Source organism: Brachypodium distachyon, chromosome 4 (assembly GCF_000005505.3).
Source record: "Brachypodium distachyon strain Bd21 chromosome 4, Brachypodium_distachyon_v3.0, whole genome shotgun sequence".
NCBI lineage: Eukaryota > Viridiplantae > Streptophyta > Magnoliopsida > Poales > Poaceae > Brachypodium > Brachypodium distachyon.
In genome coordinates this window covers 12,669,242-12,739,097 of record NC_016134.3, presented here as the reverse complement: position 1 = coordinate 12,739,097, position 69,856 = coordinate 12,669,242, and the positions used below count along the sequence as shown (strand labels likewise).

General features: G+C 42.8%; 6 protein-coding genes, 2 long non-coding RNA genes and 1 pseudogene across 10 annotated transcripts; 4 read left to right on the top strand and 5 right to left on the bottom strand.

Moving 5' to 3' along the window:
- Positions 1 to 4,646: 4,646 nt before the first annotated feature.
- Positions 4,647 to 9,439, bottom strand: LOC112272498 (disease resistance protein RPM1-like). The gene is made up of 2 exons (XM_024463513.1): positions 7,998 to 9,439; positions 4,647 to 6,912 (listed from the first exon to the last, which is right to left on the bottom strand). The coding sequence occupies exons 1-2, from the start codon at positions 9,332 to 9,334 to the stop codon at positions 4,749 to 4,751; spliced, it is 3,501 nt and encodes a 1,166-aa protein (XP_024319281.1). The 5' UTR covers positions 9,335 to 9,439; the 3' UTR covers positions 4,647 to 4,748.
- A 6,139-nt stretch (positions 9,440 to 15,578) lies between these two features.
- LOC106866589 lies at positions 15,579 to 20,001 on the top strand. The gene is made up of 2 exons (XR_002966403.1): positions 15,579 to 16,191; positions 19,600 to 20,001. It is a non-coding gene; the product is annotated as an uncharacterized LOC106866589 (long non-coding RNA).
- Positions 20,002 to 21,444: 1,443 nt separating this feature from the next.
- LOC112272499 (putative disease resistance RPP13-like protein 3) lies at positions 21,445 to 26,520 on the top strand. The gene is made up of 5 exons (XM_024463514.1): positions 21,445 to 21,586; positions 21,678 to 22,555; positions 23,087 to 25,082; positions 25,171 to 25,230; positions 25,897 to 26,520. Exons 1-5 carry the CDS (start codon positions 21,554 to 21,556, stop codon positions 25,939 to 25,941), a joined length of 3,012 nt encoding a protein of 1,003 aa, XP_024319282.1. The 5' UTR covers positions 21,445 to 21,553; the 3' UTR covers positions 25,942 to 26,520.
- Positions 26,521 to 32,676: 6,156 nt separating this feature from the next.
- On the top strand, positions 32,677 to 37,641 carry LOC104584472. The gene is made up of 2 exons (XR_732179.3): positions 32,677 to 32,842; positions 37,181 to 37,641. It is a non-coding gene; the product is annotated as an uncharacterized LOC104584472 (long non-coding RNA).
- On the bottom strand, positions 33,665 to 37,013 carry LOC100825230 (annotated as a pseudogene).
- Positions 37,642 to 38,390: 749 nt separating the features above from the next.
- LOC100824929 lies at positions 38,391 to 50,443 on the top strand. Its single transcript, XM_003575754.1, has 7 exons — positions 38,391 to 38,536; positions 38,619 to 38,703; positions 39,966 to 40,142; positions 40,406 to 40,564; positions 49,150 to 49,197; positions 49,320 to 49,463; positions 50,063 to 50,443. The coding sequence occupies exons 1-7, from the start codon at positions 38,391 to 38,393 to the stop codon at positions 50,441 to 50,443; spliced, it is 1,140 nt and encodes a 379-aa protein (XP_003575802.1).
- Positions 50,444 to 51,920: 1,477 nt separating this feature from the next.
- LOC100824622 (adenylyl-sulfate kinase 3) lies at positions 51,921 to 55,741 on the bottom strand. Of its 2 annotated transcripts, XM_003575753.4 has the most exons (7): positions 55,376 to 55,740; positions 53,385 to 53,525; positions 53,145 to 53,294; positions 52,937 to 53,055; positions 52,510 to 52,594; positions 52,393 to 52,439; positions 51,921 to 52,223 (listed from the first exon to the last, which is right to left on the bottom strand). In XM_003575753.4, exons 1-7 carry the CDS (start codon positions 55,611 to 55,613, stop codon positions 52,125 to 52,127), a joined length of 879 nt encoding a protein of 292 aa, XP_003575801.1. In that variant the 5' UTR covers positions 55,614 to 55,740; the 3' UTR covers positions 51,921 to 52,124. The 2 variants fall into 2 exon arrangements, with proteins under 2 accessions (XP_003575801.1, XP_024318448.1); XM_024462680.1 differs by lacking the exons at positions 51,921 to 52,223; positions 52,393 to 52,439 and having other exon boundaries at positions 52,492 to 52,612; positions 55,376 to 55,741.
- Positions 55,742 to 58,446: 2,705 nt separating this feature from the next.
- Positions 58,447 to 60,422, bottom strand: LOC100824317 (transcription factor bHLH84). Of its 2 annotated transcripts, XM_024454907.1 has the most exons (6): positions 59,903 to 60,422; positions 59,676 to 59,806; positions 59,377 to 59,568; positions 59,223 to 59,288; positions 59,067 to 59,132; positions 58,447 to 58,727 (listed from the first exon to the last, which is right to left on the bottom strand). In XM_024454907.1, exons 1-6 carry the CDS (start codon positions 60,018 to 60,020, stop codon positions 58,626 to 58,628), a joined length of 675 nt encoding a protein of 224 aa, XP_024310675.1. In that variant the 5' UTR covers positions 60,021 to 60,422; the 3' UTR covers positions 58,447 to 58,625. The 2 variants fall into 2 exon arrangements, with proteins under 2 accessions (XP_024310675.1, XP_003575800.1); XM_003575752.3 differs by having other exon boundaries at positions 59,676 to 60,409.
- A 1,908-nt stretch (positions 60,423 to 62,330) lies between these two features.
- LOC106866610 (40S ribosomal protein S29) lies at positions 62,331 to 64,030 on the bottom strand. Its single transcript, XM_014902037.2, has 3 exons — positions 63,852 to 64,030; positions 63,048 to 63,147; positions 62,331 to 62,585 (listed from the first exon to the last, which is right to left on the bottom strand). Exons 1-3 carry the CDS (start codon positions 63,911 to 63,913, stop codon positions 62,577 to 62,579), a joined length of 171 nt encoding a protein of 56 aa, XP_014757523.1. The 5' UTR covers positions 63,914 to 64,030; the 3' UTR covers positions 62,331 to 62,576.
- Positions 64,031 to 69,856: the final 5,826 nt, after the last annotated feature.

Below are 69,856 nucleotides of genomic sequence, written 5' to 3'. Positions count from 1 at the left end.
GTTCTTGCCGAGCGCGAGCCACATCGACAGCCTCCTTCAGCAGCTTTTGGCGCTCCAACTCCAACTCCGCCTGCAGTTAGGCCAGGTTAGCGTTTGACGCCACCGGCGCAGTCAGCCATTCGTTGGAGGCCTGGAGCTGAGTCGGCTTTGGCGGCAGAGCCGATGTGCCGGCTTGAGCAGCGACGTTATCCAGCTTCTCCAGGGGGAACTTCGCCATTCTGTCGGATTTGCTTGGGACTGCGCCTCTCTCTGCGGTGCCCTTGCCAGCATCGACGCCATGAGCCGTCACCATAACCTCCACACGGTCAGCGGGGCAGTCGACATGCCGGCCGCGAACCGTGCAGACAGCGGGGGATCTTTGGCCACCACCACCCGCTCTGGGTACCTGCAGGGACTATCAGTAGCAACGTAAACCTCATGCATGCCGAAGTTGATGAAGCGGCCCGCGCAAGGAAGCGGTGCGTTGTTGAACCAGCCCACGTTGTTGTCGGTGAAGCCCAGAGAGCTGAATCTCTGGACCAAACCGGAGACCACGCGCTCTCCGGTGACGAGGAAGCTTCCCGTCCGGATGAAAACTCCAGCCAGCACCGCTGCTGGCCCCACGGTGGGCACCAACTGTCGTGGTGGTGTCACGGCAGATACCATGGGATGGCTTATCTTGGGGACGATGGATGAGGGAGGACGTGAAGGGAAACACGCACGAATACACAAGCACACACAGATTTACCCAGGTTCGGAGCCCTCTTGCCGAGGTAAGACTCCTACTCCTGTTTCGTTGTATTAGCCGAGATAACAAGCTCTACAATGACGCTCCTTGAGCTGTATTCTTGAGGAAGAAGAAGAAGAAGGGGAAAACCCTAGATGCCTAAGCCTTCGATCCCTCTCCTGGGAGGGGTAGTGCTCTATTTATGGACCGCCCATGTCACACAACATGCGGGCTGGAGCCTAACATTATCTTCTTTGGGCCCCGCCAGGCACGCGCCTTGGTTCCCTCCAGGTGGCGCCGCAGGGGACAAGACAACTTTACTTTTTCTGGCGCTCTGCAACAAGTACAACAGTCATCTGCCGGCTTCCGTCAGCGATTCTCTTTCGGTGCTTCTCTGCGCAGTTGCCTGGCACCGCAACGTAAGCGGCAACTACTTTCCGTGATAAAGATAGCGTTGCTTTACTTTGTGCCACGCGGTGAGGATAAGACCGTTGAGACATCTCGGCGCCAGCCGAGATCAGAGTATCCGTCCTTATCCTGCAATCTTATAAGATAAAATAGTCATGCCGGCATACACTTGGTATGCCGGCTTGGCATTAGTTTGACTTAACGATGCCGGCATACATGACTATGCCGACTTTGCCTTCGTCTTCTCGGCTAAAGCGTGTCGTCATGATCCTGTCCGGGGTCATCCCCCGACATGTTGTGTTGAGCTTGGTACGTGTTAACAATATGTCTGCTTGCAATTCGCGGAGATGATGCCTGGAGGTGGCATGCAAGCTAGGTATGGTCGTCTGCATTTTCGCACGCTTCATGAGATATGGACACGAAAGGCATGGTAAAGGAGTAAAGGACATGCCCATTGGCCATTGTTCGCCGGCCGAAGCAGTTTTGTGAAGGATATTTGCACTTGGCACACTATCGGAAAAATGATCTTTGCATTTCCTCTGGCCTTCAGCAATACCTGAGATTCATTTGGGCTTAATGATCAGTAATGTGAGTTAAAATCATCACTTTTTATGTTAAAATAATCATTTATCATTTTTTCTAGACCGTTTAACAGGAAAAATATGAAATAATACTAAAAAATTGTCAAAAATCAACAATTTTTGGCATGGTGCCATTTTATAGGTATATAAGTTTGGGTTAAAAATTACTGGTTAATACACAAAATTAAAATGGTGCTTTCTCGGAAAGTGCACTTATGTGGAAGAAATTCCAGAAGTTAGCATTCAAACCTTCAGATTCGAGTCCCGACCAAGATTTATAACAGGACGACCCCTTTTGGAGTTGCAATTTTTTACCATGATTTCATCTAGCATTAATGATGAGTAACGTGAAGTTTTGTGTAAAAATAATTATTTATCATGTTCTAAAGCCTTTTAATAGAAACAAAATGAAATAATATTAAAACTTTGTCACAAGTTAACAAGTTTTGGCATGGTGCCATGTTATAGGTATTTAACCTTGGGATAATTGTTACATGTCAATACACAGAATTAAAATAGCACATCTACAGAAAATGCACAATCTCAAAACTAAACACCTAAATTTGGATCCCGAACCAAGTTTTGTACTCCCTCCGATCCTAAATTCGTCTCGTTGTTTTAGTTCAAATTTGCACTAAAGAAACGAACTAAAGAAACGACGAGATTTTAGGATCAGAAGGAGTAATAATATGTCCCAGTTTTGACTTGAAATGTTTACCATGGTTTTATTTGTCATTTATGACGAGTAATATGAATTAAAATCAACATTATGTTAAAATAATTACGTATCGTTTTCTAGAGCCGTTTGTAGAAAAATGAAATAATACTTGAATATAAAATGGACAAGGCAACATAACAAAAAGGAAATGGAACATACCATGTTAAGTGTGTACATGCAGAAAAAATGGCAGCAAAAGAAATTTTCCATGGTGACGTGGCATGCTGTTGTCCACTCATGTCTTCCTCTCTCTCTCTCTTTATTGAGAGAATTCCGTATTTGACATCTAAATTTTCTCAGATGCCAAAATGCCACTCAGAATTCTCCCGTTCTAAATCTGTTACTCAAATTATGCATGAGGTACAAATATGTCACTACAGTGAGTTGACTGTTAAGTAAGAGATGAATTTTTTTTCCCTAGACAGTATGTTGATTTTCCCATCACAACAAAGTAGTCTTTTTTAGAAAACTTAGAATTCCATACTTTTAAGATGTCTGTAACACACAATTTTGGAGTAAGCTTTAGAAAAAAAAAGAAATTAATGATTTTGGCATAAAATATTGAAAATTCCAGCAACAGTTCTCATGATTTTACTTAACATCAAACACTAAACTCATCACAATTTTAACTCGAGGCACATTTATCACATCTTATTAGGCATCGATACCTAATTATCCACATCGTTAGTAGGCTCAAGTCTCCAACCGTTATACTAATTATGAACAATACGGAAAAGGAAAATCATCTAGATTACTGAACCAATATCGTAACTCAACGAGCTCAGTGCAGTACATTAGTATCTCCAAACCTTTATTCGTCTCGAGCACTCAGTGGGAGACTGAAACTTGAATAACAATCGCACATAAGAGCTTCCCTACAGAACACAATCATGCGTACGTTTCTCGGAGAATTTACAAGGAGACGGACACCATCACTGATTCGGTTGAACAAGAACTAGGACCTCCGATTTCAGACAACACAGCTGGGCGTATTTTGGTCAATATGAAAAACTGACAATATTCATCTCTTACTTAATGGTCGACTCACTTTAGTGATATATTTGCACCAATGCAAAATTTAAGTGAAGGATTCGGAAAGAAAATTTTGAGTAGCCCTTGAACCTCTGTACAAAATTTCGATGGAAATATAAAATTCTCTCATTTTTATTCTCTCTTTCCCCGTGTCTTCTCTCTCTCCCTCCTCCCTATGCCTCGTGTACCTCGGGACGGCCCGGCTGAGCTTGTGGGGTCGGCTCGTCTGGGTTCGGATGAGCTCGAGCTCGGCCCGTAAATCAAAAAGCCGAGCCAAGTTTGTATATCAGGCTCGTTTTTTTTTTTCGGGCCGCTCAGCGAGCCAAAACCTCGAAGGTGTCTAAGGCTCTAAGCCCAGCCCATCCAGTATCCGGCACGCTTTGCAGGCCTGCAACAGTCCAGCCTGACCACCCAGGCACCCACGCAGGCGAATAGGCGATGCGCCGTTACTGATTCTCCAAAAAAAAAAAAAAAAAAGAAAGGCGATGCGCCGTTACTTCTCGAGAACCTTCGTGAACTCCTCCCGATCCCAATTCTTAGGGTTTGGGGTCGGGTCCTCCCATCACGGTGGGCGGTGGCGGTCGGGGCTGCAGGGGAGGCGGCAGGGCGGCGGCGAGCGGGAGAGCGCGGGGCTGCAGACGGGTGGCTCGCGAGCAAGAGCGGCTGGCGGGCGGTGCGCGCGGCGGCCGCCGGCGGGTGGCGGCGAGCGGCGAGGAACCGCGGGTGGTGGCGAGCAGCAGCTGCCAGATGGGAGGACCGGAGGAGGTCGTCGGGAAAATCTCTTGTCCACAGAGATTCGGAAAGGAAATTCTGAGCCCCCGTCCACTGTAGGCAGTGACAACTGAATTTTGGGGCGAGGCAGTGAAGACGGTGGTTCACATCCTGAATCCCTGGCCTACCCGTAGCCTTAATGGGATTGCTCCCTATGAGTAATGGAGGAAGAAGAAGCCCGCGGTGGATTACTTTCGCGTTCGGCCGTGTAGGTCACATGAAGATCATCGAGCCGGGCATCAACAAGTTATCTGACAGAGCTTGTCCTCGAGTATGAGTCGGGATCAAAGTCTTATCAGGTGTATGACCCCATTAAGCGGCGGCTGCATATTACCAGAGATGTGGTTTTTTAGGAAGATCGCAAGTGGGACTGGAGCATAAATGCTGATTCAGTCGAAAAGTCTGAGTGTAGGTGCAGGAGTAAAAAAACTAATCAAAGAGATTTTTGAATCCCCTCTTCCATTATGAAAACACGACAACCGAAATACAAAGTCGAAACGCTAAGCCACGGGGCCAAAACCTGCTACAAGCACTAATTAAAGAGACGAGATTGGTTCTTCCCTTCTTGATGCATGGTTGCGTCGTTTGGCTTGGATGCCCAGGACGACCACTTCCTTTTCACTACCTCTTTGTCCGTGATGCCTTCGTCCATGTGTTCCTCCCGAACTCGTTTTATCACAAGATTTGGCGGACGCATCCTGGACTTGGAGACTGCCCTCCTAATTGCAGCCTCTGCTTGGTTCACCACCCTATCATTGGCATTGAAACAGTTAATTTCAACACGAACATGCTCTAGGGAAGCAGGCAGGTTCTCCAATCCAAAATCGAATGCTGCCCAGGAAGAGGACTGGGCGGAGGAGGCCACCGTGGATCCAAAATCAGATTCTTGCGTGACGGAGGCCTCCGATACAACATGATCGGTCGTTGATGCCTGAAACGAAAGCTTCAGCCTTTCGAGCTTAGGCATCGCTCCTGATCTGAACATCTTTCCCATACCATTGCTTGAGAAATGGAAGCCCGTTAGCTTTCTGAATCCATTAGCGGACTTGTCAAACCATACATGAGGATGTGCTGGAGCATGTTTTGCTGTCAGGGACAGAGCAAGAAGATTCTGCAACTTCCCAAGCATAACAATCATATCTTCTGTCAGCTTGTGGACCTCGATCGATAAAGAAGAGAGGTTCTGCAGTGAGATAATCCATCTTGGCAATCCAAGTAGTGCGCTTTGACTTATCTCAAGCTTTTGCAGTGAGCTTGGAGCTGGAGTAGCAGCAGCAGCAGTGGCCTTATTATTTCCAGCAGCAGCAGTGGCAGTACCAGCAGCAGTGGCCTTCGTGTTTCCAGCTTCCAACTTATTCATGAAATCCAGAGAGCAGCAAGTCACGATGGATAGGCTTTGGATGATTCTTTTATCCAAGAGAGACCGTAGATTCTCAACCATTGCATCGCCGTAACTCTCGTCCCATGACCAAATGGCAATACCAAGAAGAATCAGCTTAGTCAGACTACATAGATCTTTGAGCAAATCTGGCTTACTGACATTCATGTCTCCAAGCTCTTCCAGATCTTCCATTTTTCCAATCCCACATGGTATCTTGGTGCGACTGTTTACATACAGACGTTTCAACTTCTTTGCCTGGAAAACAGTTGCTGGCAATTCTTTCACAATAGTTGCCCTCAAATCCAGTGTCTGCAAAGATTTAAGATTCCCGGTTTCTTTTGGGATCTCGGTGATGCGTCTACCTGCCAATACTAGACATCTCAGAAAAAACAAACTCCCGATACCCTTTAGCTGATCATTCTTCAAAGAATTATCAGGTGACCCCCGGCCTAGATCCAACACACGTAACCCCTGAAACTCTTCGAGAGGTGTTGCATGCATCAAACTGGTAATGGCATCACCAGAGACAACAAGTGACCTTACATTGGGGGCTTGCCGCAGAAGCTGTTGTGCTTGTGCATCCTTATTATTTCCCTGAATTGACAGCAGGCGGACCGCCGTTTCTAGCAAGTTCCCCACTTTGCCGTCCAAAATGGTAGCGAATTTTTCTTCAGCTGACAATGAGACGATGGAGTCATGCAACATGTCGTGCAGACGGCAAGACAGAGCCTTACCGGCTGCATCAACCTCCACAGCTTCAATCAGGCCTTTATTTATGAGCTCATTCAGGCACATCTCCCCTTCTTGAGCTTCCAGGAAACCTTCGTTTAACCACATCCACAACAGGTTTTCTCCGCTCATCTCATAACCCTTTTGAAACATACTAAAGTACAGCAAGCAAGGTTTTAGACGACGAGGTAGCTTCTTATAATAGTCCTCGAATATCCTTTCCGTATCGTACGAGCCATGCACTTTGTGACTTTTCATCACTGTCCATGGCTTAGTCGCGAGCAGATCAGCTTTAGCAATGATGGCTAATGGTATGCTACCACATTCTGCTATAAGCTTTCCACATATATTCGCCAGATCACCAGGGGCGCATTTGTCTTCGGAAACAAATAATGTTCTGTAGAACAATCTTGTGGCCTCACATTCTGTGAGAGGTGCTAACTTGTAGACTCCACCAACATATTCAGCGATATCAACTTTGCAAGTTGTCGTCAGAACTGCACTCCCGTGGTGACTATTCTCAAACAAATTCCTCATAGAATCCCATTCAACTGAACTCCATATATCTTCAATTACAATTAAGTACCTGAGGAAATTAATAGAGTTAGTTTCCCCCAAGTAAATGGATTATACACTGCCTAGTGAGTAGTAATTACAGTCATGCATGTGGGAAAAAAATCATATCTGTGGAGTACTAATCAGTAATCACACATTCTGACGAATCTGCAAAAGTTAATCCAAAAAGGTTCTCATTTCTGTCATGTAAAGGAAATGGCAAAGAAAACTTATTAATTTGTATCTTGTCTTTTCTGCGAATGACACAGTGATAGTTTAGTTTTCGCCGTCTCTTGCCGGTTGGCATTCTTTCGCAATATTCCTACATCCATGATTTGTTCACCTATTTTGGTAAGAGGAGTCCGTTTAACTCCTAAGCTAGACTAGAGATTTGCATACATGAAAATTGATTCGGTTCAGATTACCACTCCCATCCCCCAAACTCTCAAAACCTTCATAATACCCCCACCTCCATCTCTATTGATTAGATTGGACACCGATTTTTCTTGCCACATAAGCGCTTTCTCTCTTGTTTATGCCAACTCGCCATCCAATTCAGATTATTCACATTCACAGAAAAAAAATCTAGTAAATCAAGGAAAGTTCAATTACTGATGTGGTTAAATTTCAACTAGATTTGACATATGGTTTAGCGAAAATTGTTGTTTTGTTTCAAATTCAACTTTTGTTGTGTTTCCTCAAAAAAAAATCTTAGGGAATAGTCTAGAAATGAAGTTTGCTCAAGATTTGAAATGAAAAGGAAGTGCATATATATAAAAATTTCCCTGCCAATGTTGCCTACATATATATATATATATATATATATATATATATATATATATGTATGTATGTATGTATGTATGTATGTATATAATAACAAATAACGAATTTGGTTGCACATCATCATCTAACCAGCCTATAATGCGAACATGTATAGAAGAGGTTGTGGTTAAAAATGTGAAACTATGCATAGTGTTAGAAAAAAGATCAATCAACGTACGTTATTGGGAAATAGAGGCTCCAGCTAATAATAATAAAGTGCATCGAGAAATCGAGGGGTTGAATTGAACCGGCAGAAAATATATTAAAATAGCGATGAAGCATTTAATTACGTACCTCTTGTTGTTGAGAGTTTCTCTGATCTTGTCGATTAGGCCAGTTTCAGTCTCATCCTCCGTTTCAGAGACAACCTCAGTCTGACGTAACTGACGGAGCAAATCCAGGAGAAGAGTAGTTCTACTCTTGTTGTTTGTCTGGTGATTTGACAGTGAGACCCGAGCTGTGCACTCGAATTGGGTCGATATCCTGCTGTAGACCGCCTCTGCAAGTGTCTTCTTGCCCACACCCGCAGGCCCAACAACTGAAACTAGCTTGAGTGGTTCCTGCTGCAGGCCGGAGGAGGACGTTGTTAGGAGCTTGACGAGCTCGTCTGTGTGTACGTCAATGCCAAGAAACGGGCACTCGGAATCTTGTAGCGGTTCTGGAGGTGGATTTCTGTTGCTCCCTTCGTCGACATCTTCGCCCTCTGTATTGGTGGCAGCAATCTCGCACCAGTACCTCTGACGCCTCTCCGCCACCTCCAACAAAATCTTGTTGAAGCCTCTGATCTGGGCGACATTTCGACGGCGAGCCTTGGCCGCGGCCAAGTTGAGCTTCATGCTGCTGCCGATGATTGGTTTCTTACCGGTGCCAGCGGCGGCTGCTGCTACTGGCAGCGGCGGCGGCGGCGGCACCGGCACTGGCGCCCGGAAGTCGTTGATGATGTCGTGGCAGGCTTCTGTGAGATCATCTATCCAGGCCTTGGTGCCCTCGTCAAGCTGCTCCACCGGTACTTGTGCAACTTTGCGGAGGGCAGGCCCTATGCATTCCATCTCTTTCTTGAGGAGATCGATTTCTTCATCTTTCAACCCGCCATGGATCTTGCACATCTCATCTACCTTGGTCAGTATCTGATCTGGTAGCGAGACCGAGACCTCCCGCGACGATATTCCGCCGCCTTTATGATCAACCGGAGGCTGCTTATTGTTCCTGCTTGGAATGGAATAATGGACCTTGAATCTCGCATGCCGGTCGCGTGCCTTGTGGTAAAGCTGCACGGCATCACTGACATTGCTGGCAAACTCACGGTGAGCCTTTGCAGTATGAAGCTTGGACCTCATCACCTTGGGGACCAAGCCGCGGCCACCCTGTGGATCGGCCGTCGCCGATGCCAAGCTGCTGGTGAAGGTTTCGACGATGTCAACCATGACTTCCGACAGTTCCCTCTCCTCCTCGGCCTGCTGTGTTCTCTCGAGCTCCTCCTCGGCCTGGTCACCGGCCTGCTGCGCTCTCTCGAGCAATGCATGGACATACGTCAAATGCTTTATCACGCCCTTGGACAGATTGTACTTACTCTCCTCTTTCAGCAGATCCTCGAGCTTGGGGATCAGGCTAGCCACTGTTGTGATCGCCATGAGTACACACCTGTTCAGCTTTGAGCTTTGCCACCAACTCTAATGCTTGAATAGCATGCTTAAGGGACTAAGAAAGACAGGCAAAGGATGGATAACCCGGTGTTAGCAACTACTACTGGTAGCTGTTAGCACACAAGGGAGGATTAATTATCTGTTATAGTAGTTACGGTGTACATACGAGAGTATTGATCAAGTCAATCTACATGAAGTCATTCTTCATCCAAGTCAACTCTTCTCTTGTGTTCAGTTCCCCATCGGTAAGTGACTGTGAGGGAGCACAACATATAAGGATGGAGCAAAATTCATCTATCAAATTGGTCTTTTGGGTTGACCTTTCAGGATCTTCATGTTACCTTCCAATACCTTCCCGACGTCACCACGATAACTCATGCCACTCCTAGAACAATTCTGGATCCAACCGGAACAGTTTCAATGCTCTATTCTCAATTACACAAATACGTTCTAGTTCAACTACAAACTTTAAGAGGTTAAGCGTGCGACCCTATAGGTTCGGTTATATCTGGATATGATTCGGAACGCATGCATATTATTCCCACACATACATGACTACCCTTTACTCGATTATGTATTTCGGTATCCCGTGATCATATTATATATGGACATGATCCGGAACCCTTTCGACCAATAATTAATAGCGGGACCAGTCTGTCCATATTATTCCCACACATACACGAATACTCTTTACTCGATTCTGTATGTATTTCAGTATTCCCGTGACCATATCACAAGTGTCTATCATATAACAAGTGGGCCCGAAGTTTATCTCTCCATTGTAAGAGGAGAAAATCCCAATCTTGACCTATCAAGTCGAGTGCATACTTTCCGGAATACACGAAATCACCTTTATTGTCCCCTAGTTACGTACGTTAAAACTTTTGGGAATATTCTAATATTCTAATGGTCTAAGGATTCATATTAGCCTTTATAGTCCCCCGGTTACGTTGAGACGTTTGGGAATATTCTTAATATTCTAAAGGTCTAAGGATCTATATTAGCTATGATAGTTTACATCAATACTGATAACAAGAAAACGATGTGATCTTACAATAGTATGTAAGTTGGGTCTGTCCAACACCACCGTTCCAACAACAATGTGTTCACATAATTACTAGCATACACATGCTCATGACCAGGAAAATAAAACCATCGGTAATTTTTGAGTTAGTCATATATAGAGGCGTGACTAAGGACTTATTATGGTGTTAATGTCTCCACACATACATGCAAATCAGTTTATCTCTGAATCTCACATTTGAGAACCATTGCAATTATAGTATAGAAACATAAAAATTAATTATAAACTTGGAAATAAATAATACAATATTATTGCTTCTATGGCGTATTTCCAACATCCTCTCCCACCTGCTCACTTGTGTCCACCACTGTGTGTTTAACTATTTTGTGCAAACACTTTGCCTTTGCGGCCAACTCAGCCCTTCAGTTATCGATTTCTTGCCTTTGGTTGATCCCATTAACTATATACAATATGCTCTGTTCAGCTTCCTCCAAAGATTGTAGTTCACATGGAGAAAATTCGTTGATGGGGAAGTCTAATAATTCCCTTGTGGCACGGGAGATGGTTTGTAATATCTAAAATGGAAAGGTGGTCTTGGCATCATTGATCTAAAGTTGCAGAATCAAGCCCTTCTGATTAAACATTTGGACAGGTTTTTCAATAAGACTGATCTCCCATGGGTGAAACTTTTAGAGCTTTTTATGCTACCCCATATTTAATATGAGCCGTTTATTTGTCCCGATCTAATGTTAATATTAAGTGGTACTCCTTCCTTGATCTCACGGAGTACTCAGTTTGAAACCACCGGAGTACCACGAGTGGGAGGGCAAAATTGTAATTACGAGGGTAACTGGTTTCTGTTTGTAATTAAAAAAATCGTGTGTTCTCTTCGTGGCCACCGGCAGCCACACGGGGGGAGGGACGAGGCCGCTGCAACGTACGCTCGATTGGGTCGCCACTGCCTCAACGGCCCTTGCACCGGCTGAGGGACGAGGCCGCCGGCGCCGCTTGATTGGGCGGCCGCGCCAGCGAAGGGGTCAGGCCGCTGCGCCTGCGGGCTGTGGGGCAGACGAAGCTGCCGCGCCGCTCGATTGGGCCAACGACGTCTCAATGGCCGCTGCACCGATGGAGGAGACATGACGCTGCTCGATGGGGCGGCCACCTCAATGGCTCAATTGCGCCGGAGAAGAAGATGAGACTACTGCGGTGGCGGAAAGGGCAAGGTCGCCGTGCGAGGATTTGCGTGCCGTGCCGGTAGAGTGGACGAAGGCGCTGTTCGAATGGGGCGTTGCCCCTGCGGAGGGGAGGGAGATGGAGCAGCAGCGCTGTATGGAGACAACGCCGCCAACAACCACACCTCCGTCGTCGTGACGACCGCTGTGAGGACGGGCCTAGTTTTCTGTGCGGCATTGACAACTATCGATGCTGGCGGCAGAGGAAACTGCAGCAAGCAGCGGCCATGTGCACCACCCACGGCGACTCGATTTTGATCGGTCTGAGGTCGGGCAAGGCTAGAGTCTGGACGAACCGATAGTAATTATGATAGGAAGCGAAAAGACCAAAGTACATTTTTCTAACCAACAGCTCGGTGTGCTTGGTACTCTCTGGTAGTCTTTTGGAGTAACAGGGTCCAGTAAAAACTTTCAACTTCTATGGTCAACTTATGATGTGACTGGTTCCCCTCGTGCATTAGCTCTCCAGGGTCATCTTTTTGGTGGAAAACTATCATGAAATTTTCATCGTTTTTCCGATGTATCAGGAGCTGTATTCTCCTGACATGGGAGATTATGTTCTCCTCTGGAAAGATTTATGTCATGATGATGTGCTGGAAGGAACACTCTGATGCATGTCTTTTTTCCTTTGTTAAAAAGTAAGATAATCTTTCCAGAGAACAACGCCCGGAATGTATAAAGAACTCCAAAACCTTTTGGCTTATCTTGCTGATCTCGATCCCACCAGCACTGACATCTGGCAGCCCATTTGGCAGAAACCATATTCTTCCAGCCAGTTTTAGACTTTCTACTTCTGAAATATTAATCCCCTCAGTCCATTTAAATGGATCTGGAAATCCAAGCTCCCGATGAATATGAAAGTCTTTTCTTGGCTGCAGTTATCTGAGAGTATAGGCTCGACACCCGCAATATGGCCGGAACGAGACATTTTTTTTGCGGGCACGGAAGGAGACATATTCATCTAGAAAATAATGATTACTCATGCCAGCTGTGTTCTCTCGGGGTTGAAGAAACTTTGACTGGCTTGTGAGTCCAGCAAACTCTGTTGGCGATTCTTGCAGATACATTTGAGCGTTGATGTTTCTTGTACTCTCCAACAATTAAAAGATGTCTCAACTTTGATTTAAATTTGAATGCATCTATACACTAAGTCATATCTAGATATATTAAAATTTGACAAATTTAAGACATTTTTTGTGGATGAAGGAAGTAATATATTTGACGTCAACCTATGTGAGTTGAACGAGGTACATAGATTTTCGTGAGGTGAACAGTTTAACTTATTAGTTTTGTCAGCCTTAAGCAAGATTAATAGTGACCTCTAAGTTGGCTACAAGATTTAAATATTATATTTGGAGGGGAGAAAAGATGAAAGAGAAAAGAAGTGGTTTGTAAGATAACAGTCAGTTGCATCACGGACTCCTAGGCACTCTTTGAGAATGAGATGTGGACCAAGCACTAATAAAATAGCAAATTCTTATAGCCAACTATTATGCATGCTAGTTTTTAAACTGACTATAGATAACATGTCACCAAGTTATAGCCAGCAACAGGCTAAACTATTAATCTTGCTCTTAGGTGAATAGTTTGACGTTATAATTGTTTTGTCGGCCCCAGGTGAAACCTTTTTTCTCTACTTCAATCAATCGATGCACACAACCGTATTATTATTAAGAGCAAGAATAATAAGAAGAGGTAAGTTGGCTATATATATAAGACATTAAATATTATAGTTTTGCTTAGTTGGAGGGGAGAGAAAAAGAAAAGGAAGAAAAGTGGGATACTAATAGCCAGCTGTAACACTGCTCCTAAACACTACATGAACTACAATGTGGGCCAAGTACTAATAAAATGGTTTATATTTATAGGCAATTATTACACATGTTGGCTATTGCACTAGCTATAGGATGACATGGCAAGAGCTTTTAGCGCAGCAAACTCTTCTATTAATTTTGTTCTAAGCATGCGTATCGTATCATCATCTTCAAAGATAACACAACAATGTTTAAAGAAAATCATCCATTCCCCGGCATATGTGAAATGTTTGACTTAGTATTAGTTTTGCCGTCCCAACGTCAGATCTCAATCATGTGCATTATTAGTTATCGGCGCTTATTACAGTACTACTATTCCTCTTACCGATCGATCGAGGAGATGACCGAATCAACGGTTTCGAGGGGCCCGGCATGCATTCACACGTGATCGATGCTCTACGAGGCGAGACGATCGAGATCTCAAAATGAACGACCAATAGCTGGGCCTTTGTGTCAGTGCTTTAAATTGTGACTTCCATGGAGATCGAGTCTTCCTTATAGCAAATTGCAAGGAGGAAAATTTTATGGCCCAGCCACGTTACGCTGCCGGAACGATGCTTCGGAGACGCACCAGTATGCCTCCATAGCCCTTCCCCGTTCTATGCAGTCCCAAAACCACTTGGACAGGTTGAGGCTGAGGGACTGTTGGAGTCCGGTTTCGATAGCTGGCAAAGAAAACGAACGAAAAAAGTTAAAAGAGACCATTTACGTGTATACTTTTTTTTAAGTTGAGTAACGAAAAATATAATTATTTTTTAAAAAGAATATGGCTCGCGTGGAATAATTTGGGGGTTTTATTCTAAATTTGTACATTTTGTTAAATCTGATGAACAGGTGCATGCGAAGATGGCTGGGTTGATCAAATCCGGTTGGGGTTGCTCTGCTTTATGTACAGCGGTACTAAGGTCATGTTTGGTTAGACTTAAAATGTGACTTTTGATTTTTGCCTTGTAAACCACAAAATCATCTATTTAGGTGTTTTCAGCTCTGACTTTTGGCTTTTGAGTTGACATTGTTAGAGATGATGGTATAAGTAAAAGTCAGTTTTTTTGGCTTATAAGCCAAAAGTGAAAAAACACTTTTAAACCCAACCAAACAAGACCTAATTGTAGGCGCCTATCTAGGTATCCACAACGGGCGAGGTTCGCCCGCTCACCTACAACGAAACTATGCTTACATGACATCTGATTATGCGATGTCAATACGATTTTTTTGAGGGAACCCCTATAGGGGATAACCCCTATAGTATATTGTGAGGACCAGGATTTGAACCCTGGTGGGTGAAGTCATGCACCCACAACTCCATCAGGTGCTTCTCAGTACGATGGTCAATCGGTGGACTGTGGTGTAATATGTCCTTTGCATGGATGGTTACTGCTGTCGTAAATAAAATATTGTATGTATAGAGCACTGCGGACAGGTAACTGTACTTAATTACAGAGCAAAAAATACCAAATGTTTTGAAAAAAATAGTTTAAATGCCTCAGGACGAGTTTTCGATTTGAATTAGCCCGGCAGTAACCACATTTAACGGTATAAAAAGGCAGTTCGGCAGCTAAAACCTTGTTCGGGGCTTCGGTTATGTCTAATCCATGTTCCCTCTCCCTTTAAAGATTGAGATTTGACGGTTCATTTTTCACTAATTACTATAGGAAGAAAATAAAGCAAGCCACATATCAGGATTGTGCGAAACAGGAAAAAAAAACAATGCCCATATATCCTGTTAGTGATTCATTGTTGAGTTCATGCTACGTCGCTAGTTAGTGGCTTCGTTGCCCATGAACGAAGGATATGACCGATAAACGAGCAATACATTTTTAGCATCACATAAGCATGATTTAGTAGAGGCGGCGGACTTTGATCTGACAAAAGTGCCAGAAAAGAAAAAATGATGCCAAATAATGTTTTCCGTATATGTTGGTGCATGCATTCGAGTTGGGACTGGAAAGAAAAGCAATCAAGAGAGCGTTCACCACCTCCTCGAGAAAACAATCGGCGCCGATAGCTGGCCGGCAAGGATGGTGCGGTAGGGACGGCCGGCGGGTGGCCGGCAAGGAGAGATTGATTTCTTATTCTAATTCTTCATACAACGATTTTTTTTTGCGCCTAATCTATCTCGTGCGTGCGCACTTTCTCGTCTCCTCCGGTGCTCACTCCTCCCCTGCCTTATCTACTAACTCCACCCATTCAATTCTAAAAGTCTTCCCCTGCGGCCCTGCCTCTCCTCCCCCGATTCGCATGCACCCCCACCCCCACGCGCATGTCCCCTTCCTCTCCCGATGCCGCCGGCGCGCCTCCAGCCCCCGGCCTCCCCCGCCGCTGCCGCCGCCACCCACCCCCATCGTTGGCCTCCTACGTCGTTGCCGGCGCTCCCCACCCCCACCCCCCCATCCTCGGCCTCCGCGTCAGCCCGCGGCCGCCCTCCTCGGCCACGCGCAGTGCGAGGTGGGAATCGGCGTAGCACGGCGGGCCACCGCCGGCGCTGTGTCGCCTGGCGTGGATTTGCAGGGAGGAAGATCTCGTCCTGCTTTCCGCGCACATACCCCTCCCATCGATCCCAGAAGAACCTCTTGTTGATCCTCTTGCTGATCGTCGAGAAGGAGAAGATTGGGAGGCGGCGTGGATGATGTTCTGCAATGGGAGGAAGACCAGGTACGCGATGCGACGGGAGGCGACGGTGACGACCTGGCATTGACGGAGACGCTGCGGGTTGTGTTCATGTGCTCCCAGGGCAGTGGCCGGGGCCAGGGATGACGAGGAGGCCTACATGCGCAGGTGCTTCGAGTACTTCGTCGGGTCCAGGGATCCCATTTCTTGTTGAATTTAACTGATGTTATGTTTGAGAGATTTTAGATGAAATTTCAGGTAAGTGTTACTTTTACGAATCTGCTAGATGTAGTTTCAATAGATGTAGTTACTTCCATGAGTTCTGTAGATGTGGTTTCAATGTTAAGAGTTATCCGTGTTTGTTGTGCCAATTGCTGCTCTATTCAGTCTATTTCTCCATGATTATTTATGATGATTACCGTTGTGTTGTTCGTACTTTGAATCATGTTTTCTCGAATGTAAATTCTAGGTAAAGAGTTACTTTTAGATTCCGCTGGATATAGCTTCAACATATGTAAACCCGGGATCTCTCCCCTTTCCATTACTTTCATAACGGAAATACACGAAGTCTTTGAACATCAACAAGAAAAGGATCGAGGGAAAACGAGGGGAGGAAACCAACAGGATACCTACTTGGGCAGGAAACCTACTGACCAAGCTTTGCAATCAAAGCTTGACTATAGGACGAAAACCTGCCCCTAACCTAAACCTAACACAACAGTTCAAGAGTTATTACAAACCATAGCTCACAAGCCAACGGCCAACAAGCCACAAAAGAACGGTTCAACAAACGTCCCAGCACAGGTGAAAACAGGAACTCAAGCTAATTGTTGGTTAGTCGAGCGCACGCCAGAGGGTTCACAGGTGCAGCCACCGTCATCGTGCCTTCTCCCATGCGCTTCATCAGGTTCTGAGCATTGGCCACCAGAGTTTTAGCTCCCTCCTTCATGAGTTCAGCATCTGCAAGCTTCTGTAGACCTGACCAAGAGACAAGAAACGAACAGATAGCAAAAAATAATCTCAAACGGCGTTCTCATTATATGCTTGTCAAAAGTAATTCGATTGCGACACTTCCAGGTTGCCCAAACCACCGCCGCAAGTCCAACAGAATAAAAATGCCCCCCCCCCCCCCCCCCCCGCAAGAAAGCATACATCCATGCATAAAATTGCCATAAAGATTTAGGAATCATAATGGTGTTGAATAAGGATCCAACCACCCCCCAAACCACCTTAGCAACAGAGCAGCCAAAGAAGAGATGGTTAGCTGTTTCAGCATGATCACAGAAAGAGCATATAGGAGAACCAGGCCAATTTTTCTTTTTCAAGTTATCCCTAGTCAGCACAGAGTTCTGAAACAAGAGCCATAAGAAGATTTTATTTTCAGAGGGAGCTTAGCTTTCCAAATCCACCTATGATGTGCTCCATGCAAGTCCTTTTCCAGCCACTTATACATGGATTTGACAGAGTATCTTCCAGATTTCTCAAATTTCCAGGAAACCTGATCCTGCTCAATGGTAAGAGTCATCTCAGTAGCATGTTTTTTAATTGTTTCCCAATGAACCTGCATTACAGGAGTGAGTCTTCTTCTGAAGGTGACAACAGTCATATTCTCCAGAAAGGATCTTAGAGTTATTTGAGGTTTCAAACATATACTATAAAGATCAGAAAACTGGGCACAGAAAGGTGTGTCATTGACCCCCCACACGTCCTCCCATAATCTAGTGAATTCTCCATTCCTCACCACTAATTGTCTACCATGAAGGTAGTAGGGTCTAACTTTCAGCAGAGCTTTCCAACTTGGAGAGTCAGTATTTCTCATTTTAACAGAGGGCACAGTTCCATTACCCAAGTATTTTCTTCTGACAATAGTCAGCCACAATCCTTGTCCAGATTCAAACTTCCACCACCATTTACAAAGGAGACCGATATTCTCCTTTCTTAAATCCTTCACACCCAATCCATCCTTCTCCTTAGATCTGCACACTCTATTCCATTTAACCAAATGATATCTTTTTTTCTCACCATTCCCTTGCCACAAAATTTCCTCCTATGTTTATCAATCTTTTCAATAAAAGTTTTATTAAACCAGAACATGGACATATGATACGAAGGAAGATTAGACAGACTAGCATTCAAAAGAACAGTTTTACCACCCATAGATAAGTTACAACTTTTCCAAGCTTCCAATTTCTTCAGGAACTTAGCATCCAGAAAATCCCAATCTTTATTTTTAATCTGAGAAAAGGTAACAAGAACCCCCCGGATACTTGAGAGGTAAGGATCCAACTTGACAGCCAAACAAATCAGCATAGGAAGCAGTAATGGTATTATCACCCCCTAGCACAAACACCTCACTTTTAAGAAAATTAATCTTGAGACCAGACATCAACTCAAAGATATAAAGGAGAAGTTTTAAATTCACAGCTTTTGCCAAATCATGATGGATACAAAGAACTGTATCATCAGCATATTGGAGTATAGCAATACCTTTGTCAATAATATCAGAAGCCAACCCAACAAACAGATCATTACTTTGAGCTTTCAAAACCATTTTAGTGAGGCACTCAGCAGCAAGGTTAAACAACAAGGGGGATAGGGGATCTCCCTGCCTAACCCCTTTTGCACTAGTGAAATAGGTCATATTGTTGTATTTTATCAGCTCCAGCAAGTTTAGGGAGGAGGGTGATGATACCATAGTTCAACCTGCTTACAGAAAGATCTCCTTTGTAAAAAGCAGAAAAAAGTTTCATAACATCAAACTTGATAATATCCCAGGTAGCTTGGTAAAACTCAATAGGAATGTTATCTGGCCCAGGAGCTTTGTTAGGTTTCATAGAGAATAAGGTAGTTTTAATTTCTTCCATGTCAAAAGGCCTGGCGATTGTTTCATTATCCTGAGCATCTAACACTTCATGAGATTCTCACAAATCAGGAGAAAGAGCAAAGAGATTCCCATTAGCAGGACCAAACAACTCTTTATAATAGCTGGTAGCATGAGCAAGCAACTGAGGAGTCCCCTCTATATTCACCTCTCCCTCTTTCAAGTTATGAATAGTGTTTTTCTCTTTCTTCCATTAGCCACTCTGTGAAAATAAGCAGTATTCTGATCTCCATGGAGAATCCAGTTAGAGTGGGACTTTTGAATCCAAGTTAACTCTTCATCAGCATATATAAGATCTAATTCAGCTTGGATCTCAGCTTTTCTACCAAAAAAGTTAGGGGACAATAGCTTCAACATATGTGAGTTACTTTTAGGTTCTGTTTGATGTAGTTTTAATTTTCAGAGTTACTTTCATGATTTTTTTAGATGTAATTATGTAAGTATGATGTAATTTTCGGATGATTATTTCTTTGGTAACCGTAATTCTTGTGTAGATGCTTGATTCTTCTCTATAATTGATGCTCGCAACGGAGATTTGAAAGAACGAAGGAGCTGACCATGGTTGATAAAAGTATAAAGGGAAAAATGAAGTTGATTGTTCTCTATAATTGATGTCGTATATTCAGTTTTGTTACTTTCTCTCCAAACCTATATCTAACTGTTGCTAACTTTTGGGGATCTTTTTTGTTCGCCAGGTTTCAAGTACAAAGCTGGAACAATAGTTGAGCTATGCAGAGTTTTCAATTTTCTCATGGATGTAGGAGGCTCATGGAATTTATTTCCGCATAATCATGACTTTGGTCTACATCAAGTAGTTAATTACATGCTCTTTTAGTTCTGGTACCCTGTAGTTAATTAGCTTGAGCAATTTGTGCTTTTATGCTGATGTGTACATGTGAAATAAAAATCCAGCTACTTCCTCCGTCTAACAAAAAATGTCTCAAATTTATCAAAATTTAGATGTAACTTAGTGTATATATGCAATAAAGTTTTGTCAAAGTTAAGACATTTTTTGTTGAACTGAGGAAGTATTATAACCTCTGGACGTATATGTTCTTATCTTTTGGACCGATGAAGTAATTTTTGCTGCTGAGAAACGCCCGTGGAGAGCAGAGGAACAAAAACAGGGAACCCAAGTACCAGTACTATCTCTAGGTACGCAAAACGACAAAAAAACCAATGCCAGCGAGGTCACGTGTGGCAGTCTCGAGAAAACACGCGGCTGCATGGAGTTTAGTTTCCTAATTCGGGTTTGTCCGGATGTTAGAAGGGAGCACCGGGCAGCGCTAAAAGGTGCGCGCGCACCGCGTACACTCCCTTTTTTTTAAGGAAATTCTTCGTATAAGTATTGCTTTTTCGCGAGATCGATTTAACGTTGGACAGGGTCCTGGAGAAATCAATCGAGGATGCACCGTGTACGGTCGGCAAGGACGGCCGGCGGTGGCACCAGATGAGCACGAACACGCCGCAAACGGCACAGGCAGCCAGTCGTTGCTGTTTCTTACGATGTTCAGGATGTTCATTGAATCCTTGTCATCTGGACAAAATTACACCTGCAAATCCAGTCAGACAAATTTACTTTTATAAACTTCTAACATGAAATTTCTAGAGTACCCACTCTCCGAGTCGTTGATTTAAGGCCTCTTTCTTTTCGCTTGGAGCTTCTCCAGAAACCACATGAAACCCTAAAAACTTATGTCCCCTTCTTTTCAGTTTCTAGAAATACAGTTTATTATTGGGTTTAGTAGGAATAGTCTGAAATACCACTAAATCAATTGTGTTATGTTTCATTGTTAAAACTATCACTATTCTGGACCGTGTTCATATAATAAAGACGTAAGAATCATCACAATGCATCTCTTGATACATGAAAGAGAATATGAACTAAAATCTTCACCGTCTCCAAATACACAAAGAACCGAAGTCTTTATTCAGCAACTTCGTTTCTTGAAAATGTTCTAATTCATACATGCACCAGATGCGTACACTTGCGCACACACAGAAAAAAATCTTGCAAACACTCTAGTTCACACATGGATCTGTAACACTTCAACACAATTTTTTCAAAGCATATTAGGTAACACGTGCATCTGTGCGCATCAGCAAACAATTTGCACACACATGCATACACATACAGCAAAAATGTGTATTGCAAGGATCATTACATACAAATCTTCAGAATACAATATACAAACTGACCATGGAGACTAGATAGCACTTTACAATCAGCCGGATGAATACACACTTTATAATCAGCTTGTCTGGTACGCCTTCATTTCACAGCTTCACCAGTGAAGCAGGTGTAATTACCCCAAACAATCTAAACTCCATGTGCTAGGTGAAGTGGAGCAGTATACTTTTCTAGTTCATTTTACTGGAGTTAAGAAAGAGATGCTTCATCTACTCCATTTAACCTAAAGTTGGAATAATTTACCCGCAATACCATTAGTCCAATACTAAATAGTACTCCGTACCGTAAAAGAGCTCTTTAAAAATACGAGCAGGCAAGCCTCTTCCCCTCCGACTATAGCTAGTTCTAGTCTCTCTCTGTCTCTCGCTCTCTCAATTTCTCTAGATCTTAACCAGCTTGACGCCGGGCGGTGGTGGGTTCTGGACCGGAGAGAGCATGCCAGACACTTGAAACCGAAGATGGACGCTGCCGCCGCTGCAGCCCCCGTTCAGGTAAGCATGCATCATCAGACCACCCACACACACGTACACACTGAACATGAGAAGCTGATCTTCCGTGAATATATATATATACGTACTGCAGGAGGCCATGGGTGGTGATACTGTGGTGACGACGACGGGTGCCGCCATGAGCTACCTCCTCAACAAGCTGGAACAGAAGCACAAAGACGGGGGCAAGTTCCTCAAGAAGGAGTGGAGGAGCATACACGCTGTCCTCCACATGTTGGCAAGAGTTCCCCCAGATGAGCTTGACCAAGGAGTCAGGGACTGGGCACAACAAGTCAGGGAGCTGTCTTACATGATACAAGACACTGTTGAGTACCTTATGGTGAGCGAGGAAGAGGGTTCAGGCCCCAGCCTGATCTTCACGGGGCCGGGTCTCATGAAGAAGAAGATCGCCAGTTTCTTCAACAAACTTCATGCCACTATCCGCCGTGAAGAGATTGATGATGCGATCCAAGTCATCAAGTACCGTGTGAAGGCCATCGCTGTGTTCCGTCCAAGGTGCACAATCAACCATAATCAGCCTTTCTTATTGTCGTCATCGGCGTCTACTGATGATCTTCGCCGCGGGTTGACTAATAAGTACCGCGGAGAAGATGTGAAAGATCTCGTTGGTATTGACAAGGCAAGGGATGAGTTAATCAAGAGGCTGGGAGAAGAAGGAATTGGTATTGATCAAGTACCAAATCAACAGCTGAAGACCGTTTCTCTTGTTGGATGTGAAGGCTTGGGCAAGACAGCTCTTGCAAAGTTAGTCTATCAAATGCTTAAGCCGCGGTTCAAATTCAGAGCATATGTTACCTTGTCTGGCAATCCGGGCACTAGACAGGTTGTCACGGACATGCTCCAGCAACTTGATGAGAAAAAGTATCAGCAGGGCATCATCAGTTCTGAATTAGCAACATGGGATGAAACAAACCTCCTCAAAGAACTCAAAAAATTCCTTCAGGACAAGAGGTATATACTTACGTGCATGCATCCATCACCACCAGTACGTACATTGTACCTACCTAGTCAAGTAATGAGCTAGTGGCACGTACGTTGTTTCATTTGCAATATAGTCGCAGTAGAACTCAAATCCTGCATTACACCTATATATAGGAAATTAGTTAGAGGAACAGAATGAATACTCCCATGCATGTTAACATACGGTTGTGGACTTTTGACTAGCAGCGGCCTGCCCGTGGTAGGAAGACAAAAGTTGATACGATATATAGAATATTTTTGCCCCGGATGTCGATCCTGTTTAATTTGTTTTATCAAACACAGGATAGAGTAGTGCATAATCCTTATATATAATACAGATGGATTTTCCGACACGATTAGCTAGCCATAGATGACTCTCTATATGTATTCCTATTATGAACTCATCAGCACACCCTACCTCTTGCCCTGTGCTGATATTTCGAGTCCATCATAATACCATTTTTACAGATCATGTTTTATATAATACTAACACATGACTCTTCTCCCTGTTTTTGCTTACAGGTTTCTTATAGTTATAGATGACATCAAGGACATAAAAGCATGGGAAATAATGAAAGCTGCTTGGATGGACAATATCCATCAAAGTCGAGTAATTACAACGACTCGTCATTTCAACGTCGCTGTACAAGCTGGTGATATTTACAAACTACAACCACTTTCTCATGATAAATCAGAAGAACTATTCTCTGCCATATATCCTGCAGGTGGTAAATGGCAACGGCCCCATGGTCAGTCCGATGAGGTATCTAAACAAATTTTGCAGAAATGTCATGGTATACCATTATTTATAATCAAGGTAGCTGCTTTATTGGCCGGTAAACCTAGAGAGGATTGGTCCAAGGTGTGCAACTCCGTCCATTTCGGGTATGGAGACAATGCAGATGAAGAGGATGAAAAGATATTGTTACGTAGATACTATGATCTACCTTATCATCTAAAAACATGTTTATTGCATCTCAGCGCATTTCCAAAACATGCAACTATCAAGAAAACAACTTTAATATGGAAGTGGGTGGCCGAAGGTTGTGTCCCTGAGGAACCGGGGATAGGGTTATTTGAGCTCGGTGAGAGATATTACAATGAGCTCCTCAATAAAAATATGATCCAGCCAGTGAAGGTAAGCTGGGATCAAACTATGATAAATGGCTGTCAAGTTGTCGATAGGTTGTGTGATAGGAAATATTCTTTGTCAGGGGAAGAAAACTTTATTACTGAACTTGGTTATCTTGAGCAACTTGGGTCTCAACATGGCATTGTTCGTAGGTTAGCCATCGATATGAGAAATCGAGACCACAACCCCATTACGGCAACCACTTACATGACACGAGTTAAGTCATTACATGCCACGAACTGTGATTTCAAGATGATGCCTTCCCTTTCGAGTTATCGAGCTTTGCATGTCTTGCATATGGAAGGTTATTGTTCTTATGCTAGTGATGAACGTCCTTATCACATTGAGCATCTTGGGAGTTTATCTCAGCTTAGATACCTCGGACTGTGGAGCATGTATATTCCTAAGCTCCCAGAAGAAATAGGAAAACTAAAGTTTTTGCAGATACTTGACTTGAAGCGCAGTAAGATAAAAGAATGGCCGCAGAGTGTTGGTCTGCTAAGTCAACTTAAGTGCCTACGTGTTTACGAAGATACAGAAGGAGTAGGGGATTGGATAGTCAAATTGACATCTCTGGAAGAGCTAACACTAGGCTTTGTAAGTGAGATGTCTGCTTTTGTGGAAGTGCTGGGCAAACTAACGGAACTGAGGAAGGTGAAGATCGATGTTGGGTGGATGTCCGATGAATCTGAAAAACAATTTGTGGATTCCATGAGCAGACTGCGAAAAGTTCAAATCCTGCAGATTAATAAGGATTGGTCGCGGTCAGGTAGGGAGGTCTGGGAGGACTACATACCTCCTCGACAACTCTATCGTCTCAGACTTCATTTCCATGGACTGCCTCTGTGGTTTAAGTCCTCGCATCTTCCAAATCTCTTGCATTTAACCGTCCGTCTGGCTGATGTGGAGGTGCAGGATGCGATGGACATCCTGGGGAAGTTCCCAGAACTTATTACTCTCGAGTTACGGCTGCCGGATGGTGTCTTTGCTGATGTCTTGGGCGGCGATGCATTTCCTAAGTTAAGGCACTGCGCCACATCTGCACCGCTGAGGTTTCTGGAGGGAGCTATGCCGAGCATTGAATCTATTGAGTTGAGCCGTTTAAGAATCAAGGACTTGAAGGATGCCAAATTTGGCTTTGACTTTAGTAGCTTGGGGAACCTCGCTTTGCTTCGGAAGGTCAAAGTTAAAATCAGTTCCTATGATGCCGATGCTAAGGATGTGAAGGAAGCAGAGTCAGCGATGTGGCAAGCAGTGGACTTGCTCATATCACAAGGTCGCAACATTGATGTCACTGGACTTCCTGAACGTGTGGCCGAAGATGAAGAAATCATAAAACATGGTGAAGGTGTCTCCGACTCCAAGCAGATTATAGACGACAAGGAGGTACGCACGTATATAGATTTACGTACTTCAGTATGTAGTACTTTCCATCTTCGTATTCAGTGAAACCAAATGATTATTTCTCTTCTAGGTAGACAACGACGATGATGAAGGCAAGGTTGAAATCACAGAAGATGGTGCAGACCAAGAGGTATGAAGACTACAAACTTCTCTATTCCCATGATCCCATCACAACACTGTCGATCAGCACACAGAAAATCTTAACAGCTGATGCCTTATTATGTACTACTAGTAGTACTAGTAGATATTGTTACATGCAGTACCCAGCTAGATGGACACATTTTGTGGGCTCTCCCAAGCACGCAGTAAATATTAATTAATATTGCTTGTTTGATTTGTTCTCGTAATTTTGAAGGAAGTGGATTAACTCTGCTTTTCGTAATCTACTTAAATTAAGCACACACTTTAGGGAGTAAACACTTGAGATCTCTTTCAATGCCCTCTAGCTAGCTAATCAATTGATATTGAGCTTGGAACACTAGCTACTCCCTCGTTCACAAATAAGTGTACTTTTGGTTTTTGTGCTAAGTCAAACTTTTATAAGTTTGACCAAAATTTGCAACACATATGACATCAAATCGATATATTATGAAAATACATTTCAGAACGGATTGAATGATGCTATTTTAGTGTCATAAATGTTGCTATGTTTTCTAATAAAATTGGTCAAACTTTAATATCTTTAACTTAGGATAAAAACTAGAAGTACACACTTATTTGTGAACGGAGAGAGTAAAAGTCTATTTTGTTAATAATTATTACCATCTTCAAATTTTCTGATGCATTGTGTTTATAGGTTGGTATTATTGAAGGCACCGGCAATATACATGCCACCGGTTAGCAGGACGAATACGTCATTTTTGTTGGCCTTTACTACATGGCTAAACCAAATAGAGTGAACTTCGCATTTATATTAATTACTGGATCGAACAACCAGCCAGTTTCTCCTATGTCAAAGGTTAGAAAAAATCTGAGTCATAAGTCCTTTTTAATTTATAGTTTTCTTAGGTCTTTTGTTGCTTCATTATTTAAGCCAAAAAACAAAAAATATATTTCCTAGGTTATTATATATATCATCCTTCGTCCTTATTAGCAGAAAAAAAGGAAACTACCAAAAAAATTATTTTATTATATTTTCTTAGGTCTTTTGTTGCTTCATTATTTAACTCAAAAAAAATTCCTATGTTATTATATATATCATCCTTCGTCCTTATTAGCAGAAAATAAGGAAATTACCAAAAAAAAATAGTACATCCTATTTTTTTTGGCATTTAATAGTTTTTCTTTGCTCTTCTTTTTCAAAGAGAAGACATTAGTTCAAAAAAAAAAGGTTCTGTGTGTGATGTGTGTGTGCACGCGGGGGGGCTCGCGTGTGGGTGTTTTGGGGTGAGGGAAAGGTTTGAAGTGGAGGGGTGGTGGTGTGGGGAACTCCGCCTATGCCATTATGAGGTCACACTTAATGTTGCATAGCCGGTCCCAAGCCCGGAAAAAGGAGAAGGGGCCAACAACACACATGGATGGAAATGTTAACAAAATTTTGACATGAAAAATCAAGTTGTAAACTAGAATCGTTGCTTTTCTTTTCCTTTTACAAAGATGAGAGAGGTTCAGTAAGAGGGAATGACTGAAATTGAAATTGTTAGTACCATAAGAAAAGCCATTGAGGAAACCTAGAAAGTTACTGTAGTAGCTAGAGCACGTAAGGTAGCACCATCGTATATGTTGTCTTGGGTTGCAGACAATCGGAAATTCAGGATCCCCTGCCTCAAGGACAAAAATGCCGAGCTCGTGCTTTCCTTCACAAAGAAAGAAGCTGTGAAATCATATGTGAGGTGTAACATTGGCAAGTGTTTTAGGTGAAACATTGATGTGGATACTTTGAATAATATAGATACTTATGTAATGATATGTATCATGTTTTGGACTTACTGCTTTGCTATTGGTGCGTTGATCCATTAGTTTCTTATGTGAAAACATGGCGTGAGTTGTGTGGAATTTACCCTGCAGTCAAGTCGTGGACTTGTGCTCGTACTGGTTATTTGTGTTTTCGTTTTCAGGTGTTGCCGGAGCTAGAGGAACGTGATCGATGACGGGATCGAGGGACGAAGCTTGGGAGAAACTGGGGTCGAGGAATCAATGTCATGCGGGACGTTTGTGCGAAGGAACAATGAAAGTGAAGACTACGATGATCCGGTAGGGCACCGGTTTGTCGTACGTTGTTTATACCGAAGATGTACGGTATTGGAGATATTCAACATGTGATGGTCGAGTTTTGAAGACATCACAAGAAGAGTTGATGGCATGGAGTGGCATCGACGTGAAGACATGTAGGTCCAGCCGTGGCGGAATGAGAGCTGTTGAAAAATTAAATAGTAGCGTCATCAAGATGCCATCCGATGAAAAAGTGGTCCACATGAAAGTTGTGAGAGTCATCGAGGCGAACAACTTTACTTTTGGAGTCATCTCAATCTGAGGTCATCTGTGGGCCCCACGGGCAGAATAACGACCGGGACAGAGAAGTTCGTGTTGGATTCAGACTCAGTTTAGGGTCGCGAATTTTCCCTTATAAATAGAGGTCGTACTAGGTAGGATTTTAGTAAGGACGTGAGGGAACTCAGAGTTTTAGATTTAGATTAATTCTTGGAGAGTTCTTGGATGCATGGTTGCATCTTTTGTAATCGATAGACATCGTTGCAATAAAGAGATTCGTTGAAGGTGTCATCTCTGTTTTTTTGTTGGATCTTCGTGGAATCTTCGTACTAGATCTTTCTAACACTTTGGTACAGATTCATCACAAGTTCATAATACTCTGCTGTAGGTTTATCACGAAATTAAGGAAAGATCGGGATTACTTCATCTTTCTTGTTATTCCTCGAAATCGATTATAAATTAATTCTCGTAACTTTCTGTCAGTTCTTATTGTTTTGATCATATCTTTTGATTGGTAAGTCCAATTGAGCTGATTCTTGTTTCGTTGATAGATAAATTCAATACATTTTTTTTGCATACTCATACGTATTTTTGGTTTATCCAATCAAAAGTTACGATTGTTTTACTATTACGGACAGAAAAGTAATATAGGGTTTTAACTTTCGGAAAAAGTTTTAATTTGCTGGCGCGTAATCATTCGCCCCTTCTGATTGCCTATCTCAGATCTCACGCAAGCTCTCGATCAAATAGAAAGAATCCGGTGGTGCTAGCTCCTCTAGCAATTCTTGATATTTCAAGCGTCAGTCAAGCACTGTACACTTGCAGCTGTCAGGATGAAGCTCGGAATTCCGCTGTTTCCGAATCATAGGATTAGTTCTGTGATGCCTCGCCTTTGTATTCTGTTATTGGCTTCTGTGTCAATTCAAGAAAGACCTTACGTATTGCCTTGTTAATTTGGATATAGAAGCTTCAGTTCACTGCTTGACCACTAGCTTAAGCTCGTGTTGTGTAGTACAGTTTCCTTTTAGTTATTTTCTTTTAAAAGAAGGAGCTTAATTACCGGCGCTGCTTTCTTCACGCCAGCCTCCAGAATTTTTTAGCACATTAAAACCAACAAAAAGTAAACGTTAAAAAACAAAAATAACGCTCACGCTCAGTTTTATGACCTTAATTAATTTTGAGATGCTAGTATTTCTTTTTGTCAAAACTCGGAAGGATTAAATTATGAAAAGTTTTATTGTAATTTGTAGTCCTACCTCTCCGTTTTCTTGAACTCATTCATTCTACAACTAGATTATCGTTCAGTCATGCTGCGAGTCATCATATATTCACCGTTTCATGGGTCTAACTAAGGATTTTCTTAGCGATCACATTTTTCCAACGGGGGAAACGGTAGGTCCAGTTACCGAAATCTCGGAAATTTACCTGTCCGAAAGAATTCAAATGAATGTTAAACACAAATATTAAAAGGGATTTGATAAAAGGTAATTGATCGAACATATAGTTAGCTACCCTAGACTTTACATGAAGCAAAAGACACGCAATGGTATGTAACACGTATTTGGTACTACGCAAAGGTCAAATAGTTTGAACCGAATTTCCGCCTCTTTTATTTGGTATACCGAGATATTTTGAACGGTAACAGCTTTTGCCGGCAGTTTCTCGGGTAGAAACTAGACGCATCATTCCGCTTTGACAACACAATATGTGTACATTTTTCTTTTTTGACGGCCTCAGGGTTTTGGTTACTGGACGGTAACTTTGGTTACCGCATGATTACCGGTGCCCGCAGTAAATGGACTACCGGGCAAAAATCGCCCATTTAAAAAAAAATTGAATGTAGACTTTTAGTAAGGGGTATACCGCCTATCATCCAACACACAACAAGTACATATTTGCTGCGAGGTAAGTTGAATTCAAATTTAAAATATGAATTTGCCTGGTAACCATCGGTAACATTACGATTACTCATGATAAAAAAAGGCAGCTTGGTAGCCAAAACCTTACTTCCAGCCCCCCACCATACATGCATATTACTTAGAGCATCTCCAACGGCATACCCATATTTGGGAAAAATACGCAAAAACTGTCAATATGGGTATTTTGTCGCAAAAAACGTCTCCAACAGCATACCCATATTTGCCGGATACCCATATTTTTTTGGGTAGTTACCATATTTTAGCCTCCAATACCCAAATATGGGTACTCCCGGCCAAAGTACCCATCCAACCCAAAACGCACACGTGAAGCCAACTACCCTGAATTTTCATGATTCCCTCCCGTGCCTGTTGCGCTCCCGCCGCCCGCCGCAGAAATACGGCTGCCTCCGGCACCGCCGCCGCCACCCCTCGTCGCCGACCGTCTTGCCACACCCTCCCGGACCACCCCGCCGCCGTAGGCCTCCCTCACAGCCTCCCGTCAGCCGCCGATCGCCGACGTGCTTGAAGAAGGATGCGGCTGCCCGCCGCCGGAAATCCTACCGCCTCTGGCCCCGCCGCCGCCTCCCCTCACCGCCGGCCGACCTTCCAGATCCTCCCGAAGCCTCCCCGATGAGCTGCCCGAGCTGCAGCTAGAACGCTCGCACAGGCACCGCCGCTGCCTTCCCCATCGAATTTGGGGATCGAGGAGGACAGCCGCCTACCCCGTCGCTGCCTTCCCCATCGAATTTGGGGACTGAGGAGGGCCACCGCCCGCGCTCTCTGTAGCGCGTCGCACCACCGTCGCCTGTGCTCTCCGCCCCGTGACACGCCTCCTCGCGCCCAGCTTTGCCCCGCACGGCGTCGCCACCGCCCGCGCCCTGGGTCGCCGCATCCGCGCCGGAGGGAGCCATGCCAGGACAGGACGTCGTCATGCGCGCCTGACGAGGTGCAGCCATGCCGGGCCCGACGAAGTTCAGCGGCTCCTGCCCTAGCTCAATTTTGGGCTTGATTTGGGGATTGACTTGGGATGATTTGGGAAGAAGCTTGGCTCAATGACAGGTGGGGTCGTTATGAATAGGTAGATTTGGGTACCCAGTTTTGGGTTTGCTAGAAAAGTTGGAGCCAATTTGGATACCCATATTTTTTTTCTCTCTTACCGATAATGGATTTGGGTATCTAAAATATGGGTATGCTGTTAAAAATGTTCTTAGGAAAGGCTCCGAAGTCTCGTTAACTGGCAACTGGCATGCGGGATGCTTTGTTTTTACATACATTGTGCTAGCTGATGCTTTGAAGACAGTGCCGAGGAAGTAAACTGAGGCAAGTTGGTAAAAATAAAGCATCAGATCTCGCGCTGGTGACCGTTTGGGCCAATGACAATGCGATGGCGTGTGAATGAATGTGTCAGCGATAAGCACTAGCAGTAATATAAATTAAAGGACGCTCAGAGTTTAAGCCTCCCCCAGCTGTGCTTACTTTAACGGAGCCCCTCTCCCTGCTAAACTAATCGCTGCCAGTAAAGCATCCTGTGGAACAACACTGCAAAAATCGGCTTCATTTCTCGGGAAACTCCCGGGATTCATTGCTCCCTATAGTTCAAACTTCATGAAAATCAATTTTAAAAAAATCTGAATTTTTTTTAGTGTTAGTATAGATGTATACAGCATATTTGTACATTTTTCATGTAAAAAAATATTGATTTGTGGTCTGTACAAAAATAACAAATCTGGGGATGTACAATAGCGCTATTATACATCCTCAGATTTGTTATTTTTGAAAGACCACAAATCAATTTATCTTTACACGAAAATGTACAGATATGCAGTATACATCTATACTAACGCTACAAAAAAAATTCAGAATTTTTGAAACTGATTTTCATGAAGTTTGAACTGTAGGGAGCGCTTCTTGGAAGTACAACTATACAGTACTACTCCCTCTGTTGCTTAAAAGAATGACATGTTAGCTTTCATTAAGATAAGGTTTTGACCACAAATTATTATATCAAGATGTGTTTTATATGACATAAAATTAGTATCGCTAGATTCGTTATCAAAAGTACTTCATGATACTTGTGGTTTCATGACATATAAACTATATTTTAATATAGTAATTTATGATCAAAACTTTATGTTAATGAAAGCTGAAATACCATTTTTTAAAAGAACGGAGGGAGTACTTCTGAATTAAGATGCGTGTGAGTCAAGTAGATGCACCCAAGGCCCGAGGGAGCCGGTAAGGGCAATTAAATGGTTACTACCAGGCAAGCATCCCGTTGGGGGCATCAAGGCCTCAGATCACGCGCTGGTGGCAAATATAAAAGACGACGGAGTTTCGAGTCTTGGGCCCTCGGATGCTTTAACGGAGTAGTAAACTGTTTCCCTCACGCGCAGACAAGTATTGGAGTAGTATACTGTTACTCTCTCACAGCTTACAGAACTATAATTGCTGCCATCAAAGTAAAGCATCACATGGAGGAGCAACACTACAAAAACACTATGCCAGGCTTCGGATCTCGCACTTGTTGCTGGTAAGCCAGTGGCATCGTGGTCTTCAACGAGCATCTAACAGCTTGCTTAAATTACTCACTCTCCTTGGCTCACTATCTTGACTTGCTCACATCCTTCTCCTCACTCTTTGCGTCTTCCAGTGCGTACCTGATCAACATTGATGTTCCTCAGTGATGGATTGCACGGATAATATAGTGAAGATGCTTGAGTACATGAACGACATACACCATTTCCTTGGCTTGCGTACATTTAGCCTGTGGTTGTTACCTGTTACTGAAGATGATGGCAATACGTTGTATTTCTGAATCTTTGACTGTGTGAGTGAAAGATCAGGAACTAAACAAGTAGGATTAATGGTAGCTGCAAGTCAATGTCTCATTGGGAGCCCATGAAGTGAAGTAATTAATGGCTTCAAGGCAAGAATTCCATAGGGCGAAACGAAGCCTCAAATCTGGCGTGTTGTGGGCCTGGGCGTGGCGGTGGGCCAACACGGCCTTCTTCCTTGGGGTCGCCAAGTAGTTTTCTGTAACTCACTCAATTTTTGTGAGGACTCTGGCGATATTCATTGGGCCAATACAGTTTTAACGAAATTGTGTGAGCCCCTTCCCTGGTGGCCTTCGGGTGGATATGGGCCGCAACTGTACCTTTTCTATGGGCTACTTCTTTACAACTGGCCCATAGGCGGAGACCGGCCGCCGGAGCCGGACCACCCACACGACCATGGACACGGAAGCTCTCAAAAAAAAAAAAAACCCCACGGACACGGACGGAGAACGGCGGCGGCGTTCTCATGGTTCGCCCGCCGCCCTCAGCCTCGCCCCGGCATGGGATCGAGGGCCGGTGCCTACTGCCGCTGACGGGGACGAGACTCGCGAAAAAGAAGGTAAATTTCTTATCTGGAAAACGAGGAGGGATAGGTGGCGGTGATTTTGATAGATCAGATCAGGCAGCGACAAGTTCAGGGTGCTGAATTTTGATTTCATCCAAGTTTATTCACATCTTCTAATTGATAAACCGATTGGTTCCAAGCCTGTTCTGTTCTTGCTCCTCCATCCACTCGCGCTTGCTGATTGATACAAGGAGCAATTTCATCACGAGTTCGTATTCTTCTCACAATGATTTAACCAACTAGCTCAATCGGCGATTTCCTTCTAGCAGTCTCCATTCCAGGAACTTCGTTTCAATACTTGGTATATGCGATTGTATTTAACCTTGCAGATGCCTCGTTGGCTAGCAAAAGCCACATTCTCTGGAATTTTCGTATAATTATTTATAGGGATATTATATTCTCCTTTTAATTTACTGATTCACATAGTTATATAACCAACATTTATCTGCACTACATTTGATCCTAATGTATCCATGTTAATTACAATTGTTGTACTACACATGACATGAGGGCTTAACCACCAAAAATAGCTCAGCAGTTGATTATTATTCTGTAATAGAAAAACTATGTCTATCGCCCTTACTTCATAAAGGTTTTTATGGAACATCGTCTTATCTTCTTAATTCACTGATTTGTGGACAAAACTGTAATTACTGTGGAACATTACAAGGGTGAGCTAACTATCAGCCTTGGCCCTTATGAGCTTAAACTGAATATCTCAGATTTAGTCACTGATCTGCTACCAAAAATGTGAATTCAAACAGATTCAAGATACTAGAACAGAACTTGCGGCAAATTAAATACTGACTCACATAGTTACATATCCAAGCTTTATTTGCGCCTAATGCAGTGATGTTATTTGCAATCATTGCAGTACACCTGAAATTGAGGGCCTAACCATGATAGCTTCTTGTCCTTTAACACAAGAACTATATCTATCACCCTTGTTCTATCGATTCATGGCGTCAACTTGTTGAACACTATGCAGGACAAATTATGGAAGCGAACTGATGAATGAATAGGGATCAGGAGGGGTGGGGATTGCAACTGCTCCGTCAAGCATTTGTGTCACCTTCAGCATGTTAGGTCGCATGGTTGGGTCCTCCTGGAGGCACCACAGCGCCACTGCCACAAATCTTTCCACCTTCCTAATGTTGAAGACTGCCTCCTCATCACCCTCCACTAGCAACTCAAACCTATGGGACCTATAACAGTCATTTGCCCAATAAGTCAGTATAGTCTGCTCTTCATCAGTGACCTCCAACTCAACATTCCTTCTGCAGCAAACAAGCTCTAGTAGTATCACCCCAAAGCTGTACACATCGACCTTGGAAGTGATCCCAATGTTCTTGAACCACTCAGGGGCTACATATCCTCGAGTACCTCGAATTCCAGTGTTTGTCCGTGTCTGATTTGTCAGCAGAAGCTTTGCTAGGCCAAAGTCTGAAATCTTTGCTACAAGGCTGTCATCAAGAAGAATATTCTGTGGCTTTATGTCACAATGAATGATCTGTGTGCTGCACTCCTCATGTAAGTACAGCAACCCTCTTGCCACCCCAAGTGCGATATGAACTCTGGTGTTCCAATTTGGCCGGACATCATCGAACAGAAGCCGATTGAGTGAGCCGTTGGTCATGAACTCATAAACTAGCAGCCTTTCAGTTCCTTCATTGCAGAAACCAAGCAACCATACCAAGTTCTTGTGGAATGTCTGCCCAATGGTTTGGACTTCTACCATGAATTCCTTTTCAGTTTCTGGTTGAACCTTGTTGATCTTCTTGACGGCGATGTAGGTCCCATGCTCATCTTGCAACTGACCCTTGTAGACAACACCAGAGGCACCACTACCTAATACCTCATGGAAATTATCAGTTGCTTTCTCCAGCTCCTTGTAAGTGAAGGTCCTCAGGGATTATTGAGATTTACTTGACCCTTGTGCCGATTGCGCTTTCTTTCTGGTGATACTGCAATAAGCACCAAAAACTAGAATGGAGATAAGGATACAGTTCACCAATACAGAACAACCTAGAAGCAAGGAGCTCCCTAGTGCCCAATACTTCCTGTTCTTCTTCCATTTGGTGGAGGCACTACTGAACTCAGACTGAGAATTGTTGCTACTTGGAACCTTGAGAAGAACTGTCCTCTGGACATAGTCAGCCATATTCCCATTTGACAAATGGAGCTTCTTCTTCCAGCAAGTGCTTGTGCTTTGGTTGTACACTGCCAACGCACAAAAGCAATCAATCACACACAGCCTTGCACAGTCGTGCTATCGGCTCGTACCACTCATAGTCAGATAGTGGCCAATCTACACCGCGAATTGGTATCAGATCAAACTGTGCAAGCGCTGATGCCTCATCCAGGTTGCAGTTTTGAGGCTCGAAGTCCTGTTTGCATCCTCTGTACTTCCTCTCCTCATCGAAGAACTTGTACTGCGGTGGGCAAGCACAGCTTACTGTCTGGCTCTTGGTGCCATCAAAGGTGCAGTAACTATTAAATCCGCACACGCCACTGCCATATTCACTAACTACCGCATTGCAGATGTTCTGGGGCAGCAAGCTCACTGCCGTCCACACCTCACCACCAAGAATACTGGATTTTGGATTCTTTGGGTAGACATATTGCTGAAAAACACCATCCGTGTCAAGGGTAGCACGGTGAAAGTAGTCTTTCATAGATCCTAGCACACCTGACGTGATGTTGATCTCGGTGCCATTTGTTAGGAGGAAGTGCACCCTGCCAGTTTCATTAAACACCAACTGTGAGCCGTTCCTGGCCGTGCTAGTAGATCAATAAGTGTCATACTGATGGCCAGAGGGCACAGCAACGAGTTTAAATGCAAGGTTCCCATCAGTTCCCACGTCAAGGAGAAACCTTCCATTGGAGTAGTCAGTGATGTCAAGTCGGGCACGGAGTGACTTGCTGGGACTCTGGTTGCAGGGCAACACTTGGGTAGGCAGAATGGTGTCTGATGGCGCATCAAATGTCTGCCACTTTGTGTTGCCATCTGCAGCAACGAGCGCAAAGTTTCCAATGTCTCTCATGGAGGCGGAGGCCACCCCGGTCACTTGGGGATTCCAGATCTCCTTACCAGAGGGATCACGAAGTGAGAGTGTGCCATCCATGGTGAGCTGGAGCACAGAGCCGGGTGGCGCCTGTACTACAATTGGATCCTGCCCGGATGATAGATCTTGTGCAGTAGTCTTGGCATACCAAGCCACTGTCTTGTCACCGATCTTGTTGAACCAGACGGCAAGGAGGTAGAAGGAGTTGTTGCCCTCAATGGGCCGGAAGCCAAAAGCAAAGTCACCGGAAGGTGAGAGCCATGAGGAGTTTGGCCCCTGGGTTGCCAAAGTGGTGCCTAAGGTGATGTTTTTCTGAGCTTGGGTAGATGCTGAGGAGGCTAGTAGTAGTAACAGCGTGGGCAAGAGGAGCAGAGGAGCCATTGTTGTTCTACGGTGCAGGTTCTATCTTCCTGCGGCTGATCAGTGATGGCAAACTTATGCACTTGTGCGCCTTGAAACAAATGGCACTTGACAGTCCTTTTCGCCATGGAATTCCACATGCCTGAGAAACCAGGTACTTGCCTGAGTGGAACAAGTGTATGGTAGCTCAACGCAATTCCAAAGAAGCTAGTGGAATCCCTGGAAATATTTGCCTCGTCAAAAGCAGATGATAGTGCAGCAGGAAGATCATTCCCTGTCTTTGAGAATTGAGATTGCTCCAAGATAATAACGGAAGTCCTTGTTGATATAGACAGCCTGATGGGGTGTGAGCTTATGATTGGCTTGATGAGCAGAATTAGCTAGTCTTTTCCTGGTCTACACTCCAGGACAAAAAGACATTTTGCATGACTTGGCTTGTTCGACAGAAGGGAAGTCAGAGAGCTTCTGTCTTTTTTTTCTACAGATATTCTCTGCTGATGAGGGTGGACAAGTAGTAGAAAAGCTGGGACGTATGCTCGATCAGTGGACATGTGTGTGGCTTAATTTTTTTCCTGGTTTGTGCTAATTCGATAGTATGTCTTTTACCCACAGCAGTTAAATATGGTGAGCTGCTCAGAAATATGAAATATTTTTCCACTGCTCCATGTTGCTCCATGAATAAGTCGTGACTTGTCAGTCATGAAGTTACTCAATCTAGAAAGGTGATTCTAAGAGAAATGCATGGCAAACGAGGGGCGGTATCTCTTGTGTGGCACACATATTTCTCATGATATATAAAGTATACCTTTGCTCAGAGATATCATATACATATGAGATGTCTGTACTACCAATCTTAGTCCTCTTTTTTATTATCAATGTAACTAATTTTAACTCTGTTTCATTTTAGGATCCGTCGACCAAGGATTGGTGGATACTGGCCAACTAAAGTTTTCACAAAAAAGGGAGATAAAGTAAATGTATGGCCATCGGATATTGACCAAATTGTATTTGATGGACAAGCCGGGGGTCCAACTGTTACACCACAAATGGGAAGCGGACATTTTGCAGAAAAGCTCACTATGCCAGGGATATAGGGACATAGCAGTTATGAACAACAATGGTGTACTTATCCCGTTTGACTAGGACAAGACTTTGCTTATTCTACTAAACTCCCGTGCTACACTGTCGATGGATATGCGCACAACCACACAGGAGCACATGTCTACCCGGGTGGTTGTTGACAGAATAATGGCTTTTATGTATTGATGCTTGGGCTGAATAATAAGAAATCTTTATGGGCAGCTGTAATGTGTTAAAAACTTGATCATAAGGCCTATGTGACAAACCTTAAGGGTGACCTTTTACACATTTTTTATGATCATGACCTTTTAAATTATAGAAAATTTGTTTCTCAAAAAAACTTATAGAAAATTTAAAGTAATATTTCTTAAGCTTATGGATGACCTTAGACTTTTGGAAGAACCAGAAGCAAAAGAATATTGCTTTTCTCTTCATGTCTCTCTTATAAAGCACCTATATCAGTAAGGTTTGCGGGTCCCATTCCCATCTTATACCAAATGTGACCTTATATGCCGACAAAGTCGATCATATTGAAAACGGTGGTAGGTGTCGCGGCCAATGGTCCCATGGACAGTCCTAGCCACCACTGGCAATCAACATTGCAGAGAATTTAACACCGATAAAATAAGATATGTTATCATGTTGCACAGAAAGTACCAAAATATATACAGGTACTACCAAATCAGTACCGAATTTTTATTATGTTGTATTAGTGTGAATAAACTTCAATATCTCCTTAACTCTGTTGGATCTTGCAAGGAGATGTGCAATGCAAATAAATGAATAATTCTGGAATTATAATCCATGAAGATATGAAAACAATAATTTTTTGATTTGTCAATGAATGCAAAAAATCTGAAAGATGTCATTTATATCCATGTGTCATCATGACCACGAGAAAAAACATGTCTCGAATAAATATTTGACATCTGAAAAGATATTCTCGAATAAATGTTTGACATCTGAAAAGATTTAATATACCTATAAAAGGGGAACCACAGATCAGTATGAAACATTGACAAGTAGAGATTTCCACAATGAAAGAACTGCTACAGATTGGAGCAACTATTTTTCTAGCGTACCTTGCTCTAGCCAAAGGGGTACAAGAGAAGACACATCAACACACTGATGAAAAAGGTCTACAAGATATCATCAATCAATATGTTAAGAAGACCATTACGGTATGTTTGGCACATAATTTCATACTTCATTTTGAGAATATTTCTTTTGACTGGGAAGCAATTAACTGGAATTTCAAATCTGACCAAATTTGGTGAAGTCTTTGACTGTGTTGACATCAATCGACAACCAGCTTTTCATCATCCATTGTTAAAAAACCATTCGCTGCAGGTAAGTTACTTCCACTGCAATTATTTTTAATTTAGAGTAAAATGCATCAGAGGTACTAATTTTTTCGTAAAGGTCAAAAATTAGTCCTAATTTTTTGAAACTGCACGTTTGAGTGCTAATTATTTCATAAGTGGTTCAGCGCAGGTCCTACGGTGGTTCGGAAGCGTGCCTCCGGCTAAAGTGTCTATCTCGGCCCACATGTCAGGTGTCATGGTGGACTGTTTTTTGCAAAAAGAAAAAACCTCCTCCATGCTAGATATTTCCGTGACTAGTGGACCCACCTGTCTTCCCCCTCGTACTGTGCAGCTCGTGAGCGCTGTCCTTCCCGACCCGGCGACATGGAGCCGTCGGGACCTGCCACCGTCCTCGCCGTCCTGCTCTGGTCCCCCCCCCCCCCACTCCATTATTGTCCTCCCGAGCAGCACCTCCCTCTCCTCTTTATCCCTGGCGTCTCCTCCCTCCCTCTCCAATTTCCATTTCGTTTCTCCCCCGAACTCTCCCCATTTGATAGGGTTCTTTTTGCAAAAAATAGTCGAACTTGACACCTAATATGTGGGCCGACCCAAGTAGCCACGTCAGCTGGAGGCACATGCCCGAACTACCATAGGACCTGCACTGAACCACTTATGAAACAATTGGGACTGAAACGTGCAGTTTTAAAGAATTATGACAAACTTGGGACCTTTGCGGAAGCATTAGGACCTCTGATGCATTTTATTCTTAAATTTACTTGTATAGCCCTCACGTTATGATATATGGCACGAGTTTCCCACCTTAATATACATAAGACCATATTACTGGTTATAGAAAAAAGTAGCGATATTCGTAAGACCATATTACTTATTTGGTTACATAGATATTTTGACTTAAGACAACTAAAAATTGTCTTTTTGGGAAAAGGGGAGTACTTCGTTTATTATGGTAGAATCATGTGTAATTTTGTTATAGGGAGTGGCAATTTCTCGGTTGCCTGGTTTTTAAGCAAAAAATCATAAATCTAAGTTGACTTATTGAGACCTGAAGGCCATCCCCACTCTCTCCTCTCCCACATGATATCATGGGATTAAGATTCAACGGTCAAGCACGTCAACTGATCTCTAACTAAAAAGCAGTCAACTTCTCAATAGCAAAACTGTTTGTTATATGTTGTCTAAAATTATGTCAAATAAGTTAATCTCAAAATGGCATAAAAATGTCATAGAAATAAGCTATGTTACTAGATCTTATTGATTCTGACATATGTGTCTTTCCTTACTAAATAGATGAAACCAAGCTCTTATCCAGCAGGTTTCCACTTCAAATCTACATCTGCAGTTAACACAACACAGTCACCGTTGACTATGGTTGCATGCCCAGCACGTACTATTCCAATATTACGGAAAACTGATAAAGCTGGATCCATTCCCCTATTGAGCTCTACTCTTATTGATGGGGCCGAGGTATTATTTGTAAACCAAAGCAGATAATTTTCCATATTCTATTGTATTAGTTTTAAACACATTTAGAAGAAAAACCAACAGCATGCTCAACTTATTAATTCCATTGTTCACTTGAAAGTTTGGAAAACATACTGCTGCCACCACTGATTTAAGTGACGATGATTTACCATGTGGCATGAGAAAATGTGTTCCCTTGATCATACTCATACAAAGATTCAGTAACATTTGGGATAAAGTTTTCATAACTATACCATTATATATAGATAGCTGGTATCAAGACCGAAGGTGACATACATGGCGTGCGGGTATCACTTAACATTTACGAGCCAAAACTGAAAGGAAATGGAGATTTCAGTGCACAAATGTTCAATGTGATGCATGGAGGGGGTGGAGCTGTTGAGGCTATTGCCGCTGGTTCAATGGTATGCACAATGTGATCACAAAGTGTAGAATTACGATAGTTTCTGCAGGAATTGTGAAAGAGCATTTCCATCCCTAATGAGTTTTGGTGTTAATGATAACATAACTTGTGGACTAATCGTGCGCCAAGTGTTTTCAGATTTGATAACTAGTGTTGTGACACGATTCATCGCTCTCAAAAAGGAAAGAAGCGTATAAAAATTTACGGTTATTTATTTTACTGAGTCGTAGGAAAATCCGTACTATAAAGAAAGAGTTCATTTGGGAAAGCTTTGGGTGAATCAACTTCACGTACACAAATCTACTAGATTGCACCCACATAGAACCTAAACCTAGTTTTGAGTTGAGAGTTGCTTTAATCCTGCTAAGTCTGCCAGACAATTTCAGTTTTAGCCGGTACTACCACCTAATTAAGAGGAGGTTCCGGTGGGCAGAACTTCTGCCCAGGTACTGGTCATGTACTGTAACGCTACTGGAATCCAACTGCGTATACCGGTAGGAGGCCGGTAGGAGGGCAGAAGTTCTACCCCCTAGAACTTCTGGTCTGCCTCCTCCCAGGTACTGGTCTAACTGAAATTGGTCGTAACGGTTAGATTTCGAGGCTACTTAAAGAGGCTTCGTTCCCAACGGGTTTCCACATCAAGCACAGCCAAGAAAAACCCCTCTCTCACCCCAAGAACACAAGAGCTTCATTTCCCTTGATCTCCCTCCCTAGTTCCCCCCTTTGATTCATCTTTTGAGGATTGGAGGAGAAGATCAAGATCTAGGATTTCACCAAGTCAAAAAGTTGATTCCCCTTGTTTCCTCTATGGATTTTGTTACTCTTGGAATTTTGGGATCCCTAGCCGGAAGGTGTCACCTCAAGGCCACTAATCTTGTGAGGTGGTGCTTGTGGATTCGGAAAGGAGCCTCCAATTAAGTTGTGGGGACGTCCCCTTCTCCTTGAATTGGGAGCTTCCAATTAAGTTGTGGAGAGAGCCCCGGTCAAGTTTGTAAGGGTTGGCGTTCGCCCTCAAATAAGCCACTAGTGGAACTCACCTCACCTTTATGGTGTTGTGAGAGCTCGTCCCACCTTTGTGGTGGTGAGTTGGATAATAGAGTAAGCCTTTGTGGCGCCTCTACCTTTGTGGTAGAGCACTCCTCCAAACGGAGATGTACATCGACCCCAATAGGTGAAACTCCGGTGAAATCTTCGTCTTCCTGTGTGGTATCATTCTTGCCCCTTTACTTACTTGCAAAGCTTAATTGTTTATCTTGTGCTTCTGTTAGTGCTTCGGCTACTGTATCATACTAGGGGTGTTCATCATTTAGACGTTTTAGTGAACCCATGTATTGATGCTCGTATCCCTAAAAGTAAAAAGAAAAAGTAAAATTGTTAGTCGTCTATTCACCCCTCCCTCTCTAGTCGACCATACCGATCTTTCAAATTGTCACGGTTGTATTTTTGTATTTACGGTAATATGCATGTACTTCATATTATAATACACATTCTCGCACAAATTTCATACATTATTACAGCACATTGCAAATAGAAAAAAAATCAACTCAAGATCTTTCTACCATAGGAAATTGGAAACTAATACACATTGATGGCCAGTACGTTATCATTGCACAAGATAAACTATATATTGTCAATTTTATGCTGGAGTAAAGAATTTATGGAAATGCTTCATCCTACAAACAAGCTAGGACACTTTGACTTGCTCACTTTTTCTTGATTTTAACATTACCAAAAATCTATTCCAAACGATTGAAGAGGTATCCTATTTCATTGCAAATATCTCTAGTATTTGGGCTACCAATTACTACATTGGAAAAAGCAATAAACACGGAGCATATAAAGCAGAAAAAACTCATCAACTACTTATTTATTGATTTTTGAACCTTCTGTATTCATTTTTTTCTATACCAATTAGACAAATTAATGCAAAGTAATTAAAAAAATTATTTGTTCCTTTAAAAGGATAGAGTGACCTAGAAATAATGACCTAAATGTATCATACTTAGTTTTCCAATATGGGTCCAAATCATGCTAAATTTTTTTAAATAATATGATTTTTTAATCATTTTCAAAAATAATACGCGTTTTTCAAAAATTTCAAAAATAATGAGGCCTTGGCCTGGGCGAGGCCGATTGGGCCCAGTCGGCCTGGCCCAAGCCGATTAGGCCAGTCGGCCTCGGCCAGGCCGACTGCAGGCTGCCTGCTCAGCCCGCGGGGCCCCCACGAGGCAGTCGGCCTGGCCCAGGCCACTGACGCCTAGTTGGCTTAGCCCAGGCCGACTGGCCCAGTTGGTTTCGGCCAGGCCGACTGGATTCAGTTGGTTTGGGCCAGGCCGATTCGAAGTAATTCCATTTTTTGTTTCGGATCCTTGCGGTCTTTTGAACTAAAATACTCGACAACTTGGATAAAAGTAACACGCCGAATCCGATTGGAAGTAATTAGGCTTCGCCACTAGTTCATTGCATGATCAACGCATACATGGCCGAGGCCCATTTTTTGTCTCGAATCCTTGTGGTTTTTTGAACTAAAAGACTTGACAATTTGGATAAATAGTAACATACATCGATAATTTGCTGGACAATTTTTGTGTTGATTCTTTGCGGTTTGTTTGAACTGAAAGACTTGACATTTGGATAAATTTGGATAAATTAACATACATCGATAATGTGCTGGTTATGGAACCAAGGCACGACTAAATTAACATACATTGGTAATACCGCAATTAGACATAATTAAAGATAGCAAATACATTTGAAACACAAGCACTACTGAGTCCACTTAGGCCATTTTCCGCTCGTATCGCCATGTTCTTCTGCAGCCTTTGCCACGGCGGCACTTTCTCTTTGCCTCTCCCTTTCTTTCTCACGAGCATCCTTGCGTCTTCGTTCCTCCTCTTGCATCTCAAGCGCTTTCTCCCTGTTTTTCCTTAGTGCTTCGTCAATCCAACGACGTTGTTCCTCCCTATGCTCTTTCATCTCTCTCTCTTGCTCCTCTTTCTCCTGGGCTACAGCTTTTTCCGCACGCTCCTCCGTGTGGAAATGCTGCCATGCATTTCGGGACCTTGTTTTGATCTCTTCCACCACCCAATCCGGCATCTCCGTGTCAACCTATGATACCACATGCATAGGGGCGGAGGAGACTACAAAAAAGCCTACTATTACAAATCTGATATGACACAGAAAACATGTTTTAGAACACCTAAATGTGCTTACCGGAGGCTTGTCGTACGGCGAAACCAGGACAGGTGGTTCATACTCATAGTTCGCGCACATGAAAAACCTCATGCCCAGCTTATCTGAAAAATCTGTCACCTCCTTCACCTTGCATAGATTGCCGCACCAACACCTGAGATGTTCCACCCCCCGAGGCAACATCGCATCTTTCATCCTCCTCGGCCTCTCGCCCTGGTCCGAGCAAGACAAACTCATTGGGGGACACTGGAATATTGGAAAAAATAGTAGTGGGAAGGATGCTTGAATGACTACCGGAGATGAGGTATTTATAGGCTCTCAAACTCATTCTCCCGCCACCGTTTCCCGCCTCCTTTTTCGGCCACCGTTTCCCGCCTCCTTTTCCCGCCAGCGTTTCCCGCCTCCTTTTCCCGCCTGCGTTTCCTGCCACCGTTTCCCGCCTTTTTTCCCGCCACCGTTTCCCGTCTATTTGTATCTTCTGTAAGTATAAAAGACCGTCCATGGTATTGAAGTGTAGTCTCACCATTTCGTCTGGAAAGATGTCGTCCGGCTTCCCAGATGATCGTAGATTTTGGTCAGGTATGTCCCGAGAGCTATTGTGGTTAGTAGGTGATTTCAAGGTAGACAATAGGATAGTTCCATGGGACGAACTCACTAGTAGTGACACCCTACTAACTGAGCTGAGCCACCAATTATATAGGTGCAATTTCCCATTGAGGACTTCTGCAGAGATACGGCAAGAACTGCTAAAGTTGCACGAAAGGTGGAAGAAGCATAGTGAAGGTAAGAGTGAGTCATACCTACAATGGGCTAGAAAACATCCATTGTTATGGGTTGAAGAGGAGGAATCCGATGAAGATATCTTCATGCCAAGCAAAACGGGTAAGAGTTCTTCATCGTCCAAGGGGAAGAGTACTGCACCATCAAAGTGAAAGAGCACATCATCGTCCAAGGGGAAGAGTACATCATCGTCCGATGAAGATATCTTCATGCCAAGAAAAAGGGTAAGAGTTCTTCATCGTCCAAGGGGAAGAGTACTGCACCGTCGAAGGGGAAGAGCACATCATCGTCTAAGGGCAAAGCACTTCATCTTCGTAGGGCTAGAGTTAGGTTATCTTATTTTAAGTTGTTTGTTTTAATTTCAGTCTTTCTATTGCATATGTATTTCAGTCCTGCCCTTTTTTATATGCAAATGTAACTTGAATAAGAAGGCGGCGACTATGTCGTTGAGCCCTGCAACGCCGGCGTGGAGGGAGGTGACTCCAGGCGGGAACCCCGTTCCGGGAAGGTCGTCGCCGGAGATCCCCCTCACCCACACCTGGAGGGATTCCAGATCCACGCTTTCGCGGTTGAGGCGTGTCCTGTCCCCCGAACCTGTGTACATCCGCGCGGGCCGAGAACGCAGCTGGAGCGGCGCGACGCGCCGGGTGATGAAGGTGCGCGCCACATCAACGTCAGTAAGCCCCGCCAGCTGCAGAGCCTTGATCTTCTCCACGATGGGGAGGAGATCAGCGTCGCAGTGGTACCGGTCCCGCCAGCCGGCGTGGGGTTGCGGCAACTCGGTGGGCGGGAGGATGAACTCCTCGGGATCTTCTACGCGGACCCAGCACCAGTCCCCACGCCACTCCTTCTCGATCTTCTTCTCCAACTGGACGATGAATTCGGATTTCATCCGGTCGCGGGCTCGGAATACCACCCCCGCCGACATCACGTTCGCGTTGTCGATCCGGGGATAGAAGTAGTAGCGGAAGAGCGCCACCGACGGCATCACCCCTACGAGTGCTTCGCGGAGGAATTGGAAGATGGTGACGAGGTAGAGCGACGTGGGGTGGAGCTGTGCCACCCGCAGCTGGTATGACTCCATCAGCGCGTGGAGGAACAGCGAGAATGGCGGCACCAGCCCGGTGAGGAGGAAGCGCCCGAACATCCGGAAGTCATTGTCCTGGTGGTCGGCTCCCGCGGGGAGGATATGGGCTTCCCCATGCTCGTTGAACCGGGAAGCGACGGCGTGCTGGATCTTGGCCAGCACCTCGCCGTGGTAGCCCGGCCAGTAGAAGGCTTGCGAGGCCCTCATCTCCCGCTTCTTCCGGTCTTTGTCGGCGACGGCCTTGGCAGCCGCCTCGCTTCTGCCGGCCGCCGCTTTCCTGGGGGCCTTTCCCTCTTTTCCCTTCCTGGTGGTGGGAGGCGCCATGGGGAACGAAGGCAGGAGCTAGAAAGAACACTTGGGCGCAGGATGCGAAGGAGGTGGAAGACAAAGGCTGTGGGGGCAAAGTGTTTTCCCCTTGAGCAGCAGTAAAATCTTTATAGCACCTGACCGTTTGGTAACGGCCGGTTCCGCACCCTACGGGTGCGTGGGGATGATTCCTAATCAAAGGGAGTAATGCGGAGAGTGGTCTTAACTTCCCTGTTTAAGGGGGAGGTTATGGCGAAAAACACGCACCCACTACTCCGTCCGTAACGGCAGGATACGTGTGGCAGCGAAGAGACGCGCGCCCGAGGTATGTCGGGACCCACGCGTCGGTTGGGGCGTAGCCCGGCAACCGACCGGGGGAAAAGCTCGCCCAGGAACAGGTGTTGCCAGCCCACGCCCGGGGGCTACTGTCGCACCAGTGGCACCCGGGTACCACCGTTGCACGACGCGTGGGTCGCATCGCTGAGTTCCCGGGAAGATCTCACCTCGGGCGGCAGCTAACGGGCTGCCCGGCAAGCCACAAGCCCGGAGGGGCTAGCGGGGCTTCGGGGAATATTCCCGCCTGGTCGCCTCCCGGGAAGTCACTTGCAGGGAGGGAAGGTTCCCGGGCGAAGGTCCCGTCGTGAGGGCGGGACCAAGCAAGCAGAGCAGGGGCGCCACGTGGGCGTGCGCTAGGCGCCCGGTGCGTAGTTTCGCCAGGGCGAGGAGTGAGGCGCACGGCGCATTAAATGAGCCGACAGGAGGAGAGTTACCCGTCTAGTCGGGTGAACAGTGGCTGTTCAATCCTACTTGTTAGGCCACAGACCCCTAGCGCAGGAGTTGGCGCTCATGCATGCAGACCAGCGCACTGAGGGGGAGTTGCCCTATCTCCCTGTTCGCCACTTGTAAACCATGCACCGTGGCACCTGTGGTATCCCCTTGTCTATAAAAGGAGGACCCTCGCCCACGGTCAAAGGGTTCGGTTCCTTTTTCCTTAACTCTGATCAGCCTAAGGCAACACAAGCGGTAGCCCAAAGTAGAAAAGAATACTTAGCCAGAAAAAGATCACCCCGGGGCTTCCCCCCGGCAACCCTGTAAGCAGTTGATTGATCAGTGATATAAGCTCAGACAAGTAGGACGTAGGATTTTACACCGCAAGATGGCCCGAACCTGGGTAAAAAGCATGTGCATGTGCCCGTGAGTAGCGCTCTCGGCATATTTTGCGCTTCGCATTGGCCCCGCCGGCGATCGCCGGAGCGATCTCCGCAGCCCACTGCCGAACCTAAAAAGGGGGTGTCGGTGCACCCCCGGTGTCGGAGCCCACTGCAGGAAGTGTTGGATGTCAACATAGGTGCCTGGATTACGGGCTTGCAGTGTATGGAGGAGGCGGACCACAGAGTCGTACGAGTCGAAAAACGAACCAAATCTTTCCTCAAGAGCCCTCTGCTTAGTCCTCCAAGCCTTGCCATACGAAATGTTGTACTTAAACCTTACTCTGACCTTATGCATGATGGCCTTCACTTCCATTGCTTTGCTCTCCACTATCTCCGTGTAAAGCAATCAAGCAAGAAGCGTCGACGAGAGGTTACGATGGTTGTTAAGACAGTACCGGAACCGTAGTAAAAGACAAACTTCACTACACCGGACATCTCTGATGCCTAAAAAAATGTTTAGACGCGTCAAATACTAAGCAGTACGGCATATAAAAAATATTATGACGCGTCAAATACTAAGCAGTACGGCATATTACCGTCAAATATTAAACAGTACGGCATAAATAAAATCTAGCCTAATCAAAACATATTACTATCGGCCATACTATTTGGACGCATCAAATACTAAGCAGTACGACAGATTTAAAATATTAATAGGTGTCAAATACTAAACAGTACGGCATAAAAAAAAATCTTGTCTATCAAAACATATTACTACCGGCCATAATATTTAGACGCATCAAATACTAAGCAGTACGACATTAACCGTTGTCCAAAATAATGAGCACTACCAAACGCTAAAACATACTTCTGGCATCACCACCATTGCTCCAATCAAAACATATACATTGAAGCAGTACACACGTATCCTCATAAACATCATGTGTCTAAGCAGTACACACGTATCCTCATAAACATATACATTATAGGATAAATACGTGAGAGATTAGGATTTACTCTTAAAGCGTGTGAACCCAACCTCGAGCAGCCTCACAGTCACCGGATGAGCACCACCACCTCCAAACTCCTCCAAACCACCACCATTGCTCCAACTTTGCACCACAAAATTAGCTCTACATGACCAATGAAAACAGTAGATCGAGGTGTTTTTGGTTGCCAACTAGGTAGGGGATGCGATTTTGTGGGTTAAATGGGATCAAAGTGCACTAATTTGGGCTAGAAAATGAGGGCATTTGAGGAGAAAATGAAGAACACAGAAGAGAAGAAGCTGGTTGGGAGAACGAGCAGAGGAAGAAGAAGCTGGCTGAGCTCGCTTGGGCACGCACGGGAGGGATGGGAAGGGAAAGTGAAAAAGGAAAAAGGAAAAAGATTCCGGCCCGGAACCCACCAGGCCGCTTTCGGCCACGGCGAGGCCGACTAGGCTTCAGTCGGCCTAGGCCAGGCCGACTGCCTCGTGGGGGCCCTGCGGGCTGTGCAGGCGGCCTGGCCGAGGCCGACTGGGCCAATTCGGCCTCGCGCAGGCCGAGGCCGTATTATTTTTGATATTTTTGAAAAACGCGTATTATTTTTGAAAATGATTAAAAAATTGTATTATTTAAAAAAAATTAGCCCAAATCATGAGAGTACTCTCACCTGCAATTCCTGTAGTGTGCAATAGTGACATATAGTGCTCTGAGAGACTAGAGTTACTTGTTCAGTATAAAATGCAGTTCAGCATGGACGATACAGATAATGACTTTAATTTAAAATGAACCATAAACAATGATTACATTACTTAGATGGAATTCATAGGAATTTGTCCATAGATATTATTAATCTTAAACTGATCCTCATTACTAAATTTCTTAGATTTTTATGGAAAAAGGTTTTCAGCAAAATATGCATATTGCAACATATTCGCATTTTTAACAACAATGTTCATTTGAATAGCAACTGCAGATTGTTTTCGTTCTTCATTACTGTAGTACTAGAGGATATATTGGAAGCGAATCTAGAAATATATCAACTCTACAAAACACGAAAAATATTTTGACTTCATTCCTTTTTCAGGTATCACAGAATTTTGGAGACAGCTTTGCTAGGTTCCATATACTTTGGGTAATTATTTGCATATTGTTGAAAGTCCATTCATATATGAATTTATAACTACATAGGATATACCATTAGTATTAGTAACAAAAATTTCCTCCTACCTTCGACATGATTTTTTTTTACTGCAGCTCGAGAAGGACCAAAAAACTTGCATGGATTTCCACTGCCCTAGTTTTGTGCAAACAAGTGAGCACATTGGTGTTGGAGGAAGAATAACTCCAGTTTCTACCTACAAAGGGAAGCAAGTGGAAGTAACTTTACTTCTGTTCCAGGTATCTGTATGTACTTAAAATACATCATTAGTTACTCTAAGTAAAAGTTTATTTTAGCAACAAAATCTTTTACCAAATTCTACTTTTACACCGTAACTGTAAAACGATTTAACTTTCTCGCCTTTTCAACTTTCAAAGCAAGCAACTCATCATCCAAGAAACGCTATTTTCATTACTGTTTTTTTGGCTTATTGTCCATATTTCTTGCTTCAGTATGTTGGTCGCGACAAAATAAATTTTTGCAACTAGATAATTTTATGATTTCTTGACATGCAATTTAAGCTTATTGCATGGATGAATTGCATCATAATTTTCTTTACAACAATCATAGATTGCAAGTTAATCATAAATTCAGACGATGCGTACCAACTAATTTTATACCCAAGGTAGACATAGTGGTACCCTATATAATGCACGGTACATTAGAATTTCTTTAACATAGTGAGAAATGATGTTTTATGTTCACCTGTCTTAACAAGTTAACAGGTTCAGAAAATATGGATATTCTTTTCCTGATTGTGTTAACTATCAATAATTTTGTGTGCTTCAGTCAATTTGCCTTTTTAATATTTGTTTTCTTATCTCTTGGCATTGTTTAGGATCCAAGGATGAGGAACTGGTGGCTATTTTATGATACAAAACCCATAGGATATTGGCCGGGTTCACTATTTACAGAACTGAGAGACGGTAATGCCAATGTAGCAGTGTTTGGTGGATATGTTTGGGGTCCAATGCATGACCCACCAGAAATGGGAAGTGGACATTTTGCAAATGAAAGGGAAGGAAAAGCTGCCTATGCTAGGAATATTAAAAGAGTAAATATGAGGAACACACTTGCTGACTTGGACTTCGCCAAGACCTTCGCTTATTCTACTAAACCACCGTGCTACACTGTTGACTCATATAACCACAATGGTAATGGGGTACATGTCTACTACGGTGAACCGGGTGATTGCCACCCTTACCCTTCAGTGCGATAGATATTAATGCTTTGGCTAAATAATAAAGTATTTTGTAAGAAAAGTTACTTTTCTAAGATTAAAAGAATGAGTCAATGATGAAGATGTGCCAAGTGAGTTCCATTCATGGTAGCAGTTGAGGAAAAGTACTGTTGCAATCTTGCTATCCTTCCTCATTGATGATGTATCACAAGCTGTTCAGCTTGTAAAGGATCCATATTGTGATGAGCCCTGTCAAAGTCAGGTTTTGAGGATATCGGTTCAGTTTGTAGTTACCATGGGCAGTTTGTGAAGCTAACTATCTGCAATAGAGTCAACTATCACTGCCTAATTGTTCATTGAACTCCACAAGAAACCAAAGGAAATCGGCATGCTAGGGCTGTCACTAACATTTTTCAAACAAATATATAGGTAGCATCCAAAATGCAAGCTAGAAAAATCAGGAAATGTAGCAAAAATTGTGGAAGATCAGAAAAATGTTCCAGTGGTGTCAGTTGTGTGGAATAAATGCTAGTGAGAAGGTAAGTGGTAATTATTTTGGCACAAAGATAAGGCAGAATATTAATCAAACTATCAAAAATTCGCTTGATCCATTCAATTTATGTCGCTGTTAGTGCAGTAGAAATCTGAACGTGATATGTGGTAAATATATTTACACATTGATGTATGTGGTGTACTGGTGTATATATTTACTTTTTAACTGATCTTTCATGCAAAAAAGTCACCTTTTTGTTGCCTGATATCCATAAAAAAATCGGCAATAACGTTTGCTCCTAACATTTTACTGAGTTGGACACGTTAAACATGTTGAAAAATGGACATAATTTACAAGCCAGAATCACTTTGCAAGAAAGAAATAAACCTCATATGTATCGAGATGGAATTATCTTGAGAAGCTCAATGATGAACAGGAGTGTTTTATCTATCAACCCTTGGCTCCTCAGAATAAAAGCTAGATCCTCTGCGGCTTTGCCCCTGCAAGAAAATAGTAAAAAGAAAACTATGTGTGTATGTGATCCAATCATCAAATGTATTGATACAAGTACATTGAGGTAAAAATATTACTGAAAATGTTGTTGGTTTAGGACCTAACTCGTTCAAGTCATTATCTGGGTATCCAAGACCCGGTGGTACTATTATCCTGAAGTGTGTGAACATAAGTAGTAGTTACGAAAGTTGTGACAATAATTCTCATACTAACCTTTAACCAAATTATGGCTTACGAATTTTGCGACACCTTACCTTCTAACCCTACCCCAGTGGATGCCTGACAAGGCCTCCTCAAATGCTGGTATGACCTATAAAGTCAGAAATTAATTAATGCACAAATAATGGCTTCAAAATACTCTCTTCAGGAAAATTAGTAACAGCTGAATGGTAGTTGGAGTTGTAAACAGCAATTAGATACTTTGTACAACACGGAGTATGGACATGACAGTATAGTATTTTACCAGAAGTTTAAGAGCGGCAGTCCAAAGTGACTTTAGTCACTCCAGTGAAAACTGAACAGAGATTATTTTGGAGGGCTTCATCAGCCATTCTCGTTCGGTGGAAACATTTTAATTTATCATAGCAATGTACACATTTGACTCAGATTTCAATACCTTCTCATACTTTACATCACTGTTTCTAGATATAAACACTCTCATATTTTACATCCCTTGCCTTTCCAATAGTAATGTTTTTTCACAAACATCCATCTCTAATCCTGTAAGAACCCATTTGCTTCAAGATATGACACTACTTGATCTGCCATCGATTTAGGTGCAGCGCAATCTCCAACTTTGCATTGTATCACTATCTGCAAGGGGCAGTTCAACGGCACAATCAGAGAAGTGAAGAGTCATCATAAAAAAACAAGGAACCTTTCTCACAAAGTAATTGGTATTGAGGTAGTACTAATATTGTGATGCTTTTGACCAATTATGCAGAGACTTGATACTCCCGAGTTGTGTAAAGATTATGCTAACCTCGCAATCGAAAGGTGGTTCATAAGGATCATCTATTCCAGTAAACCCTGTGGATGATTATCATAGTAAGATTTGCAAAAAGTAATCAAAGAAGCTATAGCATATTGGTTCTTTTACCTTTGATTTTGCCCGAACGGGCAAGCTTGTACAAGCCTTTTGGATCCCTAGCTTCACATACTTCAAGTGGGACATTTAGAAATACCTACAGAAATAAACTCCTCTGTGCTGGTTATATTTGGAAGAATTAGCAGAGCGTTTGAAGTACTTCCTCCGTTCCAAAATATAAGGCATGTTTGACTTTTCAATCTTGAATTCACGATTTTGACTACAATTTTCACTTGTAAGTTATAATAGGCCTAAAGATTAGGAAGCAGACATATGACATAAAAATATTGTGCACAAATACAACGACATTATTCTTAAATTCTCAGTCTATACACTAGCACATATAGGTGATCGAAGTTTAAACGTTGACCACATGAATAATAAAGCACCCCTATATTTTGGAACAGAGGGAATAGATCCAATGTTAGAGCAGATATACCTCAATGAACGAAGAATTGTGCACTAAATTACGGCAAGCATTTCGATCACTTCTGTAGGGTGATATCAAGCTAGCTATGCAGATAACGCCAGCATCGGCAAATAGCTTTGCTACTTCTCCTGAAAAGTTGGACACAGAAAGAATTCAACTAGTAAAATGGCAGTGCAGAAATTGATCATAATGGAAAAGTTTTCTTAACTAAACATACCTACTCTACGTATATTTTCGGCACGGTCCTCTGCTTTGAAACTGAGGTCTCGGTTCAACCCATGCCTGAGATTATCACCATCGAGGACATAGGTCAGATGACCTCTGGAGTACAGCTCATGACTCAGCGTGCATGCTAGTGTGCTCTTTCCTGAAGTAGATGTTAAGATCTTGTCATGATATATTATGACCACCACATTTTCAGTATATGAACATGATTATTAGACCAGCTCATACATACCTGAACCACTCAGACCAGTGATCCACACAACACAACCCTTCTGGTTTAGAAGCTTCTGCCTCTCAGGCTGCCCTATTGGACAGTCATGCCACAGGATGTTTGTCGATTTCCCAACAGTTGAAGTCACAAGCCTGTCGATACCTGGTAATTTCAGACTCGTAAGAATTTAAAATGCTAAATCTTGTATACAACTGCATCAAAAATTAATTTGAAATGCTACACCATTCTGAATCATATTTGGCTATGGTGTTTAAGAATATTTGGCTGCATAGAAATGTTCTTGATGTATGAACTTCCATTTAAGAGTCCCTCAGTCCCAGACATCTCAACTCAGTATCATCAAACTCTGTTTTTGTCAGCGTTAACAACAAGGAATAAGCATATCAAGTTTTTCATTTGACACCCTTAAGTTCTGCCAAGAAACATCATTTTGATCCGACGGATTGAATTGCACAATCCAAACCAGTGCAGGAACGGTTTATCAAGTTCGTACCAAGATTAACTAAAGAATGTTCCGGAAATGAAGAAGTGACAGCGCAACCTGTCGTGATTTTATCATTGTGAGCAGCATGGTTGAACTGAAGTCAGATTGCATAGAGACCAAAAGGTAAGAATCAATCTATCTCAAATGTTTTCCCTTCTTTTTTACTTCTAGTACTTATAGGCTATCATACAGTACCTAGTTGTGCAATCATTATCAGAAGCAGAGCAAGGCAGTAGCCTGAACCAGCATTCTAAAATTATGCAATTCAAGTCCCACTGAACAAGACACTGACAGTGATCTCCCATAAACAACAAACACAAATTTGTAAGGTATTTAATTGACTACTATCCAACCATCCCTATAAAATATTGAGAAAACAAATCATTTTCATACAGAACTTTGTAGCTTATTGATATCGACATGCAGGGCACAGATGTATTCGATCCTGTCAACTTGTAACGAAATTCCTGTTGAGTCTTGAGCATAACGATCATGTACAGCATACTGGAAATTACTCAAGTAACCAAATGTCCTAAATTGCCACGCGAAACCTGTACCAACATCATTGAAAAAATGCAAGGCCCGGTGGAGAAGTTGTTACACTGTGTATAAAAATTCACAGGACTACTGACAGGCACACTTCAGCTATAAGTCTATCAACATCACCCAAATCGTTCTCATCTGTACATGCGGTTCATTGAATTTATTGATGGAGTCAGACCCAGAGTCAGTAGGGATGGTTTTCAGGATTGAGTATCCACAAATATACTAATAGAGACCATGTGTGGCACATGGTGAGGAAGACATCTGGAAATTGGTTGGGACCCCAGAAATAGGATTAGGAAGTTGTCATTTGCCAATATAGTTGTACTGTTGACGCATTGAATTTGTATTTTGCTGTTTCCTACCAGTTCTAATCTCCAAATAAATCTAGAAACAACTAATTACAATGCAAGCAAACAACAATAGCATACAAAAAACAGAGTGCCCATGATTCACGAACTAGTTTTACAGTAAACAAACTAAGTCTGATAAAATAAAATAAAAAACTATTGTCCGGTAAAATTTCATTTTAAGAAGAATACACGACGGAAAGTGCCAGTACTTATTGAGTGTTCACCATGGAAAGTCTTGGTAACTTTTGCTAGAGACCTACTCTATATGATTTTTTTTACAGACTAGAGACCAGTATGATTTTTGCACTTCCAACACAAAAATGTCTGCATTCCGCTAGTACTAGCACTGTAGTACAACCTACATACCAGAAGCAGAATAACAAAACTGATCAAATCAATCTCGCATCCTTATTTTTTTTCCATTTCCGTTTAAAAGACATAATCTTAACTCATTCCATGTAAAAAACCTAATCAGACATTCCTGCCAGAGATATATAAAAAAACCAAATGCACGAGATTTATTTATCATCTGACAAGTGAAATCCTGAATTAACGGCAACGGAAACGAAGAACACTCGCAATTCAGTCTCAAGGCGCGCGCGCGCACACACCTGCCACGGCAGACCCATTGACGCGCTGCTTACCGCCGGCCACCGCCGCCGCCGGGGGCGACACGGCCTCCGGCGCCGTCCTCCTCTCCCCGGCCGCCGCCGCCGCCACGAGCCGGGCACCTCCCCTCCTGAAACCTCCGGCCACGCCGACGGGCCGCGGCCTCCCCGCCCACCGGCCATCGCCGCCGCCGCCGCCGCCGCCGCCGCAGCACGGCCGGAAAGGAGCCTTGGCGAGCATGGCGCGTTCCGCGTGAGCAATGGCGTCCGGTGTCCCCGGTGCGTGACAAGAGTGAGACACACGCACGCACGCCTTCAGCTATGGAAATATTAGTGTATTTTTTGGAGAGAAATTGGTGATTTGAGAAGAAACCGCAGAGTGTTTGCTATTTATAGGGTGACGGAATGGGGTCACTCTTCAGCTGCAGACTTGGCTCATGGAATACGAAAGGAAGAATCTGCTAAGTTTCACTGTCAGTCATCAAAGGAATCTTCCTAGATTTGCCAAATTTGTTTTTATTTCGAGTTGGAAATCGTTTTAGTTCTAACAACATTTTTTGAGCTATTTCATAATCTGTCGTCGGAGCATACTTAGTAACGAAAGGAAACAAAACTACTCTCTCCGTTCCATAATTCTTATCGGAATATTACATGTATCTAGACGTTTTTTAGAAATAAATATATCCATTTTTCGGCATATTTGAGACAAGAATTATGCAATGGAGGAGTACTAGATTAACCAAAAGTTAGTTTGGCAAATGGAATTATCATAGTCCATCCCAACACCATTAGAAAACCTCAGTAGGCTCAAAAGTATTCAAGTATTTTTCAGATGCAACATTAGTTGAGTAGATTAATAATTATCGTAGGACTTGTAACGAGTTTATGAGATTAAGCTCCAACAGCTATTTAGATTGTTGGATTTTGGAGGGTTTCAATCCTTTACCTTTTTCCCCTTACAAGGGCTCTCGAGTCAACAGGATTAATTGGAGTTATAAATTCTTACAAAAGCAACTTTTATGCCATCAGTTCCATTAGGGATTTTCCTTAAAGAAGTCCAAGTTTTACATGTTCAGAGATAAATAAAGTTGTCATTTTCCTCGATTTGAACAGACAAATGCCACCCGCCAGCGTCAACTGCCAATGAAGGATTAATGTGTATTTTGGGGAAGTTGCAAACAAGAACGGAAACGTCATTAAGTACGAGGACAAGAATTGCACCTCACTCGCTCCCTCGACTTGTTCCTGACCATGGTTAACTATGCGGGCAGATTCATTGAACCTGAATTCCAGCCGAGATAAGTTACAGCAGGCGGTGCTGAATTCCAAGCAGGATGGATGCTTCTGAACATTTCTTCACAAGAAAGAATCTATACTTTTGTTGGAATAAACGTGCAAGTTTGGTACGACACCGTTTGCAAGAAGTAGATTGTGACGATCATGTAGGACGAGTATGCTTGGTGCCGTGAGACCTTTATTTTGTACTCTCCGTTCCATGTTAAATACCGAAATATTACATGTATCTAGATGTATTTTAATATAAAGATACGTTCATATTTAAACAAATTTGAATCACTTAATATGGATCGGAGGAAGTAACATGATATTCACTATTTTAAGAAAAATAATATTCCCTCTGATTCTAAAGTCTTGACTCAAATTAGCCTAAATATGAATGTATCTATTCTTAAAAAGCGTCTAGATATATGTAATATTTCGACAACAATTTAGAATCAGAGACAGTACATCGGTCTTCTCAACAGGTGACGGAAATGGGTTTGGTAAGAGATGAAGAGGGTTTCTAATCTCAACACCTTGTGTTTCTCAGGTCTATAGAGAGGCTTCATGGCAATTACACCAAAGGTGGTGGTGGTTAGCAAAGACATATGCTATGTTTGCTTTCAGTGCAAGTTAGTTTGCTTGGTGAATGGTTTGGTTTGGTTTGCCAATTTTGACGAGAAAAAAAAAATTAAAGTTAGCAGAAGGACGTTGGCTTGCTAAAAAAATTGGCCGTCAAACGTACTAGTTGTACTGGATGCGGCTTCGGTGCCATGGAGGTTGCCGACACGTGGGAAGAAAGGATTGATGGCCCATAACGTGTGAGTTTATCAATTTTTCTCTTTTCTGGCTTTGTGAGCTAACAGTCAGCAACCACATAGCCGTGTAGTACCTGTTTAGTGCCTGCCCAATGTTGCTCAACTCAAGATCCACAATGGCTGGACACCTCGTTAACAATCAGATAAAAGCTTACGGCACCAATTAAAGTACACCCTCCGTTCGAAAATAAGTGACGTGAATTTGTATAAGAATCTATACAAATCTATGTCACTTACTTTATGACCGAGGGAGTAGAAGCTATAGCTATGAGTCTGTGACTTTCACGCAGCAATTAATTTGCGATAAGCCAGATATAGATGACATTTTAACTGACGAAAAAAAGGGTTAATCTGCATTAACTCTTAACAAGACTATATAACTACTCCCAGATCTGGCAAGAACCATGTGCATATCAGCATATATATGGAGTACCTACCACATCAAGTGTAGCAGAAGATAATCTATTATTGATGCAACTTTGGCAACTTATTGCAGCATATATACAAAATGGCAACTCATGATCCACTACTGTGTAGTGCTGCTAGCACTTGGCATGACCAAGCTACACTTTTTGGCTTTGGTTACTACATGAAACAATATCTCTCTTATCCAAGGTAAAGCTTTCAGGCAGCCCAAGCCAATTAGCATCAGATGCCAGAGCTGCTTAATGGAAGATGGCAATTTGGTGATGTTACTTATTGTTATTTATTTTAAGGATCTATTTTCCTTGGGGAATTTTATCATGAAAGGCCAAGAAATAACAAAGCATACTTCCATACTCTTGCTGTGGATCTATATTTTAAGTCTGATTCAGAGGCCCCACAAGAAAATATGTGATTCAGAGGGAGATTAGAATATTGCTGTGATGGTCAGAAAATGACTGGAATAAATTGACCAAGGAATCATCATCATTGGTCAGTTATTTGATACATTATTTCCTTACTGCGTATGGCAAGGTATGCCCTTGCTCTAGCTTATTTGATATAAATACTTACCGTATATGGAAAGGCTAGGCCTTGATCCAACTTACAAGAAGGAACTGGATAATTCAAAGTCAGGGTTAAGATCTAACAACACATGCACCATGCAACGAATTTGACTTGACACCAACCCAGCTCCAGATTACAAACAATTCAGCCAATTCGTTTGAGATTTGTCACTCTTGGTTTGCAGCAGTTCTCAGAGCGAGAGTGAGACCGATGTCCATACCATTGTAGGCGAGGGGCGCATACATCCATGTCTCGTCAGAGCTTAAGACCTGTTCAGAAAGAAAAAGACAGAGAGTATCAGAACAATACTTGCATGTTTGAAATGAATTATTCGTAGCACACAGAATTAAGAAAATGTGCTTATTCTCCAACTTCAAATCTAACATGTTTCATGTGTTGCATTCTGGATGTACTTCTATGTGTCGCATTCTGATAGTACTTCTATGTGTCGCGTTCTGGATGTACTGTGACATTTGCACGAATATTCTAGAAATGTCCATTGAACCATTAGTCGGAAGGGTCAAAGAATTCAGTGTTACAAATGGAGTCACGCCATATTATGCTCCGTTCCAATGTTGATTTGGCTTATATAGGACGTAAGCAAGCACCTTTATTTGCAGCTGCAGAAACTTGACATACTGAACTGCTTCCTCCAACATTGTGCTGATGTCAACCTGCAGAAAGAATTAAAGCATTAGATGGGGTGTTCATTAGCCAATAAGTAAGTCAATCAGTTATCAATCACTGAGAGAGTGAGAGCTTACTTTGGTGCCATTGGGAATCAGCTGCTGCAGTACTCTCAACTTCTCGTTGATCCTCTCTCTTCTCTTCTGTTAAGAAGCATCACAGTTGGCATCAGAAAACAGAATCATCTATATTACAAAATACGAGCAAAAAGTACCAAAATCATGTGTTGACCTTTGCATAAAGGCTTTGCATATTCTTTGAAGGCCGCTTACAACCACTCGTATTGTCACTCTGGTTTGCAACAATGGATTTCTCAGATGTTCCAATTGAATCTTCTCCCGAGCTGCAGCAGGAGGAGCTCTGATTGAAAATGTCAGCATTCATCTGATTATCGACTAGGCTGGAACCCAGAGCCTTTGATACCTAAGATAAATTGCAGTAGTGAGAATGTTAGACCAGTCGAAGTCCAAAAACAACTTACTTTCAAGAGATTATGGCATAATTTCACTTTCACAATACATAACCATTACCGATGGAACAGTCCGGGACTTCTTTCTCGTCTTCTTCATCTGCTCATCCATGTGCGATATCCTCTTGTGACCAGTAATGCTCTGATGCTGGTGATCAAAGCATGAATCCATGCCGGTGTCCACCGATGGCGCTGCACCATAGCTCTCATTATCGACAAGAGGAAGGAACAAGCTGCTAGGCAATGTGCTAGCTGTGACACAAGAATTGCCACTGGTGTTTGACGAACAGAGGTTGAGAGCAACATCACTGTTGCTCCAGAACATGGACTGCAGGTGAGCAATCATCTCAGAGTCCTCGCTCCTCGCATCGATAGAGCTCCAAATAGCTCCACACTTGGCCTCCATTCTATTGATCTTGAGTCTGAACCTTCTACTGCAGTTTCTAAAACTCCTAAGATTCTAGTGCAGAGACTCTTGAGTCTTGACAATGTTTATGTGAGCAAAGTGGAGGTAAGGACATGTACATTTATACTACCTTTTCAGAGAATCTTTTCAGAGATATATATTTGACTAAGGTTACATCATACTCTTAGTTAGAGCAAGAATGACAACTAAGCAGAGTAGTAGTTTATATCTTAAGGGCAATGGCCCATACCCTCAAGATCTTCAACTTCAAAAACTAGAAAGATTGCATTGGGAATCGTCTGCCTATTGAGCAATCCAAAGAGGCACTGCTATCTCACTGATGCCTCCAAGGAGTACCATGAGACCAATAAAGTCATTTCCTGGTTTAATGAAAGAGAATAGCTAATAATAATGATAACAATGTAACGCGATCAAATGATTCATGTTGGTAAGTACTCCCTCCGTTCCATAATTCTTGTCGAAATCTTACATGTATTTAGACACTTTTTAGGAATAGATACATCCATTTTTTGGCAAATTTGAGACAAGAATTATGGAACGGAAAGAGTAATAAAGTTGCAAAAGAACGACAAAACGATATTGGTCAAAAACAATATATCAGTTCTAATAAATGAAGAGCTGGCAAGGAATAATAAATTTTTGAGTGGAGATGATCATGGAAGAGAAGTGCCCAGAGATCTTAAATAAAATATCGTACATCAAGATAATATCAACTCAGTTTGCAACTTTGTGTTTCTCATTGTGAGAATAAGCTTTGCAATAGTTTGTCATACCATATGGTATATTGTTGCTGTGTTGCATGAAGCCTAACTCTGCAATTAACATTATGCAAGTATTTCAACTCATATCCAGCTCTTGTGTGCATGATAGAAACTTCACACACACATGTACTTGCATTTTCACATGGAAACCTTGACAGTTGCCATTGCTGGCAAGGAAAACATCCATGTTGAAAAAAAAATGCCATATTGAATAAATAAGATGAAGTCATGAAGTCACCTAATTGGTGTATTAGGACAGCTCAAGACGTGCTTAATTTCGTATTAAGAGTGCAAACGCGTTTCCGTAAGGCATCAGCTTTCCAGCTGGTATTAATTAAGGTGTCGAATGATTAAGCAGCTAAATTCACAAATCAGTGAAGATTGCTTTGAATATGCTCCTCTAAATAGGCCAAGTTCATTATTGCCTTCCCAACATACAAGCTAGCTGTTGTTCGGTTTGGTCCTACCACTTGAAAGGATAGCCGGGAATATCCAAAGGCAAGCATTTATTAAACCAACTGTGAATAATTTCAACCAATTATGAATAACTTCATTTGGACAAGAAAAAGATTCCAAAAATAAATAACCCACACGGTTGCAGAATGCAAACTGGATCATGAAATAATACGTTATTGGAAAACAGTAGGCAAGTGTAACCAGGACTACTAATAATGCAATCCCAACTTGATTAGCCTTAGTATAACATGCAGTGTGAAATGCGAGCAAGATCAGGACACAACTATGAAATTAAGAAAAACCGAGGAAGCATGAAGACTTTTTAATAAAAACTTAAGCCACTAATTTTATTTTAATTCAACTGATTTATACCCAAGCTAAGAACATTTTGAGTTACTAATTTCAAATGAATGAATGCACAGAGCCATAATATTGCAATTACACATAGCACAGGAAGAACAAAAGTTACAAAACACAAACTTTCTGAGAGCATGTACATCAGAAAATACGTTTTCAGAACTGGTCGGTGCTTCGGCAAAAAGGAAAAAAAAAAAACAAGTACATGCTACATCTTATCACAGAAGGGCAATAAAATCCGAGATCATAAAATCTTGACAAATGGGGTTCATCCCAATTTTGCTGCTTCAGACAAACAGGATGATCCATCCCATATTTGCCAAGTCAGAAAAAATAGCAAGGCAGCATCATAATCAACTCTAGGAAAATCTTGGAAAAACATGCAATCAATTGAGAACAAAACTTCTACATTGTGATCTGGAAAATATTCAATTACAAATAATGAATACAAGATTACAATAATGAAGTTAGGCTGAAGCAGTGATACACACACTAATTGTGTTTTACTAAGCATTTACCACATGGCATCATAGTACAGAAACTTGGAAATAACCTGTCCCACAGAAAACAAAATACAGTTCACATTTTGTTTCACTGGGTACAGTGATCCATACAAACTAGCTTAAGAATTAAGATCAACTCTTTCACATTGCAGTTTCCATGTGCAGAAACTATATAGTAGTGTCATCCAAAAGTGAAGCATGACACAGTAATATATAACATTGTACACCATAACACCAAGACAGCATTGTAAGTAAGATCAGGTAAACCAGTTGAATAACAAAATATTTGAAGTGTTACATAGTCAGCTTAACAACCACATGGTTCGCACCAAAACTCAAACAAGTTTACTATAACAGCACTCCAAACAAAAACTAACAGCACAAGTAAGCCTTCATCGATTGGGATCCATTTCTCTTAAGCAGGTGACGACCTCAGGCATAGTAGCAGCGGAATGTCTTCAACGGTACTGCACAGAGAAAAAACAAGTTGTTGAGAGCCTTATCTTTCAAGACTAAAGCTGTTGAGACCAAGTCTCCATGATGTACATGACAACAAGTGCATTTGGTTTAGTTGGCCTAGTCTATCAAATAATGTGTTGTTTGTCACTAGGTTAGTATATTGAGTTGGTTAGTACCCATGTAAATGTACAAATTAACAATTGATCGATGAAACCATTTGTGTTGCATTAATTCTTAAAACTCTTACAGAAGCTTGTGAACTATAACTACACAAACAGCTCCACGGATGTATAGACGCATATAGAAGTGCGTATAATTGTAATTATCACAACTTTATAGAAGTGTTCTGAATCAAGAATCATCAGCACAACTAAAATGGGCATTTCAAGTGACCAATACGAAATAAAACTACTCAAAACTTGTTTAACAACTGCACACAAATAAGGGAGCATGATAAGCTGAGTATATACCTTGATGAAGCCAATATCCTTGGCGTTGCTGCGGAAGCACTGCCTGCAGCACATGAGCCCGTACTTCCTGATCAGACCATGAGAGTTCCCACAGACCCGGCTGCGAAAATTGAACAAGCTTGATGTTACTGAAGATATTCGGTGTATGGCAAATGAATCTCCAGGCCTTCTAAATATCGTTAAGGTTAGCATTTAGAACACATCATAATCTCTCAAAGTGATGCAGTGTGATCACAGAGTAACACACATAAATGTCACTACAGACGAACACCACATACTAGCATCACAGTATTATCCATTTATCTCCCATGTGATGCAGTAGTAGCATGACTCAAACAGAATCACGAACAACTCATGCTAGCATCTACTTTGAAAGGAGAACGTGAAATTACACAGAGAACGCCTCAAGAATTGGGGTTGAGGACAGTTTCTAGCAGAAAGATACATTAAGCCTCGCATACACAGCTATCACCTATCAAACAAGGACAGCAAATCAGACAGCTGACGCAAAATGATTTCCTAGCCAAAAAACCACTGAAGAATTACGACAGAATAACCAAATTTAACTGCATAGTGCAGACTGCAGAGATAGAGCGCTCTAATGAAGCTGCGAAACGAATCCAAACAACTACAGTAATACAACCAACGCATCACATCCCACGACCGTTAGCAGATCCATGGACTATTCTCGCCATCACGCGGATTGGTCAAACGCCTATAAATTCGCTAGCAAGCAGTCTTAAGTCCATGACCGCGCACGGCGATGGTGAGAGAGAACGGGGTGCAGGGCAGGGCGCATCGTACCAAACGCGGGAGCCGGGGCCGTAGTTCTTGGGGTGGGAGTTCCACACGTTGGAGTGACCCATCGTCGCCTCGGCCTCCGAGGTCGGTCGGTCGTTCCGGGTGCTGCGACGGCGGCGGCGCGCGAGCTCGATGCGTGCGAGGAGTTTGGGGGAGGGCGGCGGCGGCGGCGCAATGGCGAGACTGATATAGGTCTCGGCAAAGCGTGGAACCCTAGCTAGCTCGGTGACTCCCGCGGTCTCTCCTTGGGCTGGGCCTAAAGGTCAGCGCTTGCCTCGTGGGCTTTTCTTACAGATGCTTTACTTTTTTACAAGGGATTCTTACTTGTTGTTGTTCGACCGGAAAGGCCCATTTGCTCCTGGGCTCGTCAAGATAAGGCAAGGCAACCAGTCATTCTGACAGGCCCAATGCTTCTTTTATTTGCGAGTACAGGCCCAATATTTGTTGTTTCACTAATGGGCTCAGCTTCTGTTAAACAATTCGTGTCTTGCGAGTTTTCCTTTGGTGCAATCTTCTTGTGGTCAAACGGCACGATACAGAAGTAACAGAGCAAGGATTTTTTTTTTCTCTCTTTCTCTTAGAGTCGGGTTTTGTTTCTCGTTTTTGATAAATTCCATCTTGTGCGAAAATGAGATACTAAATCAGATGCAAGCTGAGTGCATCTAGGAATGAGAATCCGGCCGCCTCTAGCTAGCTCAAAAGTAAAAATAACATGATCGTGGAGAATTAGCTAATGCGATGCCACACGTACCTGCGTGTGCACACTTTACTTTCTAGCTACTGCACTTGACACTCCAACCGACCAAACTAGACGCGCTAATTGGGGAAGGGAACCAGTTCTGATTGGCAGATTAAAGATGCCAACAGCTTTCCACCTTTGTCTGAGAGACTAAGTTTTTAGGTGAGATCCGATGCCCACTACCAATAACACGATGAATATTTTCTGACCGTCCCACAGCCACCGATTGCCTTCAGAGCATATATTCATGTCAGCCTCCACATTCTCTAATCGAGGCGGCAGGCGAGATCCGATGATGCCCTCGACCGCCACCAATAAGATCGAGATCCAGTGAGGACGGAACCATGCACGGCGGCATTAACCGACGGTCGTGATCAACCCAAGCTCTCCATGTGGCGTAATCCAATGCCGACAGTTGTTCCTCTATGTATGCTCTTAATTTTGTAGTAGTGACATTTGAGAATTTTATACCTAACTTTTATAAGCTATCTGTAAAGAGCACTTTAGCTAAAGGATGTTCTTGAAGCTGTCGGCGACAGGCTGATCGATCGATGATCTGAACGGAAAGGAATCCAAAGCCAGAAGAGTCAGCTAAGTGATCCATGCTACGTGCTTTCGAGTTTTAGCGGAAATAAGGTTTAGCCATGATCGGACTGTTTTAGGCGTGTATCCAAAGTTAGAGCTAAGTGGTTCAGTTCTTTGTCGTGTTAGGCGTACGTCCAAGGAAGGAACGAAGATATATATCGACAAGTGTACTACTTTGGCCCTCTCTGGCTTTTCACGTGGAGAAAAAGACAGCAAGAAAAGTCTCGTGAGCAGTGATCGACAAGTACTCCCTGCGGCCCTGCCTGGTAACTTTAGTTGGAGACTTTTAGTCGTCGCCTATGTCCTCCGCTACAAACAAAGCCATGAAAAGATATTATCAATTCATCATCGGTCGCTTGCCTTTTTCTCTTTCGGTTTACCGTCCAATTAATCAACCAACCTGAGATATATAGATGATGTGCACGAAGTGTTGAAGACCAACCTAAGTATATATTCTATACAATCTCCACGTATATATATAGGATCTTCTTGAACTTTTCAAAACTTAAAAAATGTAACCAAGTTCCAACAAAAAAAATCATTCTTTCAAGGTTGAAATGTACTTTTGTCCCAAGAGCAAAAAAAATTCCCCCAAGGAGTGTACAGTGTCTGATTTTTACATGTCTCTGTTCCTCTTGTTGATCCTGCATCTGATCAAAATGCCAACATGTGCACTTTGAAAATGACAAACCTATGGAAACGAACATATATTCTCTGCATCTCAAATCCTGCATTCTGATCAAAATTGGTTAGGCGCGCATAGTCAGTTAGTTAGCACTAGCAAATTAACCACCAAACCGGCGTGCTCCAGAAAGGATATAAATACTTTGACATGGAAGTTGTCCCCTTGATCTTTTTGCAAGTGCAGTGCAGTACGCCAAGCTTCATTATTCCCTTTGGCGATGGTGATGTGTACGTGGCGATATTTGACACTTGCCTAACCTTTGTCTGCCCGCTGTGCAATCAGGGTCCGTTGGAGTTTTGAAGTATCTTCTCTCCTTTCCCCCTCACTTGCATGCGTGCTGTGGCCACTTGAGCTCTTTGGGACCTTGGAGATGTTGACACCTGCCAGGTGTGCGAACCGTGCGGCGACACGTGTGCCGGGTTTGTTGGTCAATAATTAGTGGAAAAAGGACCGGCCTTGCTCGGAGTTTCGGTACTGGGTTAGTTGGTTGGTCAATAATAAGCAGTGATCGATCAACCCGCCGTAGAGGGACACGTGTCCTGGCTGCTCCAATGGCCCATCTACCTATGTGGTGTAGCTGGAGGAAACCGACAAGGTTCTTGCTTGCTGGGCGAGAATCTGCTTTTGAATCTCCAGGATGTGAATTCCACGTATGGTTACTTAGCATGCATGTATGGACACTATTCGCTTGCATTTATTCTGCTTTGAGCTATCTAACTTTACTTTGCAGATGCCATGCTAACTTGCTAAGAGATTCTCTAGACCGTAGAGCATACATGTACAGACATACAGTTCATATCTGTCCAAAAGTATATCTCGTCGACGTTGCCGTCGAAGTATAAGTAGACTGCTCTCTTTTTCCATCAGTTTGAATGGGTGATCTGGTTCAGTGCATAATACTCTTCATGATATCAGAACTAAGAGGTCACTGCCCTCCACGTGTCGTACCACCGAGAGGTTCCGGATCCACATCAGCAAACTGAATTAAAGCACAACAAGAATTGATACAACTGTAGAAGATATGCATGGTGCCATGGTTCCAACAGCTGGCCGGAGAGAGCGATCTCATGGATCGATTGATTGATGCATGCATGCCGTCCGTTGATATGGTAGAGCTGTCGCTTCGTTGGGTCATGTCAGTACAAGACGAGATGCATCCCAAGTATTCGGAGGCCGTCGTCGTCTTTTCTACAAGTGCGGTGTATCCAGTATCCATGCATCCGCTGGGTGTTGACAGTTTTTAGGTAGAGGGAACGAATCAATTAATAGATCAGCTCGGTGGAGAGAAAAAAGAAAAGAAATATGAGGAATTATTCGGTTGCCATACTCTAGGCTATACAAGGTCAGATCAATTAATATACAAGGTTAAATCAGCTGGGTGGAGACTATGTTGTTTCCTTTTCTTTGAAACGGAAAATGGGGCTGTCCGATTCAAAAACAAAAGAATATGCCGTTATAATCTTCCATGAAAAATATTTTGTGGAACATATAGATAAATGCAGTGAAAAAAATATCGTAAGGTTTCCAAACCTACACGCACATATTTTCCGTATGAAAAAGAAGCGAGAGAATCAACCTAAACCACGCGAAGTCAAATTTTGTTCCGTCCAACTCGACCCAAGGGCTCATTTGGTCGACGAAATTCCTTAGGAACTTTATAAGATTACGGTTCGTATAAAATCTTTCATGTGGAGACTCTTTGGATCAAACAAACATGACGACAAAAAAACCTATGGTTTGCTTTACTTCGTCATATACGATTCTACAGGATTTTTAGAAAACTAATGGTGGTTAATTAGCCCTCATGGAATTTTCCATTTTAGTCTTGAAAACATTTCCTGCTCTTCAAATTCTTGCAAATCTCATGTCCAAAAAGTTCTCTCACATCCTAATAAATGTTTCCCCCGTGTCTTGTAATCTGTGTTCGAAAAAGGTCCTGGCTGACTTGCTAGCTCGACATGTTTATTGGCATGCATGCTAGCAAAAAAAGTCGGTTGCTCAACAAATATTTTAGAAGACACATATCTCTTGAAAATAGTCATGTTTTTTTTAAAAAAAAATTACCACTGCATAAGTTCCTAAAAGTTTGACACATATTGAACTATATAATAAATCTTACTTTTGGCACTATCTTATAGTTATTCTGTTCTTTTGTGTTTCAAAAAGTAAATTGTATTTGAAATGAGAGATTTGTAAGGATGTAGTCTTGCCTAACAGTACAATATTTCTGACAATTTTTAAAAACTTGTAGTATGGTTAAGACATAATTTTTTTTTAAGATGTGCATTTTCATAGGACATGCCCCACACTGAAATACTATCTCTGTTTATTTATGTAAGACGTACTGCGACTACCTAAATTCACATTTGACCAATAATATATGAGTTATGCTATATAAAAAATATTCTTAAATCGTCTTAGGAATTAAGCACTCATACGGCTATGATTTTATCTCCAACCATGAACCAAAATTTATAATCAAAATTCATACTTGGATCCACGGCCTCAAAATCATACTTGATAGTTATAATCTTTACTTTGTGCCACACTGACTCTCCATATCGTGGAATTAGACCAAGGGTCGAAGATCCATACTCATACGTTCAAAATGGATGGGCAGTTGAGCCTCTTTTATTTGGACGAACGATAGAGGATTAAATTGATAAGTTAGCTTGAAAATTGTTGGGAAGCGTATAGTAAACATTCTAACGGGTGGGGGTTGGTGTTGTTGTTGTGTAGCTTGTACTGATGGATCGACAGAAATGGGAGTAAATTAGATAAGTGTACGTGTTGATTGGTATCTTTGTTTCTTTGGGTTGGAGAAACGCATCCATCACGAAAATAAACTAGAGAAGTGTCCGCGCTTTACTAATAATCAGTACCATGGCATCATCTTTTGTATAAATCCATGTGTAAGAGTGACATTAATCAACTTCAATTCTATCTATATATCCGTTAGGTCAATGATGCTGAAATTAATTAAGACGTTGATTGATTACATTCTTACCTGACTAATTGATCCTGGTATGTCCACTGTCTGCACCTTTGACCAACATTTTTGTGTATGGCGTCAGTGGGGGCGTGTAGAACAAATATTCCATGTAAGAATCATGATATGTCACACGCATTAGAAAACGGTGCATATGCCAAAACAGACAATGTTTTCTTTCTTCAAAAATCCAGCCAACTATTTAAGGGTTTGTGATCTTAAAATGTAATAAGGATCGCTATGGTGTCGAGAGATATAACGACCGGAGAAAAATGTTACCAAGCTCACATTATTTATGAGTTCTAGGGCAGCCCAGACAATTAATTAAAAAAACTGATGCTTTTCTAAACACTACTCTTTGGAGTTTGAGGGCAACCATGCACACAACCAAAAAACGATGCTCTTTTGACTAGACATTCGTGGACATATGCAGTTGTTACATAGCTTGGCCAAACTGGCCGGCCACTTTATGGATAGTCTTAAGGGAAAGGAAACTACTTTATAGAGTAGCACAAGATTCTTCTTGTGTTTTTAGAGGATCGATCAATTAATTAGTACTTCTCCTTTTCAATAATTCAGTGTTGATCTATATCCAATCCTGTTTTTCTTTTCATTGTCTGCCGGGACAATGGGACTAGCTAGCCAGCTAGGTGCATGCACGAGTACATTGGACCAATGATCATGTCCATTGAGCAGATGCAATTATGCATATCCAGCCCCAATAATCAGTTGGCCCCTACTATGGGTGGCTGTGTGCCTCCCTATCCAGACAGTGTGCATGTGTGCTGTCGTGCCTGTGGACCTCCCATATATAGTCCCATGCCATGTGTAGGAGTGAGAGAGGAGTTCTTATCAACGTTGTATGCACGTGTGAGTTGCATCTTTGGGAAATTTCTCAATAAATAACCAAGATACATGCACCTACTCACATTGCAATCCATGATTTTTCTATTACTGACTTTTTTTCTATCATGTGAATTGAAGAGACCCTTATTTGGTGACGAAGAGTT

Excerpts from the sequence above, each read along its gene's own strand:
- LOC112272498 (XM_024463513.1), bottom strand. The coding sequence starts at position 9,334 with ATGGCGATCACAACAGTGGCTAGCCTGATCCCCAAGCTCGAGGATCTG. Across the intron at positions 6,913-7,997 it reads GAAACTCTCAACAACAAGAG|GTACTTAATTGTAATTGAAG; the intron begins GTACGTAATTAA and ends TAATTTCCTCAG.
- LOC112272499 (XM_024463514.1), top strand. The coding sequence starts at position 21,554 with ATGGACGCTGCCGCCGCTGCAGCCCCCGTTCAG. Across the intron at positions 25,083-25,170 it reads AGATTATAGACGACAAGGAG|GTAGACAACGACGATGATGA; the intron begins GTACGCACGTAT and ends TTTCTCTTCTAG. Across the intron at positions 25,231-25,896 it reads AAGATGGTGCAGACCAAGAG|GTTGGTATTATTGAAGGCAC; the intron begins GTATGAAGACTA and ends TTGTGTTTATAG.
- LOC100824929 (XM_003575754.1), top strand. The coding sequence starts at position 38,391 with ATGAAAGAACTGCTACAGATTGGAGCAACTATTTTTCTAGCGTACCTT. Across the intron at positions 38,704-39,965 it reads TAAAAAACCATTCGCTGCAG|ATGAAACCAAGCTCTTATCC; the intron begins GTAAGTTACTTC and ends CTTACTAAATAG. Across the intron at positions 40,565-49,149 it reads CTATTGCCGCTGGTTCAATG|GTATCACAGAATTTTGGAGA; the intron begins GTATGCACAATG and ends TTCCTTTTTCAG.
- LOC100824622 (XM_003575753.4), bottom strand. The coding sequence starts at position 55,613 with ATGCTCGCCAAGGCTCCTTTCCGGCCGTGCTGCGGCGGCGGCGGCGGC. Across the intron at positions 53,526-55,375 it reads CAATGGGTCTGCCGTGGCAG|GTATCGACAGGCTTGTGACT; the intron begins GTGTGTGCGCGC and ends TGAAATTACCAG. Across the intron at positions 52,595-52,936 it reads ACAATTCTTCGTTCATTGAG|GTATTTCTAAATGTCCCACT; the intron begins GTATATCTGCTC and ends TTATTTCTGTAG.
- LOC100824317 (XM_003575752.3), bottom strand. The coding sequence starts at position 60,020 with ATGGAGGCCAAGTGTGGAGCTATTTGGAGCTCTATCGATGCGAGGAGC. Across the intron at positions 59,133-59,222 it reads TGATTCCCAATGGCACCAAA|GTTGACATCAGCACAATGTT; the intron begins GTAAGCTCTCAC and ends TTCTTTCTGCAG. Across the intron at positions 58,728-59,066 it reads TTCTGCAGCTGCAAATAAAG|GTCTTAAGCTCTGACGAGAC; the intron begins GTGCTTGCTTAC and ends CTTTCTGAACAG.
- LOC106866610 (XM_014902037.2), bottom strand. The coding sequence starts at position 63,913 with ATGGGTCACTCCAACGTGTGGAACTCCCACCCCAAGAACTACGGCCCC. Across the intron at positions 63,148-63,851 it reads GGCCCCGGCTCCCGCGTTTG|CCGGGTCTGTGGGAACTCTC; the intron begins GTACGATGCGCC and ends CAATTTTCGCAG.